This window comes from Ipomoea nil, unplaced genomic scaffold (assembly GCF_001879475.1).
Source record: "Ipomoea nil cultivar Tokyo-kokei standard unplaced genomic scaffold, Asagao_1.1 scaffold0755, whole genome shotgun sequence".
Taxonomy (NCBI): domain Eukaryota; kingdom Viridiplantae; phylum Streptophyta; class Magnoliopsida; order Solanales; family Convolvulaceae; genus Ipomoea; species Ipomoea nil.
Window position 1 is genome coordinate 624,024 of NW_017617183.1, and position 72,089 is coordinate 696,112.

The 72,089-nt window shown below is 41.0% G+C and overlaps 1 protein-coding gene across 1 annotated transcript; it reads right to left on the reverse strand.

Moving 5' to 3' along the window:
- Positions 1 to 35,051: 35,051 nt before the first annotated feature.
- On the reverse strand, positions 35,052 to 36,370 carry LOC109176736. Its single transcript, XM_019326131.1, has 2 exons — positions 35,311 to 36,370; positions 35,052 to 35,218 (listed from the first exon to the last, which is right to left on the reverse strand). Exons 1-2 carry the CDS (start codon positions 36,368 to 36,370, stop codon positions 35,052 to 35,054), a joined length of 1,227 nt encoding a protein of 408 aa, XP_019181676.1.
- Between the last annotated feature and the right edge of the window lie 35,719 nt (positions 36,371 to 72,089).

A 72,089-nucleotide genomic window follows, 5' to 3' on the forward strand; every position in this document is an offset into this window, starting at 1 on the left:
TATATAGTTAGGAGACTCTAGCTCTAAAAACAAGGAATAGACTCAACAGGTAAGGATAAGCACATTCAACAATTATAATCAAGCATGTAAAGATATAATTCTATATCTTAAGGTCACAATTTAACTTCACTTCAATCATGTCATCTTTCGACCAATCATCTTTATCATATAAGCACACTTTGGTGGCGCCACAGGACTAATAGCATGCCCATACATGAGGGTTAGCGCATATAGCGCTAACACGGTCCCGCAGCACTCTACCTCATACCGCAGCATGAAGGGATTGACCGCAGCCAATCGATTAGACCTTTGACGAGCTCAGCGGCGGACCACAGTCCTACACACCGCTGACGCGTTCAGTCGGTGGACTGTGATCCTCTTTGGGGACTACGACCCTACACACCGCTGACGAGCTCAGTAGGTGGATCGTAGCCGACTATAGCTCTACACACCGCTGACGAGCTCAGTCGGTGGACTATGGCCTTCCTCGTGGACTGTAGCCCTATACACCGCTAACGCGTTCAGTCGGTGGACTACAGCCCATGGGACCCACTTGGTGAACTGCAGCCTATGTAAACCACTTGACCGCAGCCAATATTGGGGAATCATGCACATATAACACATAGCAAGCACATGCAATTCACATTAACACATTGGGAGAGGGGAGAAAACATATAAAGAAACTTATGTGTGGTCATCCACATACTAGGAAATATCCTAAGGGTCCATGCATCTCTTCACTTAGGTCAACGGAGTACCAATTTAACTAGCATGCAATGCACAAGACTCTTTTATCCTACGAACGGTACCCGAAACATCAAACTACACTTAGGCACGATAAACGGAGTCAGTCGGGACACCACGGGGGTCGGGGAACATCAAACGGCGAAGCCAAAATCCCAAGATGGGAAAAATCCAGCGGGTGGAGGACCACCAGCCGGCGGCAAGCATCCGGGCAGCGGGTGCCTGGGGGGCAGTCGTCTGCCCGCCAGCTGCCCGCTGCCGGTGATGCCAAATTGGGCAGCGGGTAGGTGGCGGGTCCCCCTACCCCCCACTGACTTCTTTTCAAGATTCGGGTCCCGGGATCTTTTGTTGAACCTGAAACTATGTTTAGACACTTTTAAACACAAACAATGACACCACGTAGTCAAATAATAGATCAAAACCAAGAATCATATTGATAATATTGTAACATGACTTCTAATCATAAATAACACCCGAACATGCGAAATCCCACCCAAATATACCAAGGATATTACAATAAAAAATTCCAAATTCAACCTAGGGCTCTAATCATCTTCAAATCATTGAAATCATTGTTTATCTTTAAAATCAAGAACATCAAGATTTATCAAGAACATCACACAATCATCAAGATTCTCTTATAATCATCAAGATTCTCTTATAATCATCAAGATTATCAAGATCAACACATAAAATCATCTCATCAATCATCAAGATCATATCATCATCATCATAAACGATTTATCAAGACACAAGCATAGAGAAGGAGCCAAAGAAGAAGATTATAGCAAAGAAAATAGGTTTTGTTGAGACATGGGTTACCTCTTAGCCTTAATTAAATTCCTTGGCTATTAAGGGTCTTTCTCTAAGATCTCATCTTCTTGATTTCTCCTATGTTGGTGATAAGAGAATTCTTGGAAATTCTTCTGTGGTGATATCTATTGTGGTATCAATTCTAGGTGCCTCCTCTGTCCCTATTTATAAGCCTAAGTGTCATAATTAGGGTCTAGATGGTATGGGCCTGCCAGTTCTATTTCTTATAGGACTATGAGTTTTGGTTTTAGGGATAAGGGTCCATGGTTTATGGTGGACCCTTCCTAGTTAATTGATGGGAATTAATTCTCTTTTTAGGGTACATAATTAAATAATTAGTTCGGGTTAGAGGCCGTAACACGGGGTGGTACAATAAGTATAGGAGATTTGTAAATTAAGCACATGATAGAGTGAGGGGAGGTTAGGCAGATAATGATAGATAAACTCACAGCCTCACCGCGCGTCCTAAGCTTCCTGAGTCCTATGTACCTAAATACCTAGAGGTCAAGATTAATGTCCTAAAGTATTATCTTAAAGGGCTTTCCCTATGGTCGAACTTAGGCTCTGATACCAACTGTAACACCCCTAATTTTTAAAACTTTCAAAGCTTATGAAATAAAGGCAAATCTGTTATAAGTTCCCAAACAGAGCATAAACTAAACATAATAGTCGGGGTGTTATTCCACATCTGAGCTGGAGAACTCAGATGCACAGGTTAAACTATCCAAACAGAAGAAATCCTCAAATCAATATTCGATAAAACTTCAAGGCACGCAGGCCGATAATTGGAATAATCTAACTAAGTCCAGGCTCTGACTAGCGCGCTCCATAGCTAAGGCTCATTACCTGAAAAACATTCGGTATAACAACCGTCAGCGAATAATGCAGGTAACCCACTCCAACGCGTTAAGTACAGTATAGGTAGATATAAGAAACTCATTTTGAAACTAGAATACATATATACTTAAGAAACTCTAAATTAAATCCGAGGGCAGACTCAATCAAGCAATAGTAGATACTTTCAATACAATTAGACGCAACCATAAAGATTCTAGCATGCATCCTAAGGTCATACGACTACGCAATACCAATCATATCATTATTCAGTCATCATCACACAATCAACAACAAGACACGTAATGGTGGTGCCGCAGGACCAATCACTTGCCCATACATGAGGGTCAGCACATATAGCTCTGACACGGCCCCACAGCACTTAAACTTGTACCGAAGCACAAGGAGATTGATCGCAACCAATCAATGAACCGCAGCTCATTTATATCATAAACGTTTGATCGCAACCAAACGGTAGACCGCAACCCTATTATCATATATGTCTGATCACAACCAGATTATGGACCGCAGCCCTATATATATAAATATATATATATATATATATATAAATATATATATATATATATAAATATATATATATATATATATATATATATAATTATATATATATATATATATATATATATATATATATATATATATATATATATATATATATATATATATATATATATATATATATATATATATAACAGCCAATTGTTCTCAAGCAATCCAACTGCCTGTATAGCTGACCGATCGCAACCGGTCGGGTTAATACCTGGTGGTTCTCAACCCACCAGATAGTCATTATAGCCAGTTGATTGCAACCAATTGGGTTATCATGCACAACAACATAGAAGCCAAACAACATGCATCCCACATTAACACATAACGATGGGGAACCCTCGGGGAACACGTAACCCATCATAACTCATATGTAATAAACTACATTAACCCAACCATGAAACTCCTACGGGATCATACACCTTGCTCCTAGGCCAACGGGATACCAATTCATCTAGCATGCAATACACAAGACTCTTTTGTCCTAAGAACGGTACCCGATACATCAAACTAGACTCACACACAACAAACGGGGTACAACGGAACACAACGGGACACGGGGAAACAACAAACGGGGTAGAACGTCACGAACCACGCCGGGATTCAACCAGGTAGGTGGCGGGTGGAGGACCACCCGCCGGCGGTGAGTACTATTCCAGCGGGTGGCCGACGGGCATTCCACCGTCCGCTGGCTGCCCGCTGGAACAGTAGAGGCGGGCAGCGGGTAGGTGGCGGGAGGTCAGTCCCCCACCTACCCCCCACTGATACACAGCAACTTTATGGTCTCGGGATCCCTCGTGGAACCCGAAACCATGTCCAAACACATCCAAACACATAATGACAACACCATGTATTCAATTAACAGATAAACCATGAATCACACCAAATACACCCTAACATAATCCCTATACATACCAATGCTCAACACCCGATCATGCAAGATCCCACCCAAACGTACCAAGAATAACGTAATACGGAATTCACATTATTACCCTAGGGCTCTAGACATAATAAAAATACAAGACCGTTCATATAATTTATCACAGTATCAAGAACATCAAGATTATCACATAAGAATCAAGATTAACTCATAAACACCAAGATTATCACATAAACACAATATAAACTGTAACACCCCCTAAAAACCAAGCTATTTAAAGCCTTAAAACATGCAGATAACTTAAACCAAAACACCAAACACAACGGAAGACTGAAAGATAAGATATATATATAAAACGAGTAAACGGGGTGCTATGCCACGCTCACCCAAGGGTGAACGCACAGGCTAAATCTGCATTGTTTAAATCTACAACCATCCAATAGAGTTCTACGTCTATATTGGCTCACAGGCCACAAAACACAAAGGGAAAACTATGCTAGCAGGCACTAAACCGCGCACTGGTCTAAGCATCACCTGAAAGAAGCATATAAAACATGGGACGACGCCTGGTCAGTGAATAATGCTGGTAACCCACCAATACATGTGAAGTATCATACATAGGTAAGATATAAGTTGTAAAACCATTTTCGAAATGGAATATATATATAAGTTCAAAAACAAAGAGTAATAGTCAACACAAGACTCAAACACTCTCAACAAGAACACGGGAACACATCCCAAGACTACAAAGAACAACAACGACTCACAAGAAGTCTCAAGGTATAATCTATCATGACACAGTAGATTAATACCCGACATGCAAGACTCAAAGGATAAAGACACAACAAACGGCAATACATGCCAAGACAACACATGCCTTTGTGACTACACACGTCACAGGAAGAAAACTCACAACAACAGCTACACAAGCCCTCGTGACATCAACCATCACGAGTTGATATGACTTCCTTATGCCTGGTTCCAACCTTATGGGTACCCCCAACCTTATATCTTCTTTCAACCATTACCTCCAGGATCCCTATACTTCATAGTCCAACCTTTTCCCTCCTGGGACCATCGTCCCCCACCAACAAACCACCAACAAGACCACCAAGTTCATAGTACACGAAGGTACCGATCACACACACGGCAACACATGCCACCCAAAAAATACGTGAACCTTACACAAAGGTCACAACTCCATAATCACGTCATTGCCACCACGAGGACCACTGCAATACCTTTGTGACTAGTGTCCCATACCACTAGTCGTGCAATCCAGGTAAAGCCACACACACATCACACCACGATAGGAATCAATCAACGGATCACAACGAAGATATGAAACCATACTCAATCAAGGAATGGGTTACAGCCCAACAACAATAACGATGATTAACACAAGTTATCATCAACCAATAAGAAGGTACAAACAACACACACGCTAGCATTTAAACACCGAACTAGCATGCTTATCAAACAGGTAAACCAAACGTAGTTCCGAAGAACACACAAGACTCATCACGGTTCAACGAAACACAATGTCGAACACTTAGCACGATTCACGACAAAAAAACCTACACGGAATCCTACCATATAGTTCTAGACATACGAAACATCAAGAAAACACTCAAATAGTTCCACAAAAGAACATCGGGAAGTCAACTACACAGTGTACCCCGCGGGTGGACCCACGGGTAAGCCCCTAACCGTGGTCCTGCCCGCGGGTACATATACCCACAAGCACAACATTCTCGCGGGTGGGGCGGCGGGTAGGGCTCTGCCCGCGGGTACACTCCTGTGCCCAAAATAAATCCCCTCGGGGATTTTCATCTCCAAACTCAAATTCAAGTCCAAAACATGCCAATCTCACCAAATACAACAAAATGAGTTCAATCAAAGGAATAGCCAAGCAATGGCATACAAGAACCCTAAACACAAGCTCTAGATATGCATTTTCACAAGACAATGCATAAACACTCACATTTCATAGAAAAACACATGTAGAGCATGGGTTACCTCTTGTACACCAAAAACCTTCACTTAACACCACACCAAGCTCCTATCAAAGCTCACCTTCCAAACCCACTTCAAGAACATACCAAAAGATCATAAAGATCCTATCTTTAAGAAAAGACACCTAAGAGAACACTAAAAACACAAGATGAACATGGATCTTACCCTCCTAGATGCCCGAATATATGAAAGGTAGAATCTTAGTGTCAACTCTTGAAGTCTTGACAAAGCTTCAACTTGGCTTGGAAGAAAAGCTATCCACCTTTTTAGAGAGAAGATGGAGCTAGGATTTTGAAAAGTGTAAGGATAGAAATGAGGTGTTCTCACTAGGTTAGGTTACAATACTAACACAAGGTGAAAAGTCAAGAATACCCTTACTAACATGGAAAGGTGTAAGGAATAAGGGAACTCCTTACAAAGCTCAAGGTACAACTTTGACTATGGGGTTAACTAGTCAATTACTTAATTAATCCCTTAACCAAATTTGGATTTCGGGGTGTCACATTCTCCCCCCTTCAAAGAAGCTTCGTCCCCGAAGCTTGGGTACGACGAATTAGAACAAACGGTAACAAGAACAACAATGTGACAAAGAGTGTCAAGAGCAATTTCTTTTGGTCAAAACCCCAAAAGATTCCACAAGATTTCAAGGCAAAAACACCAACTTCTAGACAACAACTAAGAGCCAATGACTAACTCAAAACACCAACTACAAAACTAATTAAGCAACAAAACAACAAGCACACGGTACGCCGTGCCGTGGGAGTTGACTTTTGGCCTAAGGGTGGTTGGGGAGGGAGCCATTGCTCTTGTCGGGACCTCAAAAGCCTCCCCGGGCAAAACATAGTACGCTATGCCGAGGGGGGTGGGTCTTGGGCACGAGGGTGGATGAGGTGAGTACTACCGCTTAAGCCGGGACCCGTAAAAGTTCACCCGGGCTAAAACACGGTGCGCCGTGCGGTGGGGATGGGACTTAGGTTTAAGGGTAGTATGGGTAGATTGGATCTTTGAGCTTAGGCATCATTCCCATCACTTGTGTGGGACGGGGAGCCTACTATAGTCTATGATTGTGGATGTTTGGAGAGGTTTGGGTCTTTAAAGCTAGAACCTATCGAATGAATCTCTTTGTGATGAGCCTGTTGGCCTTTTGAGCTTGATATGTTATAGTTAGATGATCTGGGAGTTTTTGTCTCTTCAGTTGGGGGTGGCCACTTTTGGGTCACCCCTTGTACATATGTTTCGGCCGAAATGGCCCTTGACTTTGTTTGAGCCATAGCCCACTTTTGGGGCTATGGCGTTTGAGTGTAGACGCTTTTGTTTTGTGGAATAAATGCACAGTTTAAAAAAAAACAAAAAAAAAACAACAAGCAAAAACAAGCATAAAAGCAAACAACAACTAAACGGCTAGGAAGATAACAACAACAAAAGAAGGGCAAACAAGACAGCCTTAGCTCCACTCTTGAAGGACTCGCTCTCCGAATCCTCGGACTCCTCAGACTCTTCTTCATCTTCTACTCTGCGGCTTGAACTGGCTTCGATCTGGTCTAGCCTCTGGTGCACTACGACAAACTGCGTCTTCATGTACGCGAAGCCTTCTGCGATCATACTGTTCTGTTGACGAAGCAAGGTGACAACGCGCTCCTCATGTGCCATGGCATCATGCTCCCTCTTGGTGCGGGCTTCCTTCCTTCTCCGATTTTCCTCACTTTCAGAATCACTTTCTTCGGCCTCGGCAGCTTCTGGTGCTTCCACTTCTTCCTCTCGGTCTTAAAACATGCAGATAACTTAAACCAAAACACCAAACACAGCGGAAGACTGAAAGATAAGATATATATAAAACGAGGAAACGGGGTGCTATGCCACGCTCACCCAAGGGTGAACGCACAAGCTAAATCTGCATTGTTTAAATCTACAACCATCCAACAGAGTTCTACGTCTATATTGGCTCACAAGCCACAAAACACAAAGGGGAAACTATGCTAGCAGGCACTAGACCGCACACTCGTCTAAGCATCACCTGATAGAAGCATATAAAACATGGGACGACGCCTGGTTAGCGAATAATGCTGGTAACCCACCAATACATGTGAAGTATCATACATAGGTAAGATATAAGTTGTAAAACCATTTTCGAAACGGAATATATATATAAGTTCAAAAACCAAGAGTAATAGTCAACACACGACTCAAACACTGTTAACAAGAACACGGGAACACATCCCAAGACTACAAAGAACAACAACGACTCACAAGATGTAACACCCCGTGTTACGGCCATTAATCCCGAATTAATTATTTAATTAATTTCATTAATAATAATTAAAAAGAATTTAATTTGATTAGAAATCCCTTTAATTAATTAATGTGGTCCACCATGGATCGTGGACCCTTGCCTAAACTAGATTCATAAGCCTATTAGAAATAAAGAAAGTCAACATTTTACTAATCAGATCCTAATTAGGAATCCTAGGCCTACACATCTATTAGGAATAAAGAAAGTATACTTTTACTTTTCAGATTATGGTTAGGATTCTCTTTAATTAATTAATATGGTCCACCATGGACCATGGACCCTTATCCCTAAAACAAGTCCTTAGTCCTATAAGGAATAGAATTAGTATACCCATACCATTCAGACCCTAATTAGGACTCCTAAATATATATATATATATAAGGACATAGGAGGCACCTAGAAGTCACACCACAATAGATATCACCACACAAGAATTCCCTAGGGACTCCCCACCACCAAGCCTAGGGAGATCAAAATCGATGGAAATCTTAGGGAAGAACCTTAATAGCCAAGGAATGATTAATTAAGGCTAAGAGGTAACCCGTGTCTTAAAAAAACCTATTTTCTTTGCTATAATCTCCTTCTTTGGCTTCTTCTCTATACTCGTGTCTTGATAAATCGTTTATGATGTTGATGATATGATCTTGATGATTTATGAGATAAATTTATGTGTGATCTTGATGATCTTGATGATGAGAAGAGGTTCTTGATGATTATGTGATGTTCTTGATAAATCTTGATGTTTCTTGATGATAAAATATGAACTATGATCTTGATGATTTAAATATGATTAGAGCCCTAGAATGAATCGTGAAATTCATATTGTGATATTCTTGATGTATTTGGGTGGGAATTCGCATGTTCGGGTGTTGATTATGCTTAGAAGTCATGATAGGATTTGTGTTTTATAATTCTTGCTTTTTGATCCATTAATTGTCTACGTGGTGTCATCAATTGCGTTTAAAAGTGTCTAAGCATGGTTTCGGGTTCCACAAAGGATCCCGGGACGTTTAGTTTGATAAAGAGTCAGTGGGGGTAGGTGGGGGTAGGGGAACCCGCCACCTAACCGCTGCCCAAAATGGACGCAACCGGCCGCGGGCAACCGACGGGTGCTCCTCCACCCACCGGCTACCCGCTGGAATTTGCCCAACTCAGGACTTCGACTTCCCCGTTTGATGTTTTCCCGACCCTCGTGGTGTCCCAACGGACTCCGTTTATCGTGCTTGAGTCTAGTTTGATGTTTCGGGTACCATTCGTAGGATAAATGGGTCTTATATATATCGCATGCTAGTTGAATTGGTGTCCCGTTGGCCTAGGTGAAAGAAGTATGAACCCCTTAGGATTATTCCTAGTATGTGGACGACCACGCATAGGTTTCATTATACGTTTTCTCCCCCTTCCCAATGTGTTAATGTGGGTCGTATGTGCTTGCTATGTGTTATGTGTGCATGATACCCCAATTTGGTTGCGATCAAATTGGTTATTCCTGAGCTGCGGTTCAGAAGCTGGCTGCGGTCAGAATTACACTCTTGGGCTGCGGTCCACCGTTTGGTTGCGATCAAACGTTTTACATGAGCTGCGGTTCATATTCCTGGCTGCGGTCAGATGATCACTCTTGGGCTACGGTCCACTGTTTGGTTGCGATCAAACATTATGATGAGCTGCGGTTCATCAGTCGGTTGCGATTGACCCCTTCATGTTGCGATACGAGGTAGGGTGCTGCGGGGCCGTATCAGAGCTATATGCGCTGACCCTCATGTAGGGGCATGCGATTGGTCCTGTGGCGCCACCGAAGTGTGCTTGTGTGATGAGATGCGAATTGAATGATGATATGAATGAGGTAAAGTGAATCTGTGACCGTAGGATGTATGCTAGTATCTTTATATGCTTGGTTATAACTGTTGAATGTGCTTATCCCTATCTGTCGAGTTTATTCTTGTTTTGAAACTAGAGCTTCCTAGGATATATCTTCCTGCTTCAAAATGGTTTACCTATATCTATATCTATATATATACCTATATTTTATTTCAACGTATTGGAGTGGTTTGCCAGCATCTCTCGCTGAACATATATATTTGGCTTTCAGGCACAGATGAGTAGATCCCAGAGCGCGCTAGAGATCCGAGGCGTAGAGTAGCTAGTTTCCCTTTCGGCTTGCGTGCCATGCTTATGTATTGACATTATTTGAGGATTTTAGTTAGTTAGCTTGTGCACCTGAGTTCTCTAGCTTAGGTGTGGCATAGCACCCCATACTCTTATGTTTGATTTCGGGAATTAATGAGGATTTACCTTTATTATATAAGTTTTAAAAAGTTTCAAAATTTCGGGGTGTTACTGTTGGTATCAAAGCCTAAGTTTGACCCTAGGATAAGACTCTTAAGACCAGACTTTAGGACATTTGGCTTGAACTCTAGGTATTTAGGAACATAGGATTCAGGAATCTTAGGACGCGCGGTGAGATTGTGAACCTACCTATCATCACATAACCGCCCCTCACTTTACCCACATTAATTTAAATAATTTCCCCCTTCGCTTATCACATCAAGGTAAGGGTACAACACACTGACTCTTCATTCCACATACTGGCCCTAGGAATTTGTTATGTCCTTGCATGCTTTTACCTGCTTTGTTGTCTATCACTCTTTGATTATCATACTTGTTTATTTGCTTAAGCATATATGTTCCTAATTGATTTTAGACCATGTTAGGAACTGCATATTATTGCTTAACTATTTGATCAATCATGCGTTATTCGGATATCTGTTACTTGATAAAGTATTTTGGAACTTGCAATTAGTAATTTTATTCAACTTATAAGGGCTCACTTGTCCTAATCATAATTGACCAATATAGTTAACCCACTAAATAGCGCGATAAGTACTTACATAGGGAAATTTTGGGGAACATAGCTTTAATTAAGAAGGGAAAGAATGGGGCGCGGGATCCTTATGATATTTAATTGAAGTCTCCCATATTCCTTATTAATAACGTGATCCCTTGAGTTTTTCCATGTATTCAAACCCCTTTCGCTGTTCACATAAGTATGGAATTCCTTGAACTTAAAATTGTGCATTCTCGGGGCTTTTCCCGAAGTGATTCCTCCTTCACAGTCACGTTCCAGTGGGGCCTTGGCAGGAGGTCGACCACCGACCACGTGCCCACTGCCACATCCCAGTGGGGACTTGACTGGCGGTCGATCGCCCACCTCGCGCCCACTGGTCCGGTATGTTTTCACGACTTCTCGTTTTTATTGATCCATTATGCCTTTGTGTGTCTCCCTTGATACTTCCTATGTGTTTAACATATAGATAACAATCTAATGCTTGAACATGAAAGTCGAATTACCTTCCAAATTAATTTGTTTATATGTTACATAGAAATTATAGGGACTAGTTCTATGAGTAGATATCTAAAATATCGGATACCTTTGCGTATTAAGTTTCGACCCGAAAGTGAATATGAGTGTGACCGGTAGAAACCTAAAACAAGTGGTCATCTAGAAATTATCCTAGGAAAAATATATTTCGTCCCCAAACTATCTTAAACCTATCCCTCTAGACTTTGGTCCATGTTGCATAATAGACCACAAGCTTCCAATACCTTGTTTAGAACCCTTTTACCACTAAGATAAGGACCGCCTACACAAACATTTATACTTAAATAGGTATACCACTACTATTCTAAATATATTCCCCTAAAACTTCTATTTTATATATATATATATATATATATATATATATATATATATATATATATATACATTCCTAAAAGTATGTACTAAATCCCCATTTACATTAATATGCTACACTTACACCAAAATTATTATTATTATTATTATTATTATTATTATTATTATTATTATTATTATTATTATTATTATTATTATTACACCTTAACCCTAATCACCTTGCTTAAACCTTCCATAGCTGCGCCATATACGGTACGTCCCTACTTGCTTTTATATATATATATATATATATATATATATATAGATTTACATTCAGGTAAAAACACATCTTAAAATACAAATCTATGGACAATTTGACGCCGTTGGATGGTGGTATTGGACGGTCCAGATTTTTTCCTCCTACGAGCTGTGTGCATGTAAGTATGTAAATGTGTGCACGAGCTTTGATGGATGGTTGTGATTTTTCCTCCTACGCGCTGTGTGCATGTAAGTATGTTAATATGTGCACGTGCTAATCCCATAAATTGTTGGCAGTACGCCTTGTGTGCATGTAAGTATGTTAATGTGTGCACGAGCTCAAGTTTGTATTTTAAGGGGGGTTTGTATTTTAAGGGGGTTTGTATTTGAATGCAACCCTATATATATATATATATATATATATATATATATATATATATAGTAAACTTATGAGCCTATAGAACATCCTCCCTTATTCATACGTATCCATATAAATTGTTACAGTCATATTACATACAACAATATCCCTAGCCCAAACCACAAACATGTACCCTAGCTACGATAATTTTATATACATCTATGGGTTTGCCCTTAGCGTATCCTAACCTTGAAATATCATTGCGTACAAATTACATCACTCTTATATATATACATACACATGTCCTGAGATAACCATAAATTCTACTTTCCCCCCTCGCATGACCTCCCTGTTACCACTCCTACCTTCCCTAAATAATTAAAAACTTTAGCCTCATCATCAGTCATCAATTAATTTAGGAATTAGCAATCAAGGGTCTTCAACTCTAAATTTGTTCAGATATTCTAGGTTTCTAGAGGTAAAAATTACGCCTACCTAAAACCTAATTACCACCGAGAGAAAACTAATTTTCCTAAGTGCTTGTGTGATTACATTCTGTCAAGATTTCTCAAGATAAAACCTTTAGTACTCGTGAATCTAGACTATCTTACTCGTACTTATTAAAGAATATTTGTATGCAAATTATAGGTGGAAACTTATATTTTTCATATGTGTTGCATGACAAATCACATAGCTCGCATGTTTATGTCAAAACACACACTTACACACACTCATGTACATATACACGCATGCTAGACAAAAACGGTATGTTATAAGGCATCCCACTATGCATATATACAATATTATTAATTACAAGAAATATGCATAAAAGTGCCAATACTTGTTATGTGATCACCCGCCGTTATCCATGGAATACAAAATAAAGATTCTAATTCTATTGTCTTGATATGAACCTAGTCCAAGGTTCAAATAAATATGGAATATTGTCCCAAGATTACTCTCAGTGCAAGATAGAGATGGATCAAAATACCTTAAACCTCACGAGAAACCCTTTGTCTCGAATCCTCAAAGACTTGGAAGAATCACATGTAGCTTCAAGTACTACAATTTTGCAATCTTCAATCAACTAGAGTCGGATCTAGTTTCCTTCGATTCAAGAACGAGTCCACGAACCTAAATCTAAGGTTGAAGAAAGTAAGATTGATTCGAGTCCACGAATCAATTTGCTAGTCGAGTCCACGACTAGCCACTAATTGAGTCCACAATTAGCCATAAGGTTTCTTACACAAGTGTAAAGAAAAACTTCAGAATTTTATTGAATTAAAGCCTCCTCAAAACTGATATGGATGTGCCCTATTTATAGGTATAGGGCAGCATTGTAATCTAAATACAATGGGAAAAAGAGTCCTAAACCTAATCTAGAAAACAAGTAAATAGAGTTTTATTTAGAAAAGGATTTAAGGAATCCTTTCTAAATACAACTAGTGTTTTCTCTTTAATTCTAAACAATTTAAAATAAATGATGACCACAAATAATAAAGTTGATTTGGGCCTCGGATCTTGTGATTGGCCCAATTTGTAATCTTAATGGATCTTCATTATGTTGGGCCGCATCATCCTCCCCTTCTTGAAAAATGATTCGACCTCGAATCTTATAAACATTGTCTTCGATCCATGACATCACTTGAAACGGGCCACTATAATACTTTCCTCTATCGAATGGAATTATTATTGGAATTCCTTGATTTTTCCACCAATGATGCTTTAAGGATGTACTTTTTGGCCTTGTGATGAGCCCACTATAGACCCTTATTGGATTCCATGTGTGCTGGTTCCTATTATTCTCCCATTCTTGAAAAAGGATTCGTCCTCGAATCCAAATCTTCAATGAAAGACAAAGTAGCAAGCTCACTTTCTGTTTTATCACGCTCATGGAACTTTTTCTTGGGGTGCTTGACACGAGTCGCTCCAATCATCATCCTACAATCAACAAGTAAGGCAATTAAGTCTAATGACACATCATGGAATTTAAACATTCTGGATAGTAATAGATCAGCAAAACGAGACATATTAAATTTAGCCATCTTTTTTGAATTTTCAACAAGCACAACATCTTTCCTTCTAGAGCTTAAGGCTAAACCAAACGCAAAATCCATGGAAATATCAAGTAATGTTTTAGATGTATTGTGGTGGTAAGTAGCACAATTATGAACATAAGATTCTACATCTTTTTTCTTCTTTGGCCAATGAAAATATCCATGCAAAACATCATCACTCTTTGGAAAACCAAAGTGTCCTTTATGTGAATCAACAATTTTGCCCAAAACAAAGCAAAAAGTGCAAATCCCATTGACTTTGAACCAAAACCCCTTGAGCAAGTAGTGTTTCACATAAGAAGTTTTCAAATGTGCCTTATAACTTTCCAGTGATTCCTTATCTCTATCAAACAAAGTTTTAGTAAAATCAAAATTAAGGAATCTTGGATGTATGGAGGCAAACAAATTTCTAACACATCTAGCAAGTACGTCATTAATAGAAACATGGTAAAGAAATCTAGAGAATAATAATGCATGCTTTTGGAATAAAAGTGAGTATAAAGTGACTCCCCTTCCTTTCTCTTGCATACTATCCTTTTTAGTTACCAAGAGATGTTGCACTTTGACACCTTGGGCTGGTCCTTTCTACTGTATCACTGATTGTGGTCCCTTTGTTTGGCTACAAACTGAGTTAGAGGATTGGAGTGGTGATTGCAATTCCAAACATGGAGGTTCCACTTTTCTCTCTATGATTTCTTCATTCTTTGAGGCTGGTTTGAGAGCTTGCATCAATGTCAATTGAATTTCTTCTACTTGTTTAGGATACAAACGAGACAAGAAATATGTAACTCCATTCATGTGAAACACATAAGTGTTCCTCATTCCATCAGAACTTATTTTTCTGTCAAATTGCAATGGTCTACCTAACAAGATATGAGCAGCCTGCATTGGGATATTATCACACAAGATTTCATCAGAGTAACTGTTAATAGATAAAGGAATAAGATCCTGTTTGGTTACTCTAGCTTCTCCTACATCAGTTAACCATTGCAAACAATAAGGATTTGGATGATTAAGCAAAGGTAACTGGGGAAATTTAACCATAGCTGCACTAGCCACATTTGTGCAACTTCTAGAATCTATTACCATAGCACAAGCATTCTCTTTAATTGACCATTTAGTACAAAATATATTTTCTCTTTGAGACTCATCTTCTTTTAAAGGGTGAACATTCAAAACCTCCTTAACAACAACAGTATGACTAGACTCACTAGCAACATATTTAGAATCAGAATCTAAAGGTATGAATGGTTCTCCCTCAACATGTTCATTGAGAGTTTCAAAATGGTCACATACCTCATCCTTAGACTTATATTCAAGACAAGAAGCAAAATTTTCAGATTGTTTTGTTATCTTAACTACCCTTTTGTTAGGGCAATCACGAGCTATGTGGCCTCTCCCATTACATCTATAAAAAATCAATTCTCTATCATGTTGAGGCCTCACTGCCTCACTTACCTTTTCCTTACCTTTTTCTTGTGAATCATCTCTTGGAGGGGGATGTTCATCACGCCTTTTAGGGGTGGAACTTGTGTTGTTCCATCTTGATGCACCATTGTTGGACTTGTACAATTTCATCTCTTTGATTTTTGCCTCAGATTCACGTGCAGCATACAAGGCATCATAAAGGGTGTCATATCTCTGAATACTCATTCCACATCGAATTTCTAAGTTCAATCCATGTACGAAACGAGCAACAGTTTTTGTCTCTTCTTCATGTATGTCTCCCTGTTTAAGCAAAATATTTGTAGTTTGGTAGTACTCATCAACTGACTTTTTTCCTTGCACCGTTCCCTGCAATTTTCTTTCAAGATCATAGAAAAAAGATTTAGGACGAAAAGTTAGGCGCATATCTTCCCTCACTTGAACCCAAGATTCATAGGGAATAAAATTAGCAACTCTTTCTATATTTCTTTTTCGCCACCAAGATAATGCATACCCCTTAAAAGATGTAGCAACTATCCTAATTTTTGTAAGATCAGAATATTGCTTTAAATAAAAAAGAGTTTCAACAGCATTCTCCCATTCTATGTATTCGGTGGGTCCTTTCTCACCGGTGAAGTTAGGAATTTCATGTTTAATGTTTCCCAACTCCGCATTACGCTGCTGGATCCTTTGACATATAGGATCCACTCTTCCTACTGGTGGCAGGTGTCGCTCATCATTGTGTGGTGGTTGCACTTGCTGTGAGCGTTGCTCCAAATTATTCATTCGTTTGAGTAACCTGTCTATCTTTTGTTCTAATGTCTGGGGAAAGTTTGGAACTTGATCAGCCATCTGTATAAGAAACAAAATATCTATAAAACAAAACAAGAAGATGTGTGAGTAATCACGTTAGTGAAGCCAAAAAGTTGGCTCGCTCCCTCACTATTCTCAGCTCGCAGGTAAGAGGTGGATTATATGGCTCTGGGGGTGCACTACACACTCTTACAAATACACACTCCACTCGTGTATCGCTCAAGGTGGCAGATACTCTCACAAGCCTTTTTCCAAAAAGGAAAATTCTAGTCCGTAACTCAAGTTGGTATGGATTCAACCTCAAAGTTCAAGAAAACGTACCTTGGAAAACTTCACAAGCCTTTGAGAGTAAGGTGTATCGCGAGGTAGGTAATAAAAGTGAGAGTAAGAAGCAAAGAAAAAGGACAATACAAGCAAAGAAACTAAGCAAGACTTGAAAGAAAAAAAGGAAACCAAAGAAGGAAGTATGGCAGAAAGATATGCAAGACCAATATTAAAAGATAGAGACAAATAGAATATAAAAGAGGTTCACGTGTACCACAACCAATTAGGAATCTATCAAGAACTCATTCCAACCTTATACTTTTCCCCTTCCTTGTCCCTCCAAAATTCTCCTACTAGCCAAATTCTTTCCCCGACCTTATTCTTCTTCTTTATAGCTTTCTCTTTTTTTTTTTTTTTGCTTTTTTTTTTCAACTTTCTTGATTTTTTTTTTGATAAGTAACCTCCAAATAACTACTGTAAATATCAAAAAAAAATTTCGGACCAAGAGGATCCACACAACCCCTTCAAAACAGAACCAAGAATTTCAAGAATCACCCAGAAAAACGGAAACGCTGCCCTTACTTCGAAGATCAATATCTCAATGGCCGTAAGGAATTAGAAAGTGAATAATATATCAATAGAACGCCCCAGAAGAGATCTAAAACATATCAAAATTTCAGATAAAACTAATCGGTGGATCTTGAGATATAGGTCATTCTTTGAAACTGGTCACAGAACGCGGAAATCTGGACAGGGTGTGATTGCGACGTGATTGCGCGTAAATGAGCTTTGGATATAGGTAAGGGTGATATGGGGTTGTTTTCCTGAAAGAATGTGTGATAATATGGTGCTTAGGAGGTGTGAGGTCTCGTTGATATTGGATGGTAAAAAAGGAAAACTCTTTCGGGATTGTTTTTCAAGAAACTGGAGAACATGTATCAAGATTCAAGAACACAATCAAGAATGCAAAGGAAATTTTTTTAGGGTTTTTTATGAATAAGACACGAAAAAAAAGTAGTATGTAAGATAAAAACGAGATAAACCTAGGGAACCAAAGAAACCAAATTTATAATGATAATGAGATAAACCTAGGCTCTGAATACCAAATTGATATGAACCTAGTCCAAGGTTCAAATAAATATAGAATATTGTCCCAAGATTACTCTCAGTGCAAGATAGAGATGGATCAAAATACCTTAAACCTCACGAGAAACCCTTTGTCTCGAATCCTCAAAGACTTGGAAGAATCACATGTAGCTTCAAGTACTACAATTTTGCAATCTTCAATCAACTAGAGTCGGATCTAGTTTCCTTCGATTCAAGAACGAGTCCACGAACCTAAATCTAAGGTTGAAGAAAGTAAGATTGATTCGAGTCCACGAATCAATTTGCTAGTCGAGTCCACGACTAGCCACTAATTGAGTCCACAATTAGCCATAAGGTTTCTTACACAAGTGTAAAGAAAAACTTCAGAATTTTATTGAATTAAAGCCTCCTCAAAACTGATATGGATGTGCCCTATTTATAGGTATAGGGCAGCATTGTAATCTAAATACAATGGGAAAAAGAGTCCTAAACCTAATCTAGAAAACAAGTAAATAGAGTTTTATTTAGAAAAGGATTTAAGGAATCCTTTCTAAATACAACTAGTGTTTTCTCTTTAATTCTAAACAATTTAAAATAAATGATGACCACAAATAATAAAGTTGATTTGGGCCTCGGATCTTGTGATTGGCCCAATTTGTAATCTTAATGGATCTTCATTATGTTGGGCCGCATCATGTCTTCAACTCTAAATTTGTTCAGATATTCTAGGTTTCTAGAGGTAAAAATTACGCCTACCTAAAACCTAATTACCACCGAGAGAAAACTAATTTTCCTAAGTGCTTGTGTGATTACATTCTGTCAAGATTTCTCAAGATAAAACCTTTAGTACTCGTGAATCTAGACTATCTTACTCGTACTTATTAAAGAATATTTGTATGCAAATTATAGGTGGAAACTTATATTTTTCATATGTGTTGCATGACAAATCACATAGCTCGCATGCTTATGTCAAAACACACACTTACACACACTCATGTACATATACACGCATGCTAGACAAAAACGGTATGTTATAAGGCATCCCACTATGCATATATACAATATTATTAATTACAAGCAATCTGCATAAAAGTGCCAATACTTGTTATGTGATCACCCGCCGTTATCCATGGAATACAAAATAAAGATTCTAATTCTATTGTCTCCCCAGAATTTATTTACCCCATAAGAAGCAAGAGCATTTCCTCCTAATTACTTACAATCTTTTCCTCCGATTCTTATTTTCGCTATTTGACTAATTATTATATGATTTATGACCTTCCTGAATTTACATGACAAAAGTTTGGTTATGCCACGATATTAAGTACGTGAATTTAATTGTTAATCATGCACTAGACTAACATGTGAAATAATACATATGTGTGCTTTATGAGTTCCATAGGACTAGTTATTATTTAAGACTTAAAATAGGGCCACATGCCTTCACACTCTATGCCCATAGACTTAAGAAATTGCATGTTTAGCATAATTACGATTGAACACATATAGGCATGCCAACTTGCAGGTTTCGCATATAACATAAATAGTTAATTATCATACATGTTAGGCTTGATGTTTCGTAACTGTGAATATTTGGTATAATCTGCTAAGCACAAAGATTAGACATAGATCCTACATATATGGCATCTAGGCTCACAACATACCACACTACATAATTAAACGTCTACATCCACTCGTAAATGAGGTTCGCCTGTGTTGATATATGTGCATATATACTTTATAATAATTATGTGGCTATCCGAATCTGCACCCGCATGGTATTTGCCTATCATTTAGGTACATAAATAATTATACGATCGGTACAACTTGTGATCCTATATGTTAAATCATTATAAAATAATTAAATAAAAATCATGACCATGTGTAAAACTTCTATGTTATGTATTAGTCACCCGTAAAACTTACATATTGTGTGTTCATATTCGTGACCTTGTTATTTGGTGCATTTTGTCAGCACAATTGTCAGGCACAAACCCATTGAATCTATATGTGTATGTGTACATACTTCCCATATAATACATTCATTATAAACTACTATACTAATTCGGGCTCTTTACCCCAAAATGATTACCAAGCTTCGGGGACGAAGCTTCTTGTAAGGGGGGGAGAGTGTAACACCCCGTGTTACGGCCTTTAATCCCGAATTAATTATTTAATTAATTTCATTAATAATAATTAAAAAGGATTTAATTTGATTAGAAATCCCTTTAATTAATTAATGTGGTCCACCATGAATCGTGGACCATTGCCAAAACTAGAATCATAAGCCTATTAGAAATAAAGAAAGTCAACATTTTACTAATTAGATCCTAATTAGGAATCCTAGGCCTACACGTCTATTAGGAATAAATAAAGTATACTTTTAATTTTCAGATTATGGTTACGATTCTCTTTAATTAATTAATATGGTCCACCATGGTCCATGGACCCTTATCCCTAAAACAAGTCCTTAGTCCTATAAGGAATAGAATTAGTATACCCATACCATTCAGACCCTAATTAGGACTCCTAAATATATATATATATATATAAGGACATAGGAGGCACCTAGAAGTCACACCACAATAGATATCACCACACAAGAATTCCCAAGGGACTCCCCACCACCAAGCCTAGGGAGATCAAAATCGATGGAAATCTTAGGGAAGAACCTTAATAGCCATGGAATGATTAATTAAGGCTAAGAGGTAACCCGTGTCTTAAAAAAACCTATTTTCTTTGCTATAATCTCCTTCTTTGGCTTCTTCTCTATACTCGTGTCTTGATAAATCGTTTATGATGTTGATGATATGATCTTGATGATTGATGAGATAAATTTATGTGTGATCTTGATGATCTTGATGATGAGAAGAGGTTCTTGATGATTATGTGATGTTCTTGATAAATCTTGATGTTTCTTGATGATAAAAGATGAACTATGATCTTGATGATTTAAATATGATTAGAGCCCTAGGTTGAATCGTGAAATTCACATTGTGATATTCTTGATGTATTTGGGAGGAATTCGCATGTTCGGATGTTGATTATGCTTAGAAGTCACGATAAGATATGTGCTTTATGATTCTTGCCTTTTGATCTATTAATTGTCTACGTGGTGTCATCAATTGCGTTTAAAAGTGTCTAAGCATGGTTTCGGGTTCCACAAAGGATCCCGGGACGTTTAGTTTGATAAAGAGTCAGTGGGTGGTAGGTGGGGGTTGGGGAACCCGCCACCTACCCGCTGCCCAAAAAGGACGCCGCCGGCAGCGTGCAGGCGACTGCCCGCTGGGCACCCGCTGCCCGGAGGCTTGTCGTCGGCGGGTGGTCCTCCACCCACCGGCTACCCACTGGAATTTGCCCAACTCGGGACTTCGGCTTCCCCGTTTGATGTTTCCCCGACCCTCGTGGTGTCTCAACGGACACCGTTTATCGTGCTTGAGTCTACTTTAATGTTTCGGGTACCATTCGTGGGATAAATGGGTCTTATATATATATATATATATATATATATATATATATATATATATATATATATATATATATTGCATGCTAGTTGAATTGGAATCCCGTTGGCCTAGGTGAAAGAAGTATGAACCCCATAGGATTATTCCCAGTATGTGGACGACCACGCATAGGTTTCATTATACGTTTTCTCCCCCTTCCCAATGGGTTAATGTGGGTTGCATGTGCTTGCTATGTGTTATGTGTGCATGATACCCCAATTTGGTTGCGATCAAATTTGTTATTCCTGAGCTGCGGTTCAGAAGCTGGCTGCGGTCAGAATTACACTCTTGGGCTGCGGTCCACCGTTTGGTTGCGATCAAACGTTTTACATGAGCTGCGGTTTATATTCCTAGCTGCGGTCAGATGATCACTCTTGGGCTGCGGTCCACTGTTTGGTTGCGATCAAACATTATGATGAGCTGCGGTTCATCGGTCGGTTGTGATCGACCCCTTCATGTTGCGATACGAGGTACGGTGCTGCGGGGCCGTGGCAGAGCTATATGCGCTGACCCTCATGTATGGGCATGCGATTGGTCCTGTGGCGCCACCAAAGTGTGCTTGTGTGATGAGATGCGAATTGGATGATGATATGTATGAGATAAAGTGAATCTGTGACCGTATGATATATGCTAGTATCTTTATATGCTTGGTTATAACTGCTGAATGTGCTTATCCCTATCTGTCGAGTCTATTCCGGTTTTGAAACTAGAGATTCCTAGGATATATCTTCCTGCTTCAAAATGGTTTACCTATATCTATACCTATATATATACCTATATTGTATTTCAACGCGTTGGAGTGGGTTACCAGCATCTCTCGCTGAACAGATATATTTGGCTTTCAGGCACAGATTAGTAGATCCCAGAGCGCTAGAGATCCGAGGCTTAGAGTAGCTTGTTTCCCTTTCGGCCTGCGTGCCATGCTTATGTATTGACATTATTTGAGGATTTTAGTTAGTTAGCCTGTGCACCTGAGTTCTCTAGCTCAGGTGTGGCATAGCACCCCATACTCTTATATTTGATTTCGGGACTTAATGAGGATTTACCTTTATTATATAAGTTTTAAAAGTTTCAAAATTTCGGGGTGTTACACAAGAAATCTCAAGGTATAATATATCATCACACAATAGATTAATACCCGACATGCAAGACTCAAAGGATAAAGACACAACAAACGGCAATACATGCAAGACAAGACATGCCTTTGTGACCACACACGTCACAAGAAGAGAACTCACAATAACGGCTACAGAAGCCCTCCTGACATCACCCATCACAAGTTGATATGCCTTCCTAATGCATGGTTCCAACCTTATGGCTACCCCCAACCTTATATCTTCTTCTAACCATTACCTCCAGGACCCTTGTACTTCTTAGTCCAACCTTTTCCCTCCTGGGACCGTCGGTCCCCACCAACAAGACCACCAATTTCATAGTACACGATGGTACCGATCACACACACGGCAACACATGCCACCCAAGAAATACGTGAACCTTACACAAAGGTCACAACTCCATAATCACGTCATGGCCACCACGAGAACCACTGCAATACCTTGGTGACTAGTGTCCCATACCACTAATCGTGCAATCCAGGTAAAGCCACACACACATCACACCACGACAGGAATCAATTAACGGATCACAACGAAGATATGAAACCATACTCAATCAAGGAATGGGTTACAGCCCAACAACAACAACGATGATTAACACAAGTTATCATCAACCAATAGGAATGTACAAACAACACACACGCTAGCTTTTAAACACCGAACTAGCATGCTTATCAAACGGGTAAACTAAACGTAGTTCCGAAGAACACACAAGACTCATCACGGTTCAACGAAACACAATGTTGAACACTTAGCACGATACACGACACCAAAACCTACATGGAATCCTACCATATAGTTCTAGACATACGAAACATCAAGAAGACACTCAAATAGCTCCACAAAAGAACATCGGGAAGTCAAAAGACCAAATACCGAGTCAAAAGAATCACGGGGAACAAATCCCCAATCAACCACACAGTGTACCCCGCGGGTGGACCCACGGGTAGGCCCCTACCCGTGGTCCTACCCGCGGGTACATACACCCACAAGAACCACGTTCCAGCGGGTGGGGCGGTGGGTAGGGCTCTGCCCGACGTTCCGCCCGCGGGTACACTCCTGTGCCCAAAATAAATCCCTTCGGGCATTTTAATCTCCAAACTCAAATTCAAGTCCAAAACATGCCAAATCTCACCAAATACAACAAAATGACTTGAATCAAAGGAATAGTCAAGCAATGGCATACAAGAACCCTAAACACAAGCTCTAGATATGCATTTTCACAAGACAATGCATAAACACTCACATTTCATAGCAAAACACATGTAGAATCCAAGAAATGTTCATATAGGTAAGCAAATTAGATTTTGTAGAGCATGGGTTACCTCTTGTAGACCAAAAAACTTCACTTAACACCACACCAAGCTCATATCAAAGCTCACCTTCCAAACCCACTTCAAGAACATACCAAAAGATCATAAAGATCCTATCTTTAAAAAAAGACACCTATGAGAACACTAAAAACACAAGATGAACATGGATCTTACCCTCCTAGATGCCCAAATGTATGGAAGGTAGAATCTTGGAGACAACTCTTGAAGTCTTGACAAAGCTTCAACTTGGCTTGGAAGAAAAGCCATCCACCTTTTTAGAGAGAAGATGGAGCTAGGATTTTGGAAAGTGTAAGGATAGAAATGAGGTGTTTTCACTAGGTTAGGTTACAATACTAACACAAGGTGAAAGGTCAAGAATACCCTTACTAACATGGAAAGGTGTAAGGAACAAGGGAACTCCTTACAAAGCTCAAGGTACAACTTTGACTATGGGGTTGACTAGTCAATTACTAGTCCCCGACTATTAAATTTCAGGAATTTAAGGAATTAAATTACAAATTGAAATAGGATTAATTACTTAATTAATCCCTTAACCGGATTTGGATTTCGGGGTGTCACACAAACCCTAGGCAAAACACTATCAAGACGCAAGCATAGAATCATATATCAATGGAGCCAATGAAGAAGATATAGCGAGGAAAATTGGTTTTGTTGAGACATGGGTTACCTCTTAGCCTTAATTAATATCCTTGGCTACTAAAGTTCTTTTCTAAGATCTTTTTCTCGTGGATTCTCCTACTTTTGGTGACAGTGGAATTCCTGGGAATATCTTGTGTGGTAGAATCAATTGTGGTGGGATCTCTAAATGCTTCATAAGTCCTTATATATGTATTTTAGGAGTCCTAACTAGGGTCTGAATAGCAATGATTCACTTATCCTATTCCTTATAGGATTAAGGATTTAGTTTATTTAATGGTAATCAATTAAATAATTAGTCCGGGTTAGAGGCCGTAACACGGGGTGTTACAGATCGATTTGGCCTTGCAACCGACTATAAACACATACTTTTAGATGGTCCGTGGAAGATCTTCGGTTGCTACGTCATCCCGCAAAGATGGCAACCGAACTTCAACCCCCAAACAGCCAAACTGGAATGAATGGCGGTGTGAGTGTGTCTACCAGGCCTGCCGGTTGAACTCTACTCTTCCGTGAGGACGCTATAAGAGAAATTCGCTGGTCAAGCAGTGCTGCGTAAGGGAGCTGCTCATCGGATTGGAGATGGTCGGGATGCCAAAATAAGGGGCTGGCCGTGGCTGGCTTCCACTACAAATCCTGCCATTACCACTGCTTGCATTGAAGAACTGAAAGATGTTAATGTCAACGGGCTGTTAACAGAACAAAGGAACGGGGTTGAGGAGATTATCAGTGACATTTTCCAAGAACCTGATGTGACGAGAATTCTAGCTACGTCTATTTCTGTTCACCTAAATGATTCATGGCATTGGCTGGGCGATATGAAAGGTATGTACACGGTTAAGCAGGGATATAAATTGTTGATCACCTCTAACTCTTCCAACGAGGGAGGAATGGCTTTCACGGCCTGGGATCACCTTTGGAAACTACCTATCCCTCGAAAAGTCAGGAATCTGCTATGGAGGTGTACTCGTGGAGTGTTACCGATGCGGGAAAATCTAAAACTAAAACATGTTTAGATCGGTGATGGGTGTCCGTTCTGTGCATTTGGTTATGAAACGATAGAACATGTGTTTTGGGATTGCAGTGTCGCACTCCAAGTGTGGGGAATGGAAGACGTGTTGCAAGGTTAGAATATTCTGGAATTCATGGCGAACATCATAGGGACTTCGAATACTGGCCATGCAGTACGTCTGGCAACAGTGTTCTGGGTGATCTGGACTAAACATAATGAGCAAATTTGGCAAGACGCGTCACGAGAAGTGGAGGCTTTGAATAACCAGGTCGCGATCCTGCAAGTCACGTGGAAGAAGGCTTTCCAACAGGAAATTATCGTGAACAACCTGACGGACGCCCAGTCCTGTGGGAACCTCTGGCGATAAATTGGCTTAAGTGCAATGTCGATGAGGCGGTTAATGCTGATGTTGTTGGCTTCGGAGCTGTCATGGGTGATCATGATGGTCGGTTCATATTAGCTAAGTGTGGACGACTCGTTTGTGATAGGGATCCTTTCATGGCGGACGCATATGCAGTCATGGAATCACTTCAATGGTTATGGTATCTTGGTCACGGCAATATAGCTATTGAAACCTATTTTCATAATTTTTGTACTGCTTTTAATTCTAGTTCTTTAGATTTTTCGTATGATAATTTGGTTATTAAGCAATGCTTGTCGAGTGCGAGGGACATCGGGAACGTTACCGGTCGTCATGTCAAGAGATTAGTGAATCAAGTGACTCATGTTCTAGCACGGGCAACTGGTTCTTTGTCTGGCTCATGCATGGTAGGTTATACCACCTGATTGTATTTATGCTCTTCTAAATTATTAATGAAGTTTGTTGCGTTTTTTGTCAAACAAAAAAAAAAAGTATCAATGTTAAACTATACATCGACCTCTTAACTAGATTATCTAATAGATGCTTACATTCAAAGAGAGATCATTTCAAAACACAAATCCTATAGGAATGAGAGGGTGTGCACTATATGCTAACTCAGACATGTGTAATAACTCGCAAACCACATATGAGAATGAAGTAAATCGAAAGACCTTGTGCTTTGTAATTATTCAGGTACGAGAATTATATATGCACCATCGGTCACCCCTTCAAGGGCATCATTTTTTTTTTAAATAAAAATAATACTTGGTTGCAAATTAAGATAATGTTCTAATAAACAGGGAAATAAAAACAATGTTGGATCCAATAAATGCTTGTCAACCAAGTGTACCAAAAGTTAGGTAATATATACAATTTTTTTCAAACAAATGCGGCAATAGGTAATATATACAATTTTTTTCAAACAAATGCGGCAACTAGTTAGTGAATTGACGTGTTTGTTGAATTGATATGCATGCTTTGTGACTTTATATTGTTCCTTAACCACATTTCTCTATTCCATGTCTTTACTGCATGCCACGTTCCTTTGTTTGTCCCGGCGGCGTATACTATAATTCATAACAATAATTTACAACAACAACAATGATAATAATAACAATAATAATAAAAAATAATAATAATAATTAGCGGAAACTATAATTTATGTGATTGGTTATGTTGTTGACACTTTGCCAGCTGCTTGATGCATGTACAAGTAAGACTAATATGTTTGGTAAGGTTCGTGGAATGTTTACCATAACAATCACCATTGTTGTATGAATGAAAAGTCAATTTTAATGGCCACCTACGTAAAATATTCAAATACAAAATATTTATTTAATTTATGCACAAATTTAGCGATGTTAATATAATAATATTATGTATAGATTGTGTAGGAAAAAATGAACTAAGTCGAATTAGTCACAAAATAATATTTATATATCCACACGTGTATAGCTTCCTGTGCATATGGGGAAGGGTTCAGGTGCGGGTATAGCTTCCCGTGCGATTGTGCGGGTGATTAATGTGCGTGAGTTTGGTATTTAGTGTGCGTGAGGTTTGTGCGTAAGGTGCGTGAGGTTTGTGCTTAATGTGCGTGAGTGTGTAGTGCTTAATGTGCGTGTGTTTTGTACTTGCGTTGGGCGGTCATTATGACTCCACACGGCCTTCCACGTACGTTGGCCGTCGCGTGGGGTGCTGCTTCCTTGTGGCTTCTTCTCTTCTTTTCTCCGTTTTGTCTTCTCACACAATTACCTACAAGAAATCATAACACGACATTTAAATGCTTTGCTTGTTCGTATTCTTAGTGATATTATACTAATTTCTCTTTATTTCCCACGAAATACGACTTCGACTTACACAAAAAATACTTCCAAGAATGTACAATTTTGGGCACTTATCAAATGTTTCCACACTTTAAAATTGCTTGTCCCCAAACAAGAGAATCAATAGTTTTCTAGCTCAATCAAGTGCCAAAAGTGTAGCATAGCAATCTCCTTTCTCAAGTGTCGGAACGATTAGGGCATGTATGATTTCCAAATAGGTGACATTTCTCATGTTATGAAGCAAGTATGGTGGATCATGCATAACTTTCAAGTCATTGGAACTATAGAACATGCTTTGAAAGAAAAAAGAAAACAGAAGGGAAAGACGGAAATTTTGTTTTTCATGACTAATTTCCTTCACTTTTTATACACACTTCTTCAAGCAAGCAATTTCTCAAATAGGTTCACCTTTCATTTTGAGAAGGCCTCAAGTTGAGCCCCCTAGTGGGAACGATGTGCACAACCCAACCGATTCCATCCTTATATCGCCAAGGCCCTATACAAAAAGTAAAATGAATGGTTTGGTATGGACCGCTCCCCACCAATTGGCTTAGGCGAACACTCTTTTTTCTCATCCCCTCGGAATCGTTACCGAGCGACCCAACTTCACATGGAGCTCCATGCTTTTCTGAAGATTGGTGCTATGGGTGCCCGGTTTCCGGCGGGGTGGCTCACCTCCACTCTCTCTTCTCACCTCCTAGGACATCGCCCTTAGGAAAACCAACTCCACGTAGAGCTCTACACTTTTTCAAAGACAGTGCAATGGATTTCCCCCAAATCCTAATGAGATGGCTCACCTCGTTTCTTATTTCTAGGAGTAGCCATTGTTTTTTGTCTTAGCCTATTTCTTTCTTTCTTCATTTCATTTCAACCCACCCCTCTCATGCCTTTTTCTAGGGAGTTGCGGAGTTTTCTCTCAATTCTCACCAATATGGCTCACCTTTTGCCACATACCTTACCATGCTTAAATTCATTTCCGACCTTTCTTTTTATTAGCTTTCCAATGTTGAAGAGTGCACACTCCCACTTTGAGAGATCATTGACTTAGGTTTAGCCAAAATAAAAGGTGAACAATACACAAACATGCAAACTTCCTAATGGTGCTATATGTAAATGTTTCTCAAATGTTCCAAGGATTCTTTTTGAATTGTTGCACACAACCTAACATACTTCCCTCATAATATGACCAATATCACACATTTCAAATTCATACATGGCTTAATCATACCGACACTTTTAGACATGGCAACTGCAAACTCGGGTGCACTCATCCCAAAAGGAAAAACACAACTACTACCAATGCACGCGGTGCACCCTATCCACACTTTAAAACAAAACACCTTCCTCGGTGTTATACTCAAAAGCAATAAAGGGTAATGTGGGAGAAAAGAGTATTAAGACGCTAGGCTTTCCACACTTTAGAACAAAAGACGGGAGTGTACGAGATCTCAAAGGAAAATAAGTGGCCTTTCCACACTTTAGAAGTGTGTCAAGGTGTTAACTTGAAAGTTTAGAATTCTCCCCTTTGAAATTCCATGATGGTGAAATCCGGTGGGTTGAGGTGGTTCGCGCCTCCTGCACCAAAAGATTAAACACCACTGGGAATACCTTGTTAGCTCATACCAAGAAGTTAAAAAGTAGATTCCTTGAATATCCTTGTGTGAAAATTTCATGATATTAGGCACAAACTTCCCACGAGCCCCTCCAACGTGCGGAGACAGAAAGTTCAACGAGCGCTCCAAACGTGCGTGGGAGGCTCGTTGCTGATAATGGACGACTCCTTTAGTTCGCGGCTCCCCTTTTCTACTATGACTTGTGCAATTTCCTGAAAATGCAGAGTTAGTACTACAAAAAGAGTAAAAGAAAAACATAATTGAAAGTAAAACATAATAGATGGAATATAAAACCTTGGGTTGCCTCCCAAGAAGCGCTATGTTTAACGGCTTTAGCCCGACGTGTTTTGGTCTCTCATGCTTCATTGTCATCTTTAATTGAGGCCAAACTCATCACATGTTTATCCTCTTTTGCCAGGTCTATGCCGTGATATTTCTTAACATGTTGCCTATTGACCTTAAAAATTCCCTTCTCCTGTGCGAAATCTCTAAAGATCTATATAGTAAAACTTTCTTCACTTCAAATGGAACAGACCATCTTTGTAACACCCTCGATTTTACCAACATTTTAAAACTTAAAATTTAAAGATAAGCATCTAAAGATCGATCAACATAAAGCGGAAGCTATTAAAAACCGGGAAAGGTGTTATGCCACACCCATAAAACTATGGGTACACAAGCTAAATCTATCACAATCATCAAACATAACATAAGTCTAGACACACAGGCCACTAGTCTAGGCACACAGACCAACAAAAGCAAAACATCTAAGCACAGGAGCTACACTATCTAGAGTCCTCATCTAGCGCGCTCATCATCTACTCAAAACCTGTAAAACATAGGGATAACACCCGATCAGCAAATAATGCTGGTAACCCATCAATACGCGTTAAATAGCATAGTATATAGATATAATCAAAAGCGTTTGAGACTGGGGAATACAATATATAGTCATTTTAAAATCAGGAGAAGATCAACATCAAAGACTCATCACACTCTCAACAAAGACCGAGGGTCATCAACCTCAACAAGACACAAAAACCATACACAACACAACTCGAGGTGCAACCTACCATTCACAATGTAGAGTTCATCATACACATGTTCATAAGCCAGGAAAATACACAATCACATAATGACAAGTTTTTGTTCCAACCTTATACCTTAGTACCACCCTTATGGCTACCCCCGGCCTTATCACAGTTCTAACCTGTACCTCCGAGTGCCACCCTATACTTCTGAGACCAAACTTTTCCCGGTCTGGGACCGTCATCCCCCGCCAAACTTTCGCCAAACAATACCGCCAAACTCATAGTAAATGAGGGTACGGTACAAATCATAGTAACATACCATCGATCATGTGAGCAAAGCTCAAGTCACATAACCACCAATCTCATTCATATTCACACATTGTCATCATCATCAAGAAGACTAAGGCTCATCAATAACCCCAATTAGGTATCAACAAAGGGTATAACGATTTGTACAAGAATACACCATAAAAATCAATCAAGGGGTTTCAATAAAGTCATGAGACAAGACTCAACAATCAGGGACTACAATCCACATCAAAATGATTGACAACGCGAGTTACCAACCCACAACAACAAGGAACAAACCATACATACTAGCATATCAACATCAACCTAGCATGCTCATCAAACGGATAAACCAAAAGGGTTCCAACGAACATTCAAGACTCATATTAGCCCAACGAATCACAAAGTTGGACCCTTAGCACGATTCAAGACACCAAATCCTAACATGGATTCCTAACTCGTCGTTCTAGACATACGAAACATCAAGAAGGCTCACAAATAGCTCAATAATCCAACAACGGGAGGTCAAAATATCAATACCAAGAAGAAAAGAATCACAGGGAACAAATCCCCGCACTCACATCAAACGTTCCCCGTGGGTGGGGCCACAAGTAAGCCCCCACCCATGGGTCTGCCCGCGGGGTACATGCCCTGATCACCCATGTTCCTCGCGGGTGGGGCGGCGGGTAGGCCACTGCCCGCCATTCCGCCCACGGGGTACACCTCCTGTACAATATTTTCCCTTCGGGGAAATTCATCAACAAAGCCAAGTTCAAGTCCAAAACATCCAAAATCTCACACACAACAAAGATATGACTTGAACCCAATAAATAGCCAAGCAATGGCATTCAAGAAACTTAAATAAAAGCTCTAAACATGCATCATCACAAGATCATGCATCAAATCTCACAAATCACACCAAGAACATCAAATAGAAGCCAATAATCATCATTTAAGTAAGAAAATAGGTTTTGTAAAGCATGGGTTACCTTTGAAGACCACAACCTCTTCATTTCACTCTCCCTAGCCTCTTCTTAGAGCTCTTCTTCCTCACCAACTTCTTACACAAGCCAAAACACAAGACAGATTCTAACTTAGATAAAGACACCCAAAAGATGGCTAAAAACACTAGATAGCTAAGAATCTTACCCTTTCCTATGCTTGGGAAGAAGAAAGTAGGAATCTTTGTGAGGGATCTTGCAAAGCTAAAGGTTTCCCATTTTTGCTTGAAGAATAATCTAGGTTCTTTTTAGAGAGGTGATAGAGTGTTTGGGACTTTGGCTTGAATGAGAAATGAATGGGATGTCTTGCTAGGGATAGCTTGAACAACAATTCATGGTTGAAAGGTCACTTTTACCCTTACTAAGGTTGGAGAGACAAGGGGTAAAGGTACAAACCATAAAGCACAAGGTACACTTGGTGGACTTAAGTGACTAGTCAAATCCTAGTCCCTCGACTATTAAATTTCGGGATTTTTAGAATGGATTGCCATAGAAGGTTTGAATTAATTCTTCAATTAATCCCAATTAGTATTTAGATTTACGGGGTGTCACAATCTTGATTTAAGCTTACCCAGAAAAAGTCTTAGCCTTGAGTTGTATAACAAAACTCGATCTCTGACCACAAATTATTTTCCTTTTTTAATGTGTAGATTGTGGTATTGTTTCACCCTATCTTTGTAGGCTCTAGATGTATCATATGCTAACATCCTCCACTCTTCAAGTTCATTTAGTTGTAACAAACGCTCATTTCTTGCTAAACGAAGGTCCTCGTTTAGTCTCTTGATTGCCCAATACGCCTTATGTTCGATTTCAACTGGTAAGTGGCAAGCTTTCCCATAAACTAGCTAATACGGTGTTGTGCCAATGGGTGATTTCTAGGCCGTACAAAACTCCCATAACGCGTCTTCTAGCTTAACCACCCAATCCTGGCGGTGTCTAGCCACGTCCTTTTCCAAAATGATCTTAACGTCCCGATTGGAATTTTCAACTTGCCCGCTAGATTGAGGGTGGTAGGAGACACCTCCCTGGTGTTGTACCCCGTATTGATTGTGAATCCTCTTCATGGGTACGTTCCGGAAATGTGTTCCTCGGTTACTTATGATAACACGGGGCATTCCAAACCGAGAAAACAAGCGCTCCAAGAACCTTATGACACTCTTTCCATCATTCGACCTCAGGGCTTCGGCTTCTATCCATTTCGACACATAGTCGATTGCCAATAAAATATACTTGCAACCTCTTAATTCTTGAAAAGGTCCAACAAAGTCTAATCCCCAAATGCCAAAAACATCGCAGGCCAATATAAAAGTTTGGGGCATCTCATCACGGTGTATGACATTCCCGGTTCATTGACACCCGTCACAATTCCGCACACAACCTTGAGCATCTCTAAAAATTGACGGCCGATAGAATCCGGCTTCTAGAACTCTTATAGTTGTACGATTCGCTGAATGGTGGCCCACTTTATAGCACTCTCCAACTATGATTTGTCCCTCTCCTTCTGAAACACATCTTCGGATGACTTGATCTACACAAATCCGGAAAAGGAATGGTTCATCCCAAAAATAGAATCTTGCATCGGCTCTTAACTTTCTCCTCTTGTGAACATCAAGGTAATTCGATAAGACTTCACCCACTAGGAAATTTGCAATGTCGACATACCATAGGGCAATGTCACGCCCAATAACTTCTCCTCCAGAAAGAATTCTTCTATTTCGCCCACATCATCTTTCTTTTTGTCATTCTCCAACCGGGATATGTGATCTGCGGCGTTGTTCTTGGTGCCTTTCCTATCAACAATAGTCACATCGAACTCTTGGAGAAGAAGTATCCACCGAATTAAACGTGGCTTTGCTTCGGGTTTTTCCATCAAGTATCGGATTGCTGCATAGTCCATAAGGATGATAACCTTGGACATCAAAAGATATGATCTAAACTTGTCCAGCGCGAACACGATGGCAATGAGCTTCCTTCGGTCGTACTGTATGCTTGCTGAGGTTTGGTGAGTATACGGCTAGCATACGCAATTGGTTGGAACATCTTCTCCGTTCTTTATCCTAACATTGCTCCTATTGCGTAATTACTTGCGTCGCACATGAGCTCAAAAGGTTTACCCCAATCGGGTCCTACTAGATTAGGAGCACTAGTCACAGCCTCCTTCAACTTGTTGAAAGCCGCTATACTCTCATTGGTCATTTCAAACGTGGCATCCTTTTCCAATAGCTTCGTGAGAGGCCTCGCAATCTTGGAGAAATCTTTGATGAACCACTGGTAGAAACCCATATGTCCTAGGAAGCTCCGCAATGACGTGACATTGTGGGGTATAGGTAAGGTCTTGATAACCGATGTCTTTGCTCTATCCACTTTGATTCCCTTTTTGGACACCTTGTGTCCTAACACTATCCCTTCTTTGACCATATAGTAGCATTTCTCCCAAGAGAGTGCAAGGTTCACCTTTTGGCATCTTTTTAACACTTTTTCCAAGTTATTAAGGCTTTCCTCAAAGGTGTTCCTAGAGACCGTGAAATCATCCATGAATACCTCCATGAAATCTCCAATGATATCTTCAAATATTGCTATTATGCACCTCATGAAGGTTGCTGATGCGTTGCATAGCCCGAATGGCATTTTTTGGTAGGCAAATGTTCCGAACGGGCATGTGAATGTCGTCTTCTCTTGATCTTTTAGTGCTACGGGTATTTGAAAATACCCGCTCATGCCGCCGAGCAAAGAATATAACCCTTAACCAGACACTCTTTCAATGGTTTGATCAATGAATTGTAATGGGAAGTGGTCTTTCCTCGTAGCTTCATTCAATTTTCGGTAGTCAATACATACCCGCAAACTGATCACCTTTCTTGTAGGGATTAACTCCTTTCTTTCATTCTCAACCACGGTTATTCCTCCTTTCTTTAGGACCACGTTTGTAGAGCTTACCCATGCGCTATCCAAAATGGGATAGATCATGTCAATGTCTAGGAGCTTGATCACTTCATTTTTGACTATTTCAAAAGTGTTCGGGTTCAACCTCCTTTGGGGTTGAGCAACAAGTTTCCCGCCTTCTTCCAAAAGGATCTTGTAGGTGCAAATGGTCGGGCTTATTCTTTCAAATCGGCTATCTTCCATCCGATAGCCTCTTTGTTCTTTTTCAATATAGCCACTAATCTCTCCTTTTCATTCTCGGTGAGGTGAGCCGAAATCACAACGTGGTGTTCATTATTGTTTTCTAAGTAGGCGTATTCCAAATGGCTCAGTAGGAGTTTCAACACACTCTTCTCTTTATCTTTGATTTTATCCCTCCATCCTCCAAATTTTTCTCTTCATTCTCGTTTCCTCCTTCATCATTTCCTTCTCCATCGGTTTCACACATCCCTTCATTTCCTACTCCACTAAAATCATCCCGATCACATCCAACCGTATCTTCCTCAACTTCTCCAAGAACATTCAATGATTCATATAAAGCATTATCACATGATTCAAAAGCATTATTAATAAGCATATGCAAGTAGAATCATCCTTACCACTTTGACTTGCCAAGTCATATTCTTTCATTTCTTTATAGGGTAGTTCATACAAGTGGTCAATTTCCTCGTGCATATACTCTATGTAAAAGCATTCATCGTCCCCATCCAAAGGGAACTTAATCAACTTAGATACGTTGAAACTCGTAGACTCGTCTCCAACACGGATGACGAGTTTACCGTTTTCGACATCTATGAGGGCACGGGCTGTGGCCAAGAATGGCCTTCCCAAAATGAGAGGTATTTCCCCATCAGAATCCATATCTAATATGACAAAGTCTACTGGAAAAATGAACTTATCTATTCTCACCAACACGTCATCGACGATACCACATGGGTATGTCATGGATCGATCTGCAAGTTGGATGCATATTCGGGTTGGCTTGAGAGTACCTAAATTCAACCTCTTATAAAGACTATACGACATCAAATTTATTCTCGCGCCGAGATCGGCTAGAGCTTTGTTAAAGGATGCTCCTCCAATTTTGCACAGGATAGTAAAGCTCCCCGGATCTTTTAGTTTCCGGGGCATATCCCGGTGCACAATGGCGGAACACTCTTCTCCATGTATAATAGTAGCCGATTCATCAAGTCTTTTCTTATTGGAAAGTAAATCTTTAAGGAATTTTGCGTACCTCGGCATCTCTCCCAATGCATCTATGAAAGGCATATGCACGTGGAGTTGCTTGAGAATTTGTAGGAATTTGGCGTACGTCGCGTTATCCACGTCACTCCAGAATCGTTGGGGGAATGGTAGCTTGTCCTTAGGGATGGTTGGTTGATTCTCAATGCTTTCTTTTCCTTTTCTTGTATGCTTGGTAGGCTTCGGGGGTTCTTTTCCCAGCTTGGTTGTACTTGGTGATCTCTTGGGAGCTGAGGATTGATCTACTTTCTTGTTTAGCTCGTCATCCTCCGTTGTTTCTTGGGATGCATCCTTTGTTGCTTTTGGGGGTGGGGTCATGTCCGGAAGTCCTTTCCCACTCCTAAGAGTAATGGCATGGGCTTCAGCTTCACATTTCTTAGTAAAACCTTCCACTTGTGCGGCAATGTTGTCATCCATTCGTTTGAGTGGTTGTCATGTCTCTTGCCTAAAGATATTCAACTCTTTTTCAGGTTCTTGCTTCATGGATGTCCTAAGATACGTCATTTCTTCTTTTGTTTCGTGAATGAAATCTTGAAGCTTATTTTCAAATGGGTTAGGACTTTCCACGCATGGCCCAGGCACGTTGGGCGATGCTTAGAAGTTTCTGCCTTCCTCCCACACATCCCTCCAACGTGCGTTGGAGGATGCGTGGAAGTTTCTGTCTTCGTCCCATGCATCCGAAGTATGGAAGATTCTGTTTCCTTCCAACGAATTTCCTTCAGTCCCACATGCGTTGGGGATGTCATTGGGGTTCCTATTTTCTCCCTACGCGGTCCCAACGTGTGTTGGATGGTTTGGAGATGGGCAACACCGTGAATTGTAGTGATCTTGCGAGGGTGGAGCATCTTTTGGGTAAGGATTTGGAGAATTGGTATGATGGTGAGTGGCGTAACAGTGTTCATAGTAACATGGGGCTAATGGAGGGTAATGATAAGTTGGGGGTGGGTAGTTGTAAATGTAGGGTAGTAGGGGTGGATAATATGAGGTGTGAGGATAAGGTATTGATGAAGTGTGTCTCTATGGTTCTTCACCATGGGGTGGGTATGCATTTGAATTTGGTCCACGATGTTTTTGGTGATGGTTTTCGGAGTCCATGGTGTCCTACACAAGAATCATGATGCAAAGGAAGAACAACTAGAAGTAGTTGCTCGTTAAGGTCAATTTCAAGTAACAATTACAACATAAGAAAAACAATAACGAGATGAGGAAAAACAAACAAAACTTGGTCTTCTTGACTATGTGTTTACAAGCAAAAACATACTAAACTACAACGTTTGGCATCTCCGGCAACGGCGCCATTTTGTTGTTGTCGTGTCTCACAAGGATGATAAATTGGAGAGTTCAATACACTCTTGCAAGGCACCACATAGGCAAGTGGACAAAGCCAAACTAAAGGAAAACATAAGAACTAGGCAAGGAAACACACGGAGACTAGGGAAAAGGAAGAACAAACAAGTGGGATGGAGATTGGATTGCTCTCCCTAGACAAACATTCATAGGTTGAACTCGCCCGGGGAAAGGTATCGGGATGATTGACTCATGACTCCCTACGAGGGTGTACGGCACTAACACTAGATTGCGTGAAATCTAGACTCTTAATTGCCTAAGTCGGCTAAGGCATTTTCACAAGCATGTGGTCTACCTCCCCTCCCGGGCCTACCCTTCTCGGATCGTAAGGCGGGGATGGTGAGTCTCTAGACTAGGTAGAAATGGTAATCTTTCACACATATCTCCCTTCTAAACTCTTGCCCAATTGTGGCCACCAATTAAACAAGATCAAAGCAACCAAACTCAACACATAGCAAGTCAATTCATCAATACATCCTCTCAATTTCTAATCTAACAACCTAGAATGCCATGAATCCAAGGATCACAATCCAATCAAAGATGTTTAGCTACTCTCTAACATATTGGATAAAAATCTACTCTTATGGGTGGATATATTCACGAGAAAGAAGCAATGAATATAGAAAACAAGTATAGAAAGTGCTAGAGATGAAAGAAATACCAAACAATTGCCAATTCCAATCTTCAATTGCAAAATCTTCTTGAAGCTAGAGTAAAATCTCTTGTTTCTCTCTCTAGGGTTCCTAACCTAGCTCTACAAGTTCAGGAGAAGTGTAATAAAATGAGTGCGTTCCTCTCAATTGCTGAATTTTTCCCTTTTATACTTCAATTTTCGCGCCTTTGAGGAGATCCCGCCCAACGCACTCATCCAACGCGCATTGGATGAGTGTGTTGGGGGTCACTTGTGGCTCCACGCATCCTTCCACGTACGTTGGCCGATGCGTGGGGTGTTGCTTCCTTGTGGCTTCTTCTCATCTTTTCTTCGTTATGTCTTCTCACACAATTACCTACAAGAAATCATAACACGGCATTCAAATGCTTTGCTTGTTCGTATTCTTATACTAATTTATGTTTATTTCCCACGAAATATGATTGCTGTAATTTGGGGCAAACAAATAATACCCGGAGTATTCGGGTTGTCGAACCACAGAGAGGTGGTGTACTAATCACTAGCTACTAGGTTACTCATATGAAACTAGTCCGAACAAAACTTGAAGGTTGATTGATTGCATAAAATAACAAGCAGAATAAAATAAGTAGCAAGGTTTTGTAGACAATGGAGCAAAATAGGATTCTTGGGATCACAATGTTTAATCACCTAGTGCCAATTAACGTTTGTAATATTTGGTTTGGAATTAAGATTTGTATGGGAATGCAAAGTGGAATCGAATTACTCCCGTAATCTCTATTCCTAGGGAATTTCCACTCCCATGGCTTAAACACCCAATAAGATCAAAGATCAGCATTCAATTATTCCTAATTACTACCATCTCCCGATGAGCAATAATCTAGAATAAACTTCCCCTAATAAGTTCCCCTTTCCCAAGGACCAACCATTAGGTGCAATCGTGTGTGCCCTAATTTATGCCCCAACTCCCATTGGTGACACAAACATGACTGTGAAGCTAGTAATTTAGGCCTTTAACTACCAACAACAACTGATTAAAACAAGATTGCAACACAAATCATAAAACCAAACATAAATATATTAAGAAATTAACGAACTAGGCACATAGGTTCATAAACGAATTCACCCAAAAATCCCTAAAGAATTTAGCCGAGCATGGCTAAATTATACATAGCAAATATGAATAAAGGATTACAAATCATCAGAAGAGTACAAGAATTAACCAAGCGATTCTCCCAAATCTCCCTGGCTTCCTCCTTGCTTCCAAAGACGACTTGAGCCTCTTGATTTCTCTCTTTCTTGTCTACAAAGAACTCTAAAAATCTCTCGGTGTTGTCTTCTTAGGGTTGAGGAAGGAGGGATTTTATAGTGGGTACAAAGTTGAGATGAAATAGGAATCTTGTACCAAATTGGACTCAAATTCTAATTCCTATATTTAAATAAAGAAATTGCCGTCTTTAATGATATTTAGAATTTGGAAGATTCCTTGAATTGCTAACTTTTGATATGGAGATATGAGCCTTGAAATCCGTGCAATTGATATTAGGAAAAGAAATCTCGCGCTTGTATTAAATTTTGCCCAGCTGCGCCACTTTAGGCGTCTGTTTTTATCCCAGAAATAGACGCCTATTCTCTCGATGCGTCGAGAATTTTCTCCACGCGTCGAGACTTCCTGTGCGCGAATTAGTTAGCTACTGGAAAATTTCGACGCGTCGAGTCCACTGGGCCCCGAACTCGTCCAAAATTGCTCAAAACTCATCCTTGAACTTCCCTTGCTCATATCTTTGACCTAAAATGGTTCAAAAACACTAACAAACACCGTAAAACATTCAAAACAAGTGTGAACCATAATTAAATGATAATAGCAAGGAAAATATGTATTAAATAAGCAAAATTAAAGAACTTAAATACTGAGATGATTCAAAATAACTATAATAACAAGCAAAGATGTGATAACATCACCCCCTCACACTTAAGTTTTTGCTTGTCCTCAAGCAAAACTAAGGAATAAAATCACAAGTCCAAACATACAAATTACTCATGCTCTCTCTTGCACAACCTTTCAAACCACCAACCAACTTGCTACAAAACAACAAGCTTCAAGAATCAAATTAGTTTGGCACATAGGAGACCCATTTCCAAGCCAAAAACCGAGCGCCAAGAATTTAAAGTGTGTGAGGATCAATTGTGTACAAGTACTCAGTTGAGATTATGCAAGACACGGCTCAAGAATGAGATCCCAAAGGCTTGCCCTTCATACTCCCCTAGATCAAATCTAAGAACGCATGCTAAGATAAAATAGGACTTTATTAAGCTTGTAATGGGGCTACGGGTGACGGCTAACAAAGAAGTGGTATGGAAAAATAAATCAAAAGAGAGAATTTCACAATTTATCTAAACTTTTCAAAATTTGGAAGAGATGAGATAATCATAATTCCAAAGAGCAAACTTCTTTTAAGAACTTAGCAACTCTTTGGTAAAGTGGGGATCCAAACTCAAAAACTTTCAATCTTTTTTTTTTTTTTTTTTTTTTTTTCATTCTTTTCTTTGTCTTTGGACTTCTTTTGGATATAGCAAGATAATTTTAATCCAAACTTTCATGACCTCCACTCTTGAACATTTGTAACACTAGCTGCTTTTTTCGTAGCACAACTCCATAAAACTCTTCTTACGGAAAAGATGAAGATAAAAGTTTCATTCTCTCAAGGGTGGAAGGGAAATATTTGGCCACGGGCTAAGGGTTATAATAATGGGGTAAATCAAAGAAAAACAATCACAAAGAGGGGATAAGTGCTTAGCACTTATTTGAACAAACAAAAGGCACAATGGGGAAACGAAGGATAAAAATATATATATAGGGACAGGTTTAAAGGCTATGGCTAAACAATAATGGCCTAAATCACTTCAAAACATGCAAAACTTAGACATCACTTAGGGAGTAATGAGGCAAGTTCTAGCAAAAACACCCATGACCGGAATCTCACATAAGCCTTCACTAGCAATGCAAAACACAAGATCAAGGATTAATCCAATTATTAAGTGGTTAACAAAGCTATTGGCAAGGGAATAGATCAAATATGTGTTACACCTCAAATCATCCATCACAAATTGAGATGCAGCAAGCACCACTAAAACAAACCACAAACCAACAAGAGAGAATAATTGTAACTGCATGCTAAGACAAGTAGCTTATTCACCAAAAATAGCATATGAGTCATCCAAGCAAAAGCTAAAATTTTAAAAATTTAAAAATATCCCCAAATTAATGATTCCTCCCCCTCACACTTAAAACTTTGCATCGTCCCTGATGCAAAAGAAAAGTAGAACAAGAGAAAAGAGAAAACTAAAAAGCAATAAAATAATCACGAACTAGAAAGCAATAAAACTAAATAAAATGAATCTAGAAAGCAATAAATATGAAAGAAATAAAAGATAACATGGGATGCCTCCCATGAAGCGCTAAGTTTAACGTCGCTAGCTCGACCTAACCTGGTTATGGAGTGCTCATCCTGGTTGATCCGCGAGTTTGATCTCATCACCCCATAGACTCTTCAAATGCAAATACTCATCATGGGTCACCTTGAGAGTAGGGTCGATGTGCAAAATTGACTTGCACTCAATGATTTTTGGCTCATCAAGAACATTAAATTCCACCTTTTCCTCCCCAAAGTCAAAAATCATGGACCCTTTCCTTGCATCAATCATTGCTCCAATAGTGGCTAGAAAGGGTCTCCCCAAAATGAGTGGAACGTCTAAGTTCCTTTGGACATCTATCACAATAAAATCACAAGGCACAAAATACTTGTCCACACGAACTGGGACATCTTCAAGGATTCCAATAGGCTTTACGATGGATCTATCAGCTATTTCTAGGGTGAATTGGATTGGTTTTGGCTCTCCCAACCCTAACCCTTGACAAAGAGTAAGAGGCATAACACTCACACTGGCTCCTAAATCACAAAGGGATCCCTTTAACGGTCGGCCTCCAATCACACAAGGAATTGTGAACTTCCCCGGATCTCTATGCTTAGGTATATTCCTCCATCTCTCGTTCCCCATACTTCTTTTTCTTAGCTAGAATCTCTTTCAAAAATTTTCCATAAGAGGGAACTTGTGAAAGCAAATCAAGTAAGGGAACTGAAACTTTCAAACTCTCAACAATCTCCAAAAACTTTTTCCACCTACTTTCTTTTGTTGTTTCAAGTTTTTGAGGAAAAGGCAATGGGGGTACATACCTTCTCACAGGTTTCTCTACTTCCTTTTGAACTTGTGGATTATTTCGCACAGCAATTGGCTCATCTTCTATACCATCAAGTATCTCTTCAATCTTCTCCTCAACTGTCTTTTTAGGAATTGATGCTTTGATTGGAAGAGGTGGCTCTTCAAGTATTTTGCCACTCCTTGTAACAATTGCATTTACATGCTCCCTTGGATTTTCAGGCATAGCTGGCAACTTCCCTGTGACTTTAGTACTTGATATAGAAGGTTGATTTGCTAATTGCCTTTCAACCAGATTTTGGCGAGCTTCCATTTTATCCATCCTTTCTGTAATCTCTAACTGACATTTAATCAATTTTTCCAGCAAAGCGTCCGTATTCGATTGTGGTGGGGCCTCTGAAACGGGAAATTTAGATTGAACTTGAGTACCTTGATAACCCAGAGGACCTCTATTAACAAAGTGTTGAGGGTTGGCAGCTCCCGCTGGGTTGCTCCATGAAAAACCGGGATGGTTCCTTGAATTATTAGGATGGTAGGTCCCTTGAGGTTGGTAAGACTGTTGATGAGGCCTATTATATCCCAACATATTAACTTGCTCCATAGAGGTTTGGGAGTTGAACTCGTCGATACAATCCCTAGAGTTGTGATTTTGGCTGGTGATTTGGGCAAGTTTTTGAACCAAGGAGACCACGTTATCCAACTTTGTTGACAAATCGGCTAACTGCCCCGCATCATGAATTCCTCCTACAAGCTTTTGTGGAGACCTCTCCGTGTACCAAGTAGATCCATTCATAGCAATTTTCTCCAATAGTTCCTCGGCTTGTGTTGGCTCTAGAATCGTGAACGAACCACCTGAAGAAGCATCCACCAAAATCCTAGAATTATCCAGCAATCCTTCATAGAAAGACATCATCAAATCCCAACTCTGAAATCCATGGTGTGGACATTGCCTCTTCAATTCCTTAAATCTCTCCCAAGACTCAGTGAGGGACTCAGTTGCCAGTTGCTTAAAGTTTTGAATTGCCCTTCTCATCCGTTGAGTTTTGGAGATAGGATAGAACTTCTTCAAAAATTCTCCATGTAATTTGTCCCAAGTGTCAAAATGGTTATCAGGATGTGAGGATAACCAATCTTCAGCCCTGTCCTTCAGTGTAAAGGGAAAAAGCCTAAGTCTGACAGCATCTTGAGTGACTCCATTTATCTTGAAAGTGCCACAAAGTCGTAGGAACTTGGTGGCGTGAGCATTGGGATCTTCCGTGGGCATCCCACCAAATCGATCTGCCGCAGCCATGCTAAGTATGGCCGGATTGATCGCAAAGTTATTGGCCTCCACATTTGGAATATTGATGCTACCATGCTCCTCAACATCCGGAGCAAGGTAGTCAGACATTGATCTCCCTCCAGCTTGGTTTTCTTGTACCTGTGCCATCCTAGTTTGTTTCCTAAGAAACTTGGCTCTTTTCTCAATCTCAAGATTCAAAGGTAATAATCCTTCTTTCCCACGAGATCGTGTATGCATAAAAAGCCAAGTTCTCAGATTCAAAGCAAAATCACACTCAAGAACAAGGGACTTGTTATGGATTAGCAGATAAAATAAATCAATAAATAAATAAAATAAAATAAATAAATGAACTAGACTCCTAAAGCAAGACTTTCACTAATGTCAGTACGTAACGCCACCTCCCCGGCAACGGCGCCAATTTGATTGCTGTAATTTGGGGCAAACAAATAATACCCGGAGTATTCGGGTTGTCAAACCACAGAGAGGTGGTGTACTAATCACTAGCTACTAGGTTACTCATATGAAACTAGTCCGAACAAAACTTGAAGGTTGATTGATTGCATAAAATAACAAGCAGAATAAAATAAGTAGCAAGGTTTTGTAGACAATAGAACAAAATAGGATTCTTGGGATCACAATGTTTAATCACCTAGTGCCAATTAACGTTTGTAATATTTGGTTTGGAATTAAGATTTGTATGGGAATGCAAAGTGGAATCGAATTACTCCCGTAATCTCTATTCCTAGGGAATTTCCACTCCCATGGCTTAAACACCCAATAAGATCAAAGATCAGCATTCAATTATTCCTAATTACTACCATCTCCCGATGAGCAATAATCTAGAATAAACTTCCCCTAATAAGTTCCCCTTTCCCAAGGACCAACCATTAGGTGCAATCGTGTGTGCCCTAATTTATGCCCCAACTCCCATTGGTGACACAAACATGACTGTGAAGCCAGTAATTTAGGCCTTTAACTACCAACAACAACTGATTAAAACAAGATTGCAACACAAATCATAAAACCAAACATAAATATATTAAGAAATTAACGAACTAGGCACATAGGTTCATAAACGAATTCACCCAAAAATCCCTAAAGAATTTAGCCGAGCATGGCTAAATTATACATAGCAAATATGAATAAAGGATTACAAATCATCAGAAGAGTACAAGAATTAACCAAGCGATTCTCCCAAATCTCCCTGGCTTCCTCCTTGCTTCCAAAGACGACTTGAGCCTCTTGATTTCTCTCTTTCTTGTCTACAAAGAACTCTAAAAATCTCTCGGTGTTGTCTTCTTAGGGTTGAGGAAGGAGGGATTTTATAGTGGGTACAAAGTTGAGATGAAATAGGAATCTTGTACCAAATTGGACTCAAATTCTAATTCCTATATTTAAATAAAGAAATTGCCGTCTTTAATGATATTTAGAATTTGGAAGATTCCTTGAATTGCTAACTTTTGATATGGAGATATGAGCCTTGAAATCCGTGCAATTGATATTAGGAAAAGAAATCTCGCGCTTGTATTAAATTTTGCCCAGCTGCGCCACTTTAGGCGTCTGTTTTTATCCCAGAAATAGACGCCTATTCTCTCGACGCGTCGAGAATTTTCTCCACGCGTCGAGACTTCCTGTGCGCGAATTAGTTAGCTACTGGAAAATTTCGACGCGTCGAGTCCACTGGGCCCCGAACTCGTCCAAAATTGCTCAAAACTCATCCTTGAACTTCCCTTGCTCATATCTTTGACCTAAAATGGTTCAAAAACACTAACAAACACCGTAAAACATTCAAAACAAGTGTGAACCATAATTAAATGATAATAGCAAGGAAAATATGTATTAAATAAGCAAAATTAAAGAACTTAAATACTGAGATGATTCAAAATAACTATAATAACAAGCAAAGATGTGATAACATCAAAATACTACCTCGAGTTACACAAAAATACTTCCAAGAATGCACACTTTTGGGAACTTATCATGACTTAATCATTTCAGCGACCAAGCAACGAAATCATCACCAACAGCCAGCGGTGGGCAACTAACAATAACCCATAGAGGTTCCACATGCTCGCATTCAAACATTAAGTGCACAGCAGATTGTGACTGTTGTCTACATAGATGACATGAAGTATCAACATCCATCCTCCGTGAATCCATGATAAAAGAGCTATCATAGTTGGCAGCTCGCCATGTATGCATCGGCACATAAAACTATGAATTTTTTGAGGGACCTTCAAATCCCAGACCTTACCCCATGCGGTGAACAAAGTTGGCACCCCTTCTTGTGTCGTATTCAACATGCGATAACCATGTCTAACGGAATACTGACCTTTAATGTCGCCCCTCTAGCACCACGCATCATCACATTCGGTAGTAATTGGTAGCTTTACTATCAGCTCAATATCACGTGCTTCAAATATTGTGTTTAAAACATTAAGGTCTGAGTCCTTGGAAACATCATTAATAAGTGTGCTCACCTTCATGTTACGATACAAATCCATACAAAGGGTCCGAACATAAGGGTCTTCTTGATTAGGAAGCCATAGATGCTTCCAAATAAAAGTTGCAACACCATTTCCCACCCTTCAAAAACAACCCATGCGAAGTATTTCTTGCCCTGCCGAAATAGAATTCCAATAGTAGCTTGGATTTGCACCGATCTTTGCATCTAGAAAATCAGCATACGGGTAATATATTGCCTTAAATAACTCAACAGCAAGAGAGGTAGGATTAGTTAATAAGCGCCAACCTTGCTTTGCAAGAAGAGCAACGTTGAACTTATTAAGATTTTTAAATCTAAGTCCTTCTTCAGACTTCGACTTGCACATTCGTTTCTATGCCATCCACCGGCCTCACTGCCACGAACACCCCACCAATATTGATTCATAATTCTTTCAATGTGGTCACAGAAATTTGCAGGAAGATAGTAGATACTCATGGTGTATGTCGGTAGGGCCTGAGCAACGCTTTTTAGTAACACTTCTTTACTCGCACGGGATAGAATCTTTTTATTCTAACCACGCGATGCCTCAATTTAGTTTCCAGATATGAGAAGATTTCACGCTTGTTCCGGCCTATTCCCATGGGCAATCCCAGATAACTACCAAGATTATTTGCAGTTGTAACATTAAGAACCGAAGTGACAGCAGTCCTCACACCACCACTGGTATTGCTACTGAAAATTATTAACGACTTGTTATAATTCACTGACTAATCGGACATGGATTCATAAACAGCAAGACAATCCTTAACAGCTTCAGCCTCAAGAGTAGATGCCTTAAAAAATATGAGGCTTTCGTCGACGAAAAAAAGATGAGAGATCCCCGGCGCACCACGAACAACCACACACAGAGATATACGCTGAGTATGGACAGTAGTAGTAATAAGATGTTCCAAACCCTCCACGCACAAGATGAATAAATAAGGGGACAATGGGTCCCCCTGCCTCAAACCACGTGATGGAACAATATAATCTGTTAAAAAACCATTCAGTACATTGTATCGTACAGTTGTTACACATCTCATAATCAAATCAATCAACAGTTGATCAAACCCCAATCAGCTCATCATCAAACTCAAAAAGTCTCACTCCATCTTGTCATAGGCTTTGGCCATATCTAGCTTTAAAGTGCACCAGCCCATTACTCCATCCCTTTTCGTATTTAGATAGTGCACCACTTCCAATGCAACAAGGACGCTATCAGTAATTAAACGCCCGGGGATAAAAGCACTATGGAGAGCCTATTTGCTAGCATTTTGACAAGATTTTATATGTGACGTTGCATAGCGCAATGGGGCGTAAATCACTCATTTTATTAGGACTTGATTTCTTCAGGATTAGGGTAATATAGATGTCATTGAAACCCGCCGGCCAAGTCTGAATATCAGCGCAGTCCAAAACAAAACGAGTCACATCTTCACCAATCTCGCTCCATAAATGCCGAAAGAATGCGGGACTGAACCCATCCGGACCGGGAGACTTATCAAGAGCCCTTGAGAAAAGAGCGTCGTTTACATCATCCGTGGAGAAAGGACGAAGTAAAGCTTGATTATCCATATCAGTAATCCTCGGTTGCAAATTATCCAGCGACGAGCTAGAATGAACCCCACCAGTAGAGAAAATCGTAGTGTAATATCGCATAGCCAAATCCACTAAGGCTTGCCCTTCGACCCAATTGTCAGCCTCATCTTTGAGCCGTAAGATTGTATTTTTCCTTCCTCGCGCCGAAGCATAGAAATGGAACAATTAAGTTTTTCTATCGCCTTTCAATAGCAAAAAATGTTTCTCACGATGACGCTAAATATCGCTTTACTAATCATACAACATGTTCAACTCGTCGTTCAGTTCACGAAACTGAGTTAAACTCATATTATCTCTTCGTTCTCTCAGCTCATTTAGTCGGACATGAATGCGACTAATAACTCTGTCAATTTGTTTAATTAAATTGCCGCCCACATTTTCAGTGAAGTTCCACAGAATTCCAGCCGGGTTGGCAACACCTCATTAGCAGATTCAGTCCAAGATCGAATTACCACGTCTTTGCATCCCGAATCTTATAACCATGAGTTCTCAAACAAAAAGCGGTGTCTCTGCCTTCCCATACGTGAACTCTCCACCTCCACAAAAATAGCAGTATGGTCAGATGTAACAACATCTAAATTACATACCTCGGCATGGACAAACATGGACCTCCATTCTACTCCCGCAACGGCCATATCTAGTCGTTCTTCGATCCAAATCGCTGTACCCTTTCCACGCTCCCAAGTGAACTGCCTTCCATTGATTCCAAGGTCAAACAGTTGACAGTCATCTAAGGCCCGGTTAAAACCATCTAAAAGAGTCAGCGGATGAGGGTGCTACCCTGGTTTTTCCCCTAGGGATGCCAAATCATTAAAATCACCTGCCACAAGCCATGGGAGGTCCAACTCAATTATCATGAAGTGATCTCAAATCCCATGACTGCTGTCTTTATTCCCTTCCGGGAAACCATAAAATCCCGTCAACCACTAAGCATTGTTGCCAAGCAACCTTAACCGAACATCGATGTGATTCTTTGAAAATCTAATTAGGTGAGCTACATCCTTATCCCTCCAGAACAACGCTAAACCACCTCCAACTCCCCCTCCATCCTCATAAAATAAACCATCAAACTGCAGTTTACGTTTATAGTTTTTTTGCATGTTCTTGACGAACTTTCATTTCCATAAGAAATATGAACATCGGCTTTGTCTTGGCCCCTAAAGCCAAGATTTCCCGAGCTGTGCATGGATTGTCAAGTCCATGACAGTTCCAACATAACGTACTCATTGACCTAGGTGGGACTAGGCAACACCAGTACCCGCTAAATGCAAGTTTTTTGACCCCTTATCAAGTTCCATGGAATCTGCCACATCAATTGCATTATCCTTAGACACACGACGACGTTTCTGCTCAAGGACCGTAATTTCAGATTTGGAATATTGAGTAACCGTGTTCTATTTTGACGAATCCCTAGAAGATCCATCCGCCATATTTAATGCAATCTTTTCATGCAAAAAACGCGTCCCACACCCATGCACAGTTAAAGCAAAGAAATCAGCATTCGAATCAGCAATATTTTTTCCTTTTTTATCATACTCATCCGCATTCCCCGGAGAAACCCACTGATTCCGCTCGAGGGTAGTCTCCGGCGCTATCCATTTTTTGCCGGCTGACAGAGTACCTCGACGATTACCTACCCGAAGCTCAGGACCAAAGGGTTCCACAGCTAACGGATCACCCCCTCTGGCCACTTTGCGGCAGAAATGATCACCATGTCCAAACACACCACAAGCAAAACAAAAAGTGGGTAGGCGCTCATACCGAAAATCAACACGAAACCATTCGCCATTGTCTTTCTTCATTTTCATTCCTTTCTTAAGGGGCTTAGTAACATCAATCTCCACCCGTATTTCAAAAAAAAAAACAATGTTTCTCCCAAAAGAGGTAAGGTGAAAGTCTAGAGGGGGGGTGAATAGACTTTCAAACTTTTTCGCACAGGACAACAATTGCTAAGCCAGAGATAAACCAAAACTCTTAACTAGATTGTTAGAGTATGGTGCACAGCGGAATTAAATAAAGATAAAGTGTGTGTGAGATTGTGTGAGCAATATATCTCGTGTAGAGCAATTATGTAAAGAGCAGTAAGTAAAGAAAGCAGTAAAGACCACAAGACAATTATAGTGGTTCGCGAGGTGGTGTAACCCTCCTACTCCACTTGCTCTTATCTCCAAGAGCAATTCAGTATACCTACCACTTCTTGGTTCCAAGATACAATGAATTTTCGTGATCTAGTGCTTTGATTACAAAGCCCGCACTAATCACGCCCAGTGACACCACACTACTGCTTCGGGTTTCACGTCGCCGCGCTACTATCCCAGGATTTCATGACTCCGCGTTACTTTCCCCCTGTCTTCCACACTCCGGTAGAAACGTATCCTGTGATCTAGGGCTTTGATCACAAAGCCCGCACTAATCACGCCCAGTGCCTCCGACACTGCTGCTTCGGATCTCACAGCTCCGTGTGACAATCCAAGATTTCACATCTCCGTGCTACTTTCCTCCCTTCTCTTGTTTTGCTCCAAAACAAGTGTTGTCTTGCTTCTAACTTCGAGACTCTGTAGTTGAATTTCAATGATGCGCAGGTCTCTTTGATTAAGATAAACACTCTTGAATGATTTCTCTTGATAACTCTGAGTGTTTTCTCTCTTTGAGTGTATCAAGTAAAGCACTTGATTTCTATGCTCTGTTTTGCTCTGTTTAAGAACTCTCTGAATATTTTCTTTGAAGCTCTCTGAGTTCTTTTTCTTTTCTCACTTCTCACTTGAAGATTTTTGGTATGCTCTGTACCAAATGAGATTTTTGCTCTATTGCTCTTTTAGCTCTTTTTTTCGTATGTTCCCCTTGCATCTTCAAGTCTTCATATCTTAATCATTTTATAGCTGGTAATGAGGATCTGCCCGTTGGAAAAGAGACGATCTCATTTTTGAAATATTGTATCTTTTGTCAGAGATCTTATCTTATCTTCTGCAAAGATGTCAGAAAGGATAAGCTAGCCGTTTGAGAGCTTGAACTTCATACAAATGGTTTCCCAAACTTCATATGATATTCCTCCGGTTTTACGTTGAGTGGAAATATCTGGGTGTAGAACGGCTTCTCTGATTAGCTCTGAAGTGGTCCTTGTATATTTGGGATTTAAAAATATTCTTCAATTTAATCACATACTAGCGCCCAACTTCATCAGATTTAATTAAAAATATTCCACTTGTAATTGGCGCCCAACTTCATCAGATTTAATTAAATTTGGCTTCTCAAATTTTACCTTGTAAAATTATTGATAGTGAGTTTCAAACTTAAGCCATTTCACATAACATATCAAGCATCTTCCACTTCATCCATACAGCTTATTGGTTATATCTCCAATCATATTTGATGTACTCCTTTCTTTCCATAGATGCTTGATCTCCAAGTCATATTCATGCAATCTTCCAATCTTAATTTTCTTTCACGAAAATTCTTTTGGGATATTTCTTTGAGTAGTAGAGACGTGATTTCATATCATTCACCTTCTTCTTCAATTTGTCATTTTCACCAGACAAATTCTTGATTTTAGGCTTTATATCTTCTTCTTCTATTTTCATACATCTTCCTATGTTTTTCTCCTTTCTAATTTAAATAATTTCCTGATCATGGTCTAAGACTCTACTAGACCTATGAAATAAAATTGGGGGATCTACAAATACATATTTGGCATATCAAAACCATTACACTTTATTCCTAACAATTTCCCCCCTTTTGATAATGCCAAAACCTATACTCAGTCATTTGCTTTAAGTCTTTGAAAAATAATCCTTTTGCTCAATTTTATTTGACAAAGCCAAGATGAGTTTAACAAATGGTTTTCGAGACACAATCAAAAGAAAACTTGTGAATTAATTTTTAGACAAGCTCCTAAACGCATCTTGAATTAATTTATTTTTGATCATCATCTTTTTTTTTTTAACTTTTATGTGCATTTTGACATTTCTTGTCTTTTTAATTCACGAAGGTCTAATTACATCAAACAAATAAAATATTAAATTCAAAATAGACCATGGGAAATTATTATTGAGATATTTCGAATTTATAGAGAAAAACGCAACAGAGGTTCGAAAATAGCAGAATCATCAGCTTAAGAGATTTTTCAGATTACCTTCTGGGTTTCTTCTAACCATAGTCTTTCTTCAAAATTTCCTTGACATGTTCTCTGAGCTTGAAGAAATCATCTTTGAACTTCGCATTCTGAAATCTCTTTGTAACTTACCCGGATATGTAATATCCAAAAGCTTCTTTGATATTATTGCCTTGAAGAACTCCAGCTTCCCACCATAAGACACATTCTTCGAAGCTTCTTTCTTCTCCAAGATTCATGCCCATATTTCCAGTGAAATCTCTTAGTTCATACCACATCTCGGTTCTTTTCCGTTTGCCTTCTTCATCTTTATTCTTGTCCGAGATCCATTGGGCTTGATCGGCTGCAGGCAGTTTTTTTATCATTCTTGGTAGATTTTCCTTAGTCCATATTGTTGTCTGAGTGGCGGTACCTTTAGACCATTCAAACCAGCCATGAGTTTCAGCAACTTTCGATGTACTCGTACCAAGACTAGGATTCGCGAACTGAGCAAAACCAATCTGAGATGGTCTTTGTGAGGATGGTCCTGTAACACCCCGTGTTACGGCCTTCAATCCCGGATTAATTATTTAATTAATCCCGTTAATAATAATTAAATATGATTTAATTTGGTAAGGTTTCCCTTTAATTAATTAATAAGGTCCACCATGAACCATGGACCCTTATCCCTAAAACTAGTCGTTAGTCCTATAAGGAATGGAATTAGCAAACCCATAGTATTTAGACCCCAATTATGACTCTTAGGAATATATATATATATATATATATATATATATATATATATATATATATATATATATATATATATATATATATATATATATATATATATATATATATATATATATATAGGATCATAGGAGGCACCTAAATCTTACACCACAATAACCTCTCACCACACATGGAGCACCAAGAATTCCCCTAGGAGAAATCAAGAACGAAGAAAGACTTAGAGAAAGATCCTTCATAGCCAAGGAAATTAATTAAGGCTAAGAGGTAACCCATGTCTCAACAAAACCTATTTTCATAGCTATGATTCCCCTCTTAGGATTTCCCCCATATTCTTGTGTGTTGATGATTCGTTATAATGATCTTGATAATTGTTGTTATGATTCCATGGGTAATCTTGATGATAAGAAGTTCTTGATGATTATATGGTGTTCTTGATGTTCTTGATGATTATATGAAGTTCTTGATGTTTATATGATATTCCTACCGAATCTTGATATTAGAAGATGAATTGTGTTCTTGTTGATTTAAAAATAATTAGAACCCTAGGTTATATCGTGGAATTCGTATGGTATTATTCTTAGTAGATTGCGTGGGAATTTGTATGTTTGGGTGTTGATTATGTTTAGAAAAGCATGATAGGTTATGTGCGGTATGTTTCTTGATTTTGATCTGTTAATTGTCTACGTGTGTTATCAATTGCGTTTGAAAGTGTCTAAGCATGGTTTCGGGTTCCACAAAGGTTCCCGTGGTGTTTTTGGTGAAAAAGAGTCAGTGGGGGGTAGGGGACCTGCCACCTACCCGCGGCCTAGTTGGGCAACGCCGGCAGCGGGGAGCCGGTGGGCGGGCAGCTACCCGCCGGGCACCCGCTGCCCGGAGTCACGCCACCGGTGGGTAAACCCTCACCCACCGGCTACCCGCTGGAAAATACCCTACCTCGGGTTTCCGGCTTCCCCGTTTGATGTTCCCCCGACCCCCGTGGCATCCCAATGGACTCCGTCTATCGTGCCTATGTCTAGTTTGATATTTCGGGTACCGTTCGTAGGTTGTATGAGTCTTATATATTGCATGCTAGTTGAATTGGTATCCCGTTGACCTAGGTGAAAGGAGTATGAACCCCTTAGGATTATTCTTAGTATGTGAAGGATCACGCATAGGTTTTCTTATATGTTTTCTCCCCCTTCCCAATGTGTTAATGTGGGTTGCATGTGCTTGCTATGTGTTATGCGTGCATGATACCCCAATTTGGTTGCGATCAAATTGGTTATACGGGCAGTTGGATGGGTTGAGAACCATACTGACTGTTAACCAGGCCGGTTGTGATCGGTCAGGTATATAAATATTATATAGGGCTGTGGTCCACCGTTTGGTTGCGATCAAACGTTTCTACATGAGCTGCGGTTCATATTTCCTGGCTGCGGTCAGATGACATACTCTTGGGTTGCGGTCCACTGTTTGGTTGCGATCAAACTAAGATGAGCTGCGGTTCATCGGTCGGTTGCGATCGACCCCTCCGTGTTGCGATACGGGGCAGGGTGTTGCGGGGCCGTGTCAGAGCTATATGCGCTGACCCTCATGTATGGGCATGCGATTGGTCCTGTGGTGCCAACAAAGTGTGCTATGTGATGAGATATGGATGAGTCGTTGTTATGAGTGTCTTGGGATGTGACTTTGGGATTTGTGCCGAGAATCGTACATGTTGGGTTATGGATATTAACTGTGCTTATCTTTATCTGCCTTGCCTGTTTCCCTATGATTATGAATTGTATATGCTTGATTATGATCGTTGTCTGTGCTAAGCTCTATCTGTTGAGTCTATTCCCTGTTTTGAAAGCTAGAGTCTCTTAGGATATATCTTCATGCTTCGAAATGGTTTTCGTATAACTACGTATATATCTATATGTATTGTATTTCAACGCGTTGGAGTGGGTTACCAGAATCTCTCACTGAACAGATATGTTTGGCTTTCAAGCACAGAGGAGTAGACACTGGAGCGCGCTAGAGTCTTGGAGCGTAGTAATAGATAGTTCCTTTCGGCCTACGCGCCATGCTTATGCATTTACATTATTGAGGATATTAGTTAGTTAGCCTGTGCACCTGAGTTCCCTAGCTCAGGTGTTGCATAGCACCCCGTACTCTTTATATTATGTTTTGTGATTTAATGAGAATTTACCTTTATTATATAAGCTTCAAAAGTTTAAAAATTTCGGGGTGTTACAGTTGGTATCAGAGCCTAAGTTTGACCCTAGGATAAGACTCTTAAGACCGGACTTTAGGACATTAGGCTTGAACTCTAGGTATTTAGGAACAAAGGACTCAGGAATCTTAGGACGCGCGGTGAGATTGTGAAACCTGCCTACCATCACATAAACTCCCCTCACTTTATCCCTCACTAATTTAAAGAACTCCTATTCGCTTACCACACCAAGGTAAGGGTGCAACTCATCAACGCATCGTTACAATAAATATTGGCCCTGAAAACCAGCAGCATGGCGCCAACAAGAAGTCAGCCAAGGATCCCACACTCCTAGAAGAATGGATCCGAACCTTCAACAAAATCCTCGGGCTAGTGGAATGCCCAGAGGAACGCAGCGTAGAGATAACCTCATTCTACTTCAAGACACGAGGCTGATCTTTGATAAATCCACGAAGAACCCACTTATGGGCAACAACCGGGGGTTCAACTGGGAATGCTTAGGGGCACGGCTACGAGGACGATTCCACCCCGCACCCATAAGGGAAACCATGTACGAGGAAAGTGTCCACCTAAAAACAAGGAATGACCATTGTCAGGGAATACCACGAACAATTCCTCCAGCTGGCTCGTTTCGCGCCTAGATTAGATCCTACAGAGACAACCAAGATAAAGAAGTCTATGACAAACCACAAACTACAAAACCCAGAAGGCCCTAATTGTAAGCAAACCCCGAACCCCTAACGAAGCCTACACCAGTGCTGCCGACCTCTATCAAATCCAACTTCTACAACGGGAAATTCAGGAACAAACCCAAAGGAAGGAGTAACGGAAGTGGGGGACCACCTGTAAAAGGGACTGGAAATGCCAATTAAATGCAAGGATGTAAAGTAACGCATAAATAACATCCTTCCTCAACCTTTAGTGCGAATTGTCGAAAAGGCCTCGGCATGGCAAGAAGAGGCAACAGACGCATGGGAAGTATCATACAACTAAAACCTCCCTGCAATAAAGGTCTTACCTTGGAACAAGGACCTTGATGGTTTTAAAGCACCGTAAGAAGTGCATGTGACACATAAAATCGCCAAAACACCATGCGACGTCGAGGATAGTCAATCAAATGCATTCCAAGAAAGAGAAATGCATCACCAAGAACTTGTTCACCAAAGGATTGAATAAAGAGTGAACGACAAGCGGAACTCTAAGAAAAACCAAGAAGGCTTATCATTAATCAAGCAAGGAAAAGACAAAGTCGGCTTATAACCAACTACCCAGTGAAGATGACGAGGTTGCTAATTGGAAACCGGACCCAACCTACTGAGCGGAAAGAACATACGAGAGTCTTGACTCATCTAGAACTCGTGCTTGAGGATCAATAACGCTGTACGATGGGACATCCTATGTATTCGAACCCCCTTGTTGTGCACCTGGGCATGGGGCTTGTCGGGACTTGAATCTGTGCATTCTTGGGATTTTTCCCGAAGGAATTCACTCTTCCTAGTCACCTTCCTGCGGGTCCCCAACGGGGCCTTGATGGGACCCTAACGGGTCCTTGACTGGACCTTGGCGGGACCTCGACGGGTCCCTGACAGGAGCTTGGCAGGCGGACGACCGCCCACCTCGCGCCCACTGGTACAACGTGCTGATTTCTTAACTCCTCGTTTTATTGATTCGTGGCGCGCTTGTGTGCCTCGGTTGATGAACACAAGTCTTGGGTAAAGAACCATGGGTTGCCCAAACATGGTGTCCTCGGTAAAAGATCTTGACACGCGAAACACCGTCAGAAAAGCATAACCAATTGCATTACACGTGGAGTTGAAGTTGGACTCTACAATGCAACCGACTAGGGATGATTGGCGTGATGGATTGTGCAAACCAAGGAGGCGAGTTGGGAACTCGTGCTAGGGACTCACAAAGGCCTTAAAAGCCAAAATGCTAAGGATGGACCGGGACCCCTTCAAACCATGGATATCATTCAAGCAAATCAGAGGGCTCCTTACAAGTTGTATGAAATCAAGAATGACGTAGTCCGTGGTGCTAGGCAAAAAGTAAAAGAGCAAATTTGTGCCAAGGCCTCAAGGGTTATTAAGGACCCACAAGGAAATGAGATGACTCGTAAAGTCACCGAGTCATTCCGCAACGAGATTAGGAAACCAGCTGCGCTTCAAGAAGAAAAAGAGCATGCAAGGGCACCTTCATCATTAAAAGTAACACAAAAGGGGCACAACAAGCCGAACCTCGGGGAAGACATGAAGTCTTACTAAGAATTTCATTCACTAAAGAGGAGATGAAATTCAATAAGAAGAGAAAGTCAACCCAAAGTTTATCGACTCCCAAGAGACTTTGGGAAGAATTTGGGAAGTGTGCCCTAAGGGATTGGCTTGGTTGACCAAACTTGGTATAGACCTTGGACGCATTAAAGAAGTAAGTGTTAAATCATCACGGGAGATGCCCTCAAGATAGGAGAGAAGGATGAAACTTTAGCCTGGGAAGCAAGGTCTAACAAGGATCTTAAAGTCAAGCAAGTGCCAACACCAAGGAAAAAGGATCATCAGTTCGTCAATACGACGTGATCAAAGCATCAAACCAGAATAGTCACTTAAGATCGAGAACCCTTAACCCATCCTAGCGAAATTCCTTTCCCTCCTCGGAAAATCGGCCCCCTCCTTATTTCAAAACCCTTTCTACCCTTCAAACCACATTCTTGATTCCCTATTTTAACGATTCCATACAAGGTGGCAACCTCACACCCTAAGTTGCAACCTTGAAAACTTTGATCCTAATTCCTAAATTCACTTTGTCCTCAGGTTTGAAACCCACTCTCTTAGCCCTTTAAACCTAATCGTTCCCAAAAAACCCAGCACACATAGACATACAATTATACACTTTCCCCGTAGAATACTTTCTCTATAGAACCACCGCACTACTTTTGACTCGTTACCCCAGCAATGATTTCTAAGCTTCGGGGACGAAGCTTCTCGTAAGGGGGAGAGAGTGTAACACCCCGTGTTACGGCCTTCAATCCCGGATTAATTATTTAATTAATCCTGTTAATAATAATTAAATATGATTTAATTCGGTAAGGTTTCCCTTTAATTAATTAATAAGGTCCACAATGAACCATGGACCCTTATCCCTAAAACAAGTCCTTAGTCCTTTAAGGAATGGAATTAGCAAACCCATAGTATTTAGACCCAAATTATGACTCTTAGGAATATATATATATATAGGATCATAGGAGGCACCTAAATCTTACAACACAATAACCTCTCACCACACAAGGAGCTCCAAGAATTCCCCTAGGAAAAATCAAGAAAGAAGAAAGACTTAGAGAAAGATCCTTCATAGCTAAGGAAATTAATTAAGGCTAAGAGGTAACCCATGTCTCAACAAAACCTATTTTCATAGCTATGATTCCCCTCTTAGGATTTCCCCATATTCTTGTGTGTTGATGATTCGTTATAATGATCTTGATAATTGGTGTTATGATTCCATGGGTAATCTTGATGATAAGAGGTTCTTGATGATTATATGGTGTTCTTGATGTTCTTGATGATTATATGATGATCTTGATGTTTATATGATATTCCTACCGAATCTTGATATTAGAAGATGAATTGTGTTCTTGTTGATTTAAAAATAATTAGAACCCTAGGTTATATCGTGGAATTCGTATGGTATTATTCTTAGTAGATTGGGTGGGAATTTGTATGTTTGGGTGTTGATTATGTTTAGAAAAGCATGATAGGTTATGTGCCGTATGTTTCTTGATTTTGATCCGTTAACTGTCTACGTCTGTTATCAATTGCGTTTGAAAGTGTCTAAGCATGATTTCGGGTTCCACAAAGGTTCCCGGGGCGTTTTTGGTGAAAAAGAGTCAGTGGGGGGTAGGTGGGGGTAGGGGACCCGCCACCTACCCGCGGCCTAGTTGGGCAACGCCGGCAGCGGGCAGCTGCCCGCCGGGCACCCGCTGCCCGGAGTCACGCCACCGGCGGGCAGCCGGCGGGTGAACCCTCACCCACTGGCTACCCGTTGGAAAATACCCTACCTCGGGTTTCCAGCTTCCCTGTTTGATGTTCCCCCGACCCCCGTGGTGTCCCAATGGACTCCGTCTATCGTGCCTATGTCTAGTTTGATATTTCGGGTACCGTTCGTAGGTTGTATGAGTCTTATATATTGCATGTAACACCCCCCAAAAACAAGACTACTTAAAACAAGTCTTAACACCTGCAGATCAAGCACAAAACTAGCACAGCGGAAGATAAAAGATAACTGGATAAAGGGAATCCAAAACGGGGGTGTTATGCCACGTATACCACACTAGGTATACGCTACGGCGACAATCTGCAAGTGTAACACTATCCCAAAAAAAAAAGAAACTTGAACAATCTAAAGACATTGGCACACAGGCCTCAACAACACTGTCTAAAGATACAGGTGCTAAGCTACCGGCTCTAGACATCGCGCTCGACTACGCATCACCTGAAGATACAAAGATAAACATCGAGGCGACGCCCCGCCTGTCAGCGAAAGATCCTGGTAACCCACCAATACCGTTAAGTATCATAAATAGGTAGATATATAATATGAAAACCATTTTCGAAACGGAATACATATATATAAGTCAAAAGCCAAGATCAAAAGGCAACACAAGACTCACCACTCACAAGGACAAAACCGGGACACATCCCAAACCACAAAGGTTAACCACACACAAGGATAAAGACTCACCGAACGGCAAAACATGCCAAAACACCACACCACAAGCCTCCGTGACTACACACGTCACGAGAGAAGAGAACTCACCACAACAACGGCTTCACAAGCCCTCGTGACATCACCCATCACGAGTTGATATGCCTTCCTTATGCCCTGTTCCAACCTTTTGGCTACCCCCCAACCTTGTACCTTCAAGGTGGCACCAACCATTTACCTCCAGAAAGCCCCTGTACAGCCCAAGTCCAACCTTATTCCTCCAGGACCGTCGTCCCCCACCTATAACCACCAAAGAAAACCCACCAATTCACGGCAACACATGCCCGGATAACACAATGTTATCCCCCAAACACGTGGACTCAGCCACAACTCCATGAAATCACGTCACGGCCACCACGAGGACCGCTGCAATACCTTGGTGACTAGCGTCCCAAACCACTAATCGTGCAATCCAAGGTAAAGCCACACACGCACCACCACTCACACGAAACAAGCAACAAATTGCAAAAGAAGGTATGAAACATACTCAATCAAGAGACAGGTCACCAACCCATCCGACAACAACAACGCTAGCATTAAGATAATAACTGGCAAGCCTCAACAACGAGGAAACTCAAGATAGTTCCGAGGAACACACAAGACACCGCACGGTTCAACGAAACACAATGTTGAACACTTAGCACGATACACAACACCAAAGATCCTACATGGATACCTACCATAAAGCTCTAGACCTACGAAACATCAAGAAGACGCTCAAATAGTTCCACAAAAAGAACAAACGGGAGGCCAAAAGATCAAAGACCAAGACAAACAAAACACGGGGAACAAATCCCATCTCAACTCCAACGTGTTCCCCGCGGGTGACCCACGGGTAGTGCCCCACCCGTGGTCCCGCCCGCGGGTACAACACCCACAAGGCATACGTTCCCGCGGGTGGTGCCCCGCCCCGGGGTACGTCCCTGTACCACAAACAAATCCTTCGGGGATTTTCTCCTCCAAACACAATTCAAGTCCAAAACATGCCAAATCTCACCAAGCACAACAAAATGACTTGAAACCAAGGAAAATGCCAAGCAATGGCACAAAGGAAACCTAAATACAAGCTCTACATATGCAATTTCACAAGATAAATGCATAAACTCTCACATTTCATAACAAAACACATATAGAAGCCAAGAAATCATATATAGGTAAGAAAAATAGGTTTTGTAGAGCATGGGTTACCTCTTGAAGACCAAAAGACTCTTCTTACACCACAACAAGCTCTCCACTAAGCTCACTAGCCAAACCACTTCAAGATCAAACCAAAAGATCATAAAGATCCAACCTTTAAGAAAAGACAACTAAGATGGAACCAAAAAGACTAGACAAGCCTTAGATCTTACCCTTCTAAGATGCCAAAATAGAGGAAAGATTGAATCTTGGAAGCAAAACTTGGAATCTTGACAAAGGCTTCTTTTGGCTTGAAGAACAAGCTACTCTTGTTTTCTAGAGAGAAGGTATAGATATTTTCTAGGAAATGTAAGGGAATGAAATGAAAGAAGTCTTCTAGGTTTAGGTTACAAAACTAGCTCTTGGTGAAAAGACAAGGATACCTTACTAATTCTTAGAAAGTGTAAGGAACAAGGGATCTCCTCTCAAAGCACAAGGTACAACACCACTTAAAGATTGACTAGTCAAATACTAGTCCTTGAGTATCAAAAATCAGGATTTTAGGAATCAATTCCAAAAGAAATAGAACTAATTACTCAATTAATTCATGGTTTGGAGTGTGGATTTTTGGGGTGTCACATCCTCTCCCCCTTCGAAGAAGTTTCGTCCCCGAAACTTGGGTACAACGAATTAAGAACGAAAGGTAACAAGGAAACAAAATTGTGACAAGAAGTCCAAGAATATCCCTTTTGGTCAAAAACTCCAAAAGTTCTCACAAGGTTCCAAGACAAAGAGAAAGACAGATAAACATCGAGGCGACGCCCGGTCAGCGAAAGATCCTGGTAACCCACCAATACCGTTAAGTATCATAAATAGGTAGATATATAATATGAAAACCATTTTCGAAACGGAATACATATATATAAGTCAAAAGCCAAGATCAAAAGGCAACACAAGACTCACCACTCACAAGGACAAAACCGGGAACACATCCCAAACCACAAAGGTTAACCACACACAAGGATAAAGACTCACCGAACGGCAAAACATGCCAAAACACCACACCACAAGCCTCCGTGACTACACACGTCACGAGAGAAGAGAACTCACCACAACAACGGCTTCACAAGCCCTCGTGACATCACCCATCACGAGTTGATATGCCTTCCTTATGCCCTGTTCCAACCTTTTGGCTACCCCCAACCTTGTACCTTCGGTGCCAACCATTACCTCCAGAAAGCCCCTGTACAGCCAAGTCCAACCTTATTCCTCCAGGACCGTCGTCCCCCACCTATAACCACCAAAGAAAACCCACCAATTCACGGCAACACATGCCCGGATAACACAATGTTATCCCCCAAACACGTGGACTCAGCCACAACTCCATGAAATCACGTCACGGCCACCACGAGGACCGCTGCAATACCTTGGTGACTAGCGTCCCAAACCACTAATCGTGCAATCCAGGTAAAGCCACACACGCACCACCACTCACACGAAACAAGCAACAAATTGCAAAAGAAGGTATGAAACATACTCAATCAAGAGACAGGTCACCACCCATCGACAACAACAACGCTAGCATTAAGATAATAACTGGCAAGCTCAACAACGAGGAAACTCAAGATAGTTCCGAGGAACACACAAGACACCGCACGGTTCAACGAAACACAATGTTGAACACTTAGCACGATACACAACACCAAAGATCCTACATGGATACCTACCATAAAGCTCTAGACCTACGAAACATCAAGAAGACGCTCAAATAGTTCCACAAAAGAACAACGGGAGGCCAAAAGATCAAAGACCAAGACAAACAAAACACGGGGAACAAATCCCATCTCAACTCCAACGTGTTCCCCGCGGGTGGACCCACGGGTAGTGCCCCACCCGTGGTCCCGCCCGCGGGTACAACACCCACAAGGCATACGTTCCCGCGGGTGGTGCCCCGCCCGCGGGTACGTCCCTGTACCACAACAAATCCCTTCGGGGATTTTCTCCTCCAAACACAAATTCAAGTCCAAAACATGCCAAATCTCACCAAGCACAACAAAATGACTTGAACCAAGGAAAATGCCAAGCAATGGCACAAAGGAAACCTAAATACAAGCTCTACATATGCAATTTCACAAGATAAATGCATAAACTCTCACATTTCATAACAAAACACATATAGAAGCCAAGAAATCATATATAGGTAAGAAAAATAGGTTTTGTAGAGCATGGGTTACCTCTTGAAGACCAAAAGACTCTTCTTACACCACAACAAGCTCTCCACTAAGCTCACTAGCCAAACCCACTTCAAGATCAAACCAAAAGATCATAAAGATCCAACCTTTAAGAAAAGACAACTAAGATGGAACCAAAAAGACTAGACAAGCTTAGATCTTACCCTTCTAGATGCCAAAATAGAGGAAAGATTGAATCTTGGAAGCAAAACTTGGAATCTTGACAAAGGCTTCTTTTGGCTTGAAGAACAAGCTACTCTTGTTTTCTAGAGAGAAGGTATAGATATTTTCTAGGAAATGTAAGGGAATGAAATGAAGAAGTCTTCTAGGTTTAGGTTACAAAACTAGCTCTTGGTGAAAAGACAAGGATACCCTTACTAATTCTTAGAAAGTGTAAGGAACAAGGGATCTCCTCTCAAAGCACAAGGTACAACACCACTTAAAGATTGACTAGTCAAATACTAGTCCTTGAGTATCAAAAATCAGGATTTTAGGAATCAATTCCTCAAAAGAAATAGAACTAATTACTCAATTAATTCATGGTTTGGAGTGTGGATTTTTGGGGTGTCACATCCTCTCCCCCTTCGAAGAAGTTTCGTCCCCGAAACTTGGGTACAACGAATTAAGAACGAAAGGTAACAAGGAAACAAAATTGTGACAAGAAGTCCAAGAATATCCCTTTTGGTCAAAAACTCCAAAAGTTCTCACAAGGTTCCAAGACAAAGAGAAAGACATTACGAATTCAAGGATAGACAAGAGGTCAACAAACGGATAGATTGGCATCAAGAACTCTAACCTCAACACAACAACCAACTTCTAGACAACAACCAAGAACTAAACAACTAACCCAAACACCAACTAACACACTAGCTAAACAACAAGGCCCCAACCAAAGCAAGAAAGCACACAAAGCACACAACAACCAAACTCCAAGCTACAAAGGCTAAGAAACAACAAAGAAAGAAACGAACGGGGTTACCACAACACAACTAGAACTCTTCACTCTCCGACTCTTCGGCCTCTTCAGACTCTTCTTCTTCGGCTTCATCTCTGTGACTAGAACTAGCTTCAAACCGATCCAGCCTCTGATGCACTGTGTCAAACTGCGACCTCGCAAACGCAAAACCCTCGGCGATCAAACTGTTCTGCTGACGAAGCAAAGAGGCGACATCCTGCCCTCTCTTGGTGCGAACTTCTTCCCTTCTACGGCGTTCCTCACCGTCTGATTCACTTACTTCAGCGGTCTCCGGTGCTCCTTCTTCTTCTTCCTGATCTGTTTCCTCCTCAACTTCCTCGTCACCACCCAAACTCTGGACTGCAAGGCTCAACTTCCCGGCATGAATCTCAAGCTCAGCAGCAAACTCTGCTCTCTCAACAGGTGCTTTCTTAGCAACCTCTTCAAGCGTGATGTACTCACCACTATCCAACTGAAAAAGATTACAACTCCGGAGATTGGCGGTATCCAACACCATCTTTCCCACAGCCTTCGGGGGACAGCCATCCACACTAACACCTTTCCTAACCAAAATCCAACTTAACACCATGCCATACGGCAAACTCTTCCGATTGTGATCCCGGCAAAACACCATGTGTTGCATCATCAAAGCAGGAAGATTGAACTTAACCATATTCTTCAAACAGAAAGCAAAGGTACATTCCAACTTACCCAACAAACTGCTCTTGTTGTTGTTAGGCAACAAACAATCTGACACCAACATAACCAAGATCCTTTGTTCCGCAGACAACCACTTCTTTTCCGGCCTCGAAGCTTGAGTGAAACCACTCGTACGACCAAACAGATATCTCAAATAGTCACGGCACCCCATGGTATCCGTACTAATCCAAGAATGACCACTGTACTGTGCCACTCCAGAAGCAGACAAACTCAACAACTGGGCTAACCTCTTCTCAGACAACACAACCTTCACACCTCCCACCTTAGAGGTGATCTCAAGCCTTTCACCATCCTTCGTCGCAACCATGTGACAGTAAAACTCTTTCATCAAACTCGGGTAAGTCTCGGCCCTTATGGCGAGAAAACCATCTAACAAACCTTGAAACTTAAGCAAATCGAACAAGGAACTTGAAAAAGATTCCGGATCAAAAGCTTTACCTTCATGCACAATGTAGTGGGCATCCACCCATTCCGCTTTCCTAGCCAAACTTGACCTTCTAGGCATGGTGAAAGATGATCCAAAGCTCAACAAACAAAGCCCACAACTTCTTCTTCTTCTACCACACTCTCGCGGCTCTCTCTCTCTCTCTCGCGGCTCTCTCTCTTTCTCTCTCTCTCTCTCTCTCTCTCTCTCTCTCGAGCTATCTCTCTCTCTCTCTCTCTCTCTCTCTCTCTCTCGGCTGCTCCGCGACACGGCACAGCAGACGACGGCGGCGACGGGACGGCGAAGCTCCGGCGGCGGCGAACGGCGACGGGCAGGTGGCGCTGGGCGACGGGGTGGGGTGGCTTCGGGTTGCTCACGGGTAGGGAGAAGGAAAAAGATGAAGAGAATTTGGGGAAAGAAATTAGGGATTTGGGTGAGATTGGATAAAAAAATGATTAAATTTGGGGATTTTGAACAAAGTGGAATTTAAGGTTTAGAAAGAATTAAAATGGGTTAGGTTTCAAGAAAGATAATTGGCTCAAGTGGTTTAGAGGTTAGGTAGAAAAGAAATTGGCTAAGGTTTGAAACTCAAAGGTTATAAAGAAACATTAGGCTCAACTTTTAGGCTACACAAGAAAAGATTTTGGTAGGGATTTGCTATTTTCCAAATCAAAGAATACTTGGAAAATTTAGGAAAAAGCTCAAAAGGAGTTGGTGTAAGAACAACCAAATCCAAAGGTGAAAGAATTGGGCTAAGCACAAGATAACTCAAGGATAGATGGCTACCACAAACAAGATACCAACTAAAGAGAACACTTAGCAAGAAAAGAGTCTATACTAGGGAAACAAGCCAAGGATTGCCAAACAAAGACAACTGCGAAACACAAGATAACACCCAAGGCAACAAAGGACACCAAGACAACTACGAAACAAAAGATAGCACCCAAGGCAACAAACAACACAAAGCTCTCGGGGACACAAGGATAGGCTCAAAAACAAGGGTTACCTGCTAGCTCCTCCTCCACCAGACCCTCCGACTCCGCCTGCGAACGCGCCATCACAAAAACTCTCCCCGGCGGCCTAGCTCCAACAACTCCACGACTCGAACTCACTCCTGGTGCTCCTCCGGCTCCCGGGGGTGGCGGCAACACTCTCTGACCAACAAGATGAGGGCACTCCGTAACTCTATGACCAACAACCCCACAGCGAAAACACTTAAACGCCTGGCTAGAGCAAACTTGACCCGGATGCACCTTCCCACACTTGCGACAACCAACCGACTTAGCTTGAACTGGAGGCTCCATCCTAACTGGTCCTTGAGAAGAAGATGACACAACTCTAGCCGGAAAACTCGGTCGGGGCTTCTTGAAAGCAAAAGAACCACCACTCTCAACTCTCTTCCTAGCCAACTCAAGCGAACTCTTCTGAAGCTGCTGAACACGAAACAGATCCGCGGCACACAGATACGCATCCTTGAGGGAACTGGGTCTACTCACCGTCAACGATTTTCGTGCCTCATAATTCAGACCGGCAACGAAATGCTCAACTTTGGCAAGCTCTGTAGGCACCAACACCCCCGCGAAGCGTGCCAACTCTAGGAACTTCTTGTGGTACTCCACCACAGATAGGGGTCCTTGCTGCAGATGAAGGAACTCATCAAACACGGCGGCTCGCACATGCGCTGGGTAGAACCTTTCGCGCATTCTGTCCTTGAGCGCGGTCCAATCAAACCCAGGCTCTTCAAGAAAGGCCGGACTCTCGTGAACCCACCACAGATCAGCTTCTTGGCAGAAGTAGAACTTTGCCAGTTCTACTCTCCTCTCTTCGGGACAACCCACCACGGTAAAAATCTTATCAAACACCCGTAGCCACTCTTCAAGGACTACAGGGTCTTCTTCACCAGCAAAGGAAGGCGGCCGATGCCGTGACACAAGGGGACCCACATCACGGTGCCCAACAGGAAGCGGAGGCGGCGCAGCTTGATTATTATTCAACAGAGCTTCACTGAGAGACTGCATCGTCTGCGTCAACTGATAGAGATTCTGGGCGAGCTGCTCGTTGGTCGGGGTCTCTAGGGAGCGGGCGCGAGGACGAGGAGGCATCTCACTTCTGCTACAACAACAAGGTTACCACAAAGAGCAAGCAAGCAAACAAGGCAGAAAACAACACACATCTCACCGCGCAACCTAGAGTCCTAAGCCTAACAGTTAGCTCCTTAAGGTCGCTTAGAGGTCTCAAAACACACTTAAACACTTAGAAAGTCTAGACTCAACTCTTCCTAGGCTCTAAACCAAGGTTCAAACCTAGGCTCTGATACCAACTGTAACACCCCCCCAAAAACAAGACTACTTAACACGAGTCTTAACACCTGCAGATCAAGCACAAAACTAGCACAGCGGAAGATAAAAAGATAACTGGTTAAAAGGAATCCAAAACGGGGTGTTATGCCACGTATACCACACTAGGTATACGCTACGGCGACAATCTGCAGGTGTAACACTATCCCAAAAATAACCAAACTAGAACAATCTAAAGACATTGGCACACAGGCCTCAACAACACTGTCTAAAGATACAGGTGCTAAGCTACCGGCTCTAGACATCGTGCTCGACTACGCATCACCTGAAAGATACAAAGATAAACATCGGGGCGACGCCCGGTCAGCGAAAGATGCTGGTAACCCACCAATACCGTTAAGTATCATAAATAGGTAGATATATAATATGAAAACCATTTTCGAAATGGAATACATATATATAAGTCAAAAGCCAAGATCAAAAGACAACACAAGACTCACCACTCACAAGGACAAAACTGGGAACACATCCCAAACCACAAAGATTAAACACACACAAGGATAAAGACTCACCGAACGGCAACACATGCCAAAACACCACACCACAAGCCTCCGTGACTACACACGTCACGAGAGAAGAGAACTCACCATAACAACGGCTTCACAAGCCTTCGTGACATCACCCATCACGAGTTGATATGCCTCCCTTATCCCCTGTTCCAACCTTATGGCTACCCCCAACCTTATACCTTCGGTGCCAACCATTACCTCCAAAAAGCCCCTGTACAGCCAAGTCCAACCTTATTCCTCCGGGACCGTCGTCCCCCACCTATAACCACCAAAGAAAACCCACCAATTCACGGCAACACATGCCCGGATAACACAATGTTATCCCCCAAACACGTGGACTCAGCCACAACTCCATGAAATCACGTCATGGCCACCACGAGGACCACTGCAATACCTTGGTGACTAGCGTCCCATACCACTAATCGTGCATTCCAGGTAAAGCCACACACGCGCCACCACTCACACGAAACAAGCAACGGATTGCAAAAGAAGGTATGAAACATACTCAATCAAGAGACAGGTCACCACCCATCGACAACAACGACGCTAGCATTAAGATAATAACTGGCAAGCTCAACAACGAGGAAACTCAAGATAGTTCCGAGGAACACACAAGACACCGCACGGTTCAACGAAACACAATGTTGAACACTTAGCACGATACACAACACCAAAGATCCTACATGGATACCTACCATAAAGCTCTAGACCTACGAAACATCAAGAAGACGCTCAAATAGTTCCACAAAAGAACAACGGGAGGCCAAAAGATCAAAGACCAAGACAAACAAAACACGGGGAACAAATCCCATCTCAACTCCAACGTGTTCCCCGCGGGTGGACCCACGGGTAGTGCCCCACCCGTGGTCCCGCCCGCGGGTACAACACCCACAAGGCATACGTTCCCGCGGGTAGGCCGGCGGGTGGTGCCCCGCCCGCGGGTACGTCCCTGTACCACAACAAATCCCTTCGGGGATTTTCTCCTCCAAACACAAATTCTAGTCCAAAACATGCCAAATCTCACCAAGCACAACAAAATGACTTGAACCAAGGAAAATGCCAAGCAATGGCACAAAGGAAACCTAAACACAAGCTCTAGATATGCAATATCACAAGATAAATGCATAAACTCTCACATTTCATAGCAAAACACATGTAGAAGCCAAGAAATCATATATAGGTAAGCAAAATAAGTTTTGTAGAGCATGGGTTACCTCTTGAAGACCAAAAGACTCTTCTTACACCACAACAAGCTCCCCACTAAGCTCACTAGCCAAACCCACTTCAAGATCAAACCAAAAGATCATAAAGATCCAACCTTTAAGAAAAGACAACTAAGATGGAACCAAAAAGACTAGACAAGCTTAGATCTTACCCTTCTAGATGCCAAAATAGAGGAAAGATTGAATCTTGGAAGCAAAACTTGGAATCTTGACAAAGGCTTCTTTTGGCTTGAAGAACAAGCTACTCTTGTTTTCTAGAGAGAAGGTAGAGATATTTTCTAGGAAATGTAAGGGAATGAAATGAAGAAGTCTTCTAGGTTTAGGTTACAAAACTAGCTCTTGGTGAAAAGACAAGGATACCCTTACTAACTCTTAGAAAGTGTAAGGAACAAGGGAACTCCTCTCAATGCACAAGGTACAACACCACTTAAAGATTGACTAGTCAAATACTAGTCCTTGAGTATCAAAAATCAGGATTTTAGGAATCAATTCCTCAAAAGAAATAGAATTAATTACTCAATTAATTCATGGTTTGGAGTGTAGATTTTTGGGGTGTCACATTGCATGCTAGTTGAATTGGTATCCCGTTGACCTAGGTGAAAGGAGTATGAACCCCTTAGGATTATTCTTAGTATGTGAAGGATCACGCATAGGTTTTGTTATACGTTTTCTCCCCCTTCCCAATGTGTTAATGTGGGTTGCATGTGCTTGCTATGTGTTATGTGTGCATGATATCCCAATTTGGTTGCGATCAAATTGGTTATACGGGCAGTTGGATGGGTTGAGAACCATACTTACTGTTAACCAGGCCGGTTGCGATCGGTCAGGTATATAAATATTATATAGGGTTGCGGTCCACCGTTTGGTTGCGATCAAACGTTTCTACATGAGCTGCGGTTCATATTTCCTGGCTGCGGTCAGATGACATACTTTTGGGCTGCGGTCCACTGTTTGGTTGCGATCAAACTAAGATGAGCTGCGGTTCATCGGTCGGTTGCGATCGACCCCTCCGTGTTGCGATACGGGGCAGGGTGCTGCGGGGCCGTGTCAGAGCTATATGCGCTGACTCTCATGTATGGGCATGCGATTGGTCCTGTGGCGCCAACAAAGTGTGCTATGTGATGAGATATGGATGAGTCGTTGTTATGAGTGTCATGGGATGTGACTTTGGGATTTGTGACGGGAATCGTACATGTTGGGTTATGGATATTAACTGTGCTTATGTTTATCTGCCTTGCCTGTTTCCCTATGCTTATGAATTGTATATGCTTGATTATGACCGTTGTCTGTGCTAAGCTCTGTCTGTTGAGTCTATTCCCTGTATTGAAAGCTAGAGTCTCTTAGGATATATCTTCATGCTTCGAAATGGTTTTCGTATACCTACGTATATATCTATATGTATTGTATTTCAACGCGTTGGAGTGGGTTACCAGCATCTCTCGCTGAACAGATATATTTGGCTTTCAGGCACAGAGGAGTAGACACTGGAGCGCGCTAGAGTCTTGGAGCGTAGTAGTAGATAGTTCCTTTCGGCCTGCGTGTCATGCTTATGCATTTACATTATTGAGGATATTTGTTAGTTAACCTGTGCACCTGAGTTCCCTAGCTCAGGTGTGGCATAGCACCCCGTACTCTTAATATTATGTTTTAGGATTTAATGAGACTTTACCTTTATTATAAAAGCTTCAAAAGTTTAAAAATTTCGGGGTGTTACAGGTCCGCGGCTTCGGCCTCTACCTTGAGTAGATATTACTGGCTGTTATTGGCTTCCAAGAATAAATTCTTGTTGTTGCAAAGCCAAGTGACTGAGAATTTCTTCCCCCCTTTTGGCGTTATCAACCAAAAATGCAAGGGTCTTACAATCTCGGTCTTGGTTTGCCTTCATAGCTTCAACAGTGTTGTGTGTTTCAATGGAAACAGCTTGAACATTTTCCAGCTTGTTTGTTGCAACTGTGAGCCCAACTTCAAGTTTGTTGATTCGGCTTTCTTGATCTTGAATCGCCTTGATTTGTCGCAAGTGGCGTTCATTGTGAATCTTTTCAGCTGCTTCTCGTTCATTCTTCATGAGTTGAATCACATCAAGTAAGCCTTTTATTAATTCTCCTTTCAAAATCCTTTCAGCTTTGTCAATCTGGGTCTTCAAAATATTTTGATACTCCATTAATTCCTTCAGATTGACTTGTGTATCCGTGTGTTGTTGATCCATCTTTTGATTTTGTTCAATCCACTTTTCTCCAATGGTTTGACAAACAACATCACTGGATTCGGCAACTTTGGCTAATAAAGATGTAAAAATGCCATCTTCTTGATCACTTGTCTGTACAAAATTTTGAGGAGATCCAAATCGACTCCTTCTCGGATATGTGAGAAGGGGTGTATCAACAAGTTGCATCCTTTCTTCTTCTTCAGGTGATTCGGCTTCTTGATTGAGATCACCAATCTCTTATTCTAAGACTTCTGTTCTTGTGTAGTTGTCTGCGAATAAATCTTCATTTTCTAGAACAGGGTCCATGGTAGCCATGGTAGACTCGGTATGGTGCACTGGCAATACACTGGATAAATCCTCTGTGATTTGTTTTCTACTCTCAGTAGCAACTTCTACTGCAACTTCCATTGGTATATCTCTTCTTCTTTCTTCTGACACTTCTCCTCTTAATTCTTTTCTTCTTTTATCCCTTTTGTAGCCATAATACAATTTTTTTTTTAATTTCTTTTTATTCTTTTTTTTTATTTTTATTCATATAACATTTTTGTGTATCTTTTTGGCTACGAAACTTTGTTCTTTTTATATACCGTAGGGATTTTTCATTTTTTAAGAGAGAGATATAGAGAGAACCAGAAGCAAAAACATTCATAATTTTTATTTATCTCCTTCTTAGGGAGAAGGAGAGAGATAACTTTTTCAGGTCACATCACATATTCAGGCTTCATCAGTAGAGAGACCAGCGCCGTGATTAGTCTCAAGATTAGCATTCGGTGGAGACAGAGAGCTTGATTTCAGAGCATAGACTAATCTGGGTTCCATTGGAGGTTGAGCAGATCACTTAAAGCTGCGGGTTTGAGGTCGAGATGACAGTGGTGATGGCGTTGAGTGTCGTAGCTGCACTACTGAGACTTTCGGACCTTTTTGAACTTGATCCTTGGTCGGTGGTTGTCCTTCCTCTTCTATAGAGAATAGGATGAGAGGATCGCTAGGTGTGTCTCCAACTTCATGTCCTCCATTTGCAGCACGTCGAGCTCTCAGTATCGCTTGTCT

Excerpts from the sequence above, each read along its gene's own strand:
- LOC109176736 (XM_019326131.1), bottom strand. The coding sequence starts at position 36,370 with ATGGATGACAACATTGCCGCACAAGTGGAAGGTTTTACTAAGAAATGT. Across the intron at positions 35,219-35,310 it reads TGACTTGGCAAGTCAAAGTG|TTGAGGAAGATACGGTTGGA; the intron begins GTAAGGATGATT and ends TTCTTGGAGAAG.